General features: G+C 49.5%; 2 protein-coding genes and 1 long non-coding RNA gene across 10 annotated transcripts; 1 reads left to right on the forward strand and 2 right to left on the reverse strand.

Moving 5' to 3' along the window:
• Positions 1 to 12,113: 12,113 nt before the first annotated feature.
• Positions 12,114 to 17,171, reverse strand: LOC146891720 (uncharacterized). The gene is made up of 3 exons (XR_015734695.1): positions 16,730 to 17,171; positions 15,230 to 15,397; positions 12,114 to 13,350 (listed from the first exon to the last, which is right to left on the reverse strand). It is a non-coding gene; the product is annotated as an uncharacterized LOC146891720 (long non-coding RNA).
• Positions 17,172 to 17,285: 114 nt separating this feature from the next.
• Positions 17,286 to 48,929, forward strand: Tcof1 (treacle ribosome biogenesis factor 1). 7 transcript variants are annotated; one of them, XM_048419045.3, is made up of 25 exons: positions 17,287 to 17,472; positions 19,252 to 19,307; positions 21,420 to 21,562; positions 24,681 to 24,754; positions 25,303 to 25,477; positions 26,011 to 26,081; positions 28,476 to 28,700; positions 30,522 to 30,956; positions 31,054 to 31,251; positions 31,335 to 31,502; positions 31,677 to 31,829; positions 31,922 to 32,095; positions 34,039 to 34,170; positions 34,345 to 34,539; positions 34,636 to 34,842; positions 35,812 to 35,919; positions 40,247 to 40,433; positions 41,307 to 41,428; positions 43,497 to 43,719; positions 44,152 to 44,234; positions 44,805 to 44,985; positions 46,523 to 47,035; positions 48,001 to 48,092; positions 48,499 to 48,544; positions 48,750 to 48,929. In XM_048419045.3, the coding sequence occupies exons 1-24, from the start codon at positions 17,365 to 17,367 to the stop codon at positions 48,523 to 48,525; spliced, it is 4,050 nt and encodes a 1,349-aa protein (XP_048275002.3). In that variant the 5' UTR covers positions 17,287 to 17,364; the 3' UTR covers positions 48,526 to 48,544; positions 48,750 to 48,929. The 7 variants fall into 7 exon arrangements, with proteins under 7 accessions (XP_087752160.1, XP_048275005.3, XP_048275002.3 ...); XM_048419046.3 differs by having other exon boundaries at positions 31,677 to 31,823; XM_087896034.1 differs by lacking the exon at positions 46,523 to 47,035 and having other exon boundaries at positions 17,286 to 17,472.
• Positions 48,930 to 50,301: 1,372 nt separating this feature from the next.
• Cd74 (CD74 molecule) lies at positions 50,302 to 60,671 on the reverse strand. Of its 2 annotated transcripts, XM_087896035.1 has the most exons (9): positions 60,475 to 60,671; positions 54,840 to 55,009; positions 54,619 to 54,698; positions 53,822 to 53,884; positions 52,961 to 53,053; positions 52,606 to 52,693; positions 51,449 to 51,646; positions 51,016 to 51,078; positions 50,302 to 50,805 (listed from the first exon to the last, which is right to left on the reverse strand). In XM_087896035.1, the coding sequence occupies exons 1-9, from the start codon at positions 60,549 to 60,551 to the stop codon at positions 50,798 to 50,800; spliced, it is 840 nt and encodes a 279-aa protein (XP_087752161.1). In that variant the 5' UTR covers positions 60,552 to 60,671; the 3' UTR covers positions 50,302 to 50,797. The 2 variants fall into 2 exon arrangements, with proteins under 2 accessions (XP_087752161.1, XP_087752162.1); XM_087896036.1 differs by lacking the exon at positions 51,449 to 51,646 and having other exon boundaries at positions 60,475 to 60,659.
• Between the last annotated feature and the right edge of the window lie 7,787 nt (positions 60,672 to 68,458).

Raw genomic sequence — 68,458 nt, forward strand, 5'->3', positions numbered from 1 at the left:
CCTGTGCTAGCAAGTCTGGCTCAAGATGTTCAATCCTATTAAGATTCAGGGAGATGAAGATTAAGATAATTATGAACTATCATTTTACACCCACTAGGTTGGCAAGAAAGTGGGGAACCAGATAATACCAAGTGCTGGCAGGGTTTGTAGCTCAGCAGATGCTTATCCAGAGCTGGGAGGAGTATGGAAAGGAGCAAGCAACTTGGAAAACAATCTACTAATATCTTGTAGATTGGTGGCCCTTCCCTAACACATAGTAACTCCTTTCCCAGATAATATTCACGCATCCCATCTCATTAATGCTCATGATTTTAACAACATTAAAGTTTTCTACTTGGAAATGCTCCCACGTCACTTGTCAAAGAACTGTTACCTTCAGTCTCCTTCACTCAGCCGCTTCTCTGGGGAATCCTCCCGATTCTCCCTTGATTCTCTATAAGATTAACATGACCACAGAAAGCGTGTATGCACAGGCGTGCATGCCCGTACTCCCCCCCACACACACACATACACACACAGAGGCTATAGCTATTACCTGGTTCCCTGGATCCCTTACTTCCTGCTGTTTATTGGTATGTTCACCCTGGAGGAACCCTGACTCACATGCACAAGAGGAGTGCACAAGGTTAGTCATAGTGTTTTTCACAGGAACAACTCCAACAACCGCAATAGCTAAACCATTATAAATAACCTGGCTTCTTCCGATGGGAGACATGGGCCCCAGCTGTTTCCTGCAGCCAGCTTACACGTGCCCTTTGGGGATTCAGGGAAGATGGAAGAGTGCAGTCTGTCTTTCAGGGGGCCCAGTCCCTGGCTGAACAAAAGGTCCTAAGCACTCTCTCTGGCCTGGTGCTTTGTGCCTTAGGGTTACATCTTATTTCTCACTTGGGTTAACAGTTAACTACTTCTGGTGTTGCTTCAAAGAGAAGACAGGACACACCCAAGGTCACATGTTTGGAGCTGGCACTTGATCTGGTGACTCTAGAGCCTAAGTCTTTCACTACTGTGAGTTCTTGGGGATCAGGACTGTTTTTGCTTGGGACACCCCCCCCACCCCCAGCAAGTAGCACAGAGTCTGACCTAAGGAAGATCTAACATATCAGACCACCAGTCTTGAGGCCAACTGTGGCTTCCAGGTGGCCCCTCCCTGATCCCTGAAGTCTGGACCAGGAATCACTTTGGAGTTCCCTTGCTCCCTGACATAAACCTGGATGTGAGAAATGCACCTTCATTGAGATCCCTCTGATCTGATTGTTGTTTTGTAACAGAGTCTTGCTATTGTCCAGGACAATCTAGGATTTACTAGATAGACTTCGCTGGCCTCAAACTCTCGATCCTCCTGCCTTGATCTCTTGAATGTCTTCACTATTCCACATATTTAAATGCAAAGAATATGACTTCATTAATTTGCCCTTTCGTTCTTGGTTCAGATGTATTTGCAAAGCACAGAGATGAGCCTGTGAGAATAGCAGTGACCAGACACGACCTCTGCTTTCTGGAGCCCTCATCATACCCTAGGTGACCCCACCATGAAGCCGCATTCCAAGTGACTATACGCAGCAATAAAGTGGCACTTTCATGTAGCATAATGTAGCCCAGGTACTCAGCCCTGAAGGACTTGGGTGTCTTGACACTGTGTGCCTCTTCCTTGACCCTTCACCTGAGAACGAATTTATTTTTGCTCAAGAAGAGAGGTATGGCTGTGGGGAATGCAGGGTGCTCATTTATTTGTTTGGTTTTGCTAATTTAATCGCTTTAACAAATAAGAATGTAATATGTTTGCCCAAATGCTGACAGGCCCTTCCTGAGTTGTTATTCTTAATTTTCCAGAAATAGAATCCAGCATTACTGCTGGTGACCCACTGCCCCTGGCAGCAGAGGAGAAGAAGCCTGGGTGATGGGGGTGGAGACGTCAGTTCCCCTCCTCGAGGCTCCTTATCCACATTTGGAAAATGGAGCTGAACATGCTGACAAAAAGAACTTTCATACACACACACACACACACACACACACACACACACACTGTCCCATTTTACACTCATGGTATCCTGGACTGAAGGCAACCGGAGCCCTGGGGTTTTTTGTTTGGTTGGTTTTTGTTCTTGTTTGTTTCTTTGTTTGTTTTGTTTTGCTTTGTTTTGCTGAAACAGGGTGTTTAAGTCACTGTTCTATTGTGGTGAAGAGACGCCATGACCAAGACAACTCTTATAAAAGAAAACATTTAGCTGGGGTCTTGCTCGCGGTTTCAGAGGTTGGTCGGTTAGTGTGACGTGGAGCACAGCAGCACTCACGGTGCTGGAGAAGCAGCTGAAAGCTACATCCTGATCCACAGGCAGAGAGAAAGCCTGGGCCTGGTGTGGGTTTTTAAAACCTCAAAGCCCATCCCCAAGTGACACACTTCCTCCCACAAGCCCACATCGCCTAATCCTTCTAATCCTTTCAAACACTTCCATTCCCTGGTAACTATGCATTCAGATATATGAGCCTACAGGGGTCATTCTTATTGAAAACACCACAGGGTCTCACTATGTGGACCAGACTGTCCTAAAACTCACAGAAATCTGCCTATCTCTGCCTCTCAAGTGCTTGGGTTAAAGGTATATGCCACCCAGCAACTATAATGGAGGTCCCTGCCCTCGCATTGGGCCTCTCATCCTCTCTGGGATTTCTCAACTTGGATTATGTACAGAGCCTTAGAAAAACTCTCTTTGAAGAATTCTTTCAGAGTATGTTCAGGAATCTTAAAGATCTTAGACCCAAATATGAATACCTACTCAATGTAACATAATACCCACTAGTATGCATAACTGTACATTGTTATGTATCCATTAAAAGAAAGAAGAATGGGACTGGAGAGATGACTCAGTGGTTAAGAGCACTGGCTGCTCTTCCAGAGGACCTGGGTTCAATTCCCAGCACCCATGTGACAGCTCACAACTGTCTGTAATTCCAGTTCCAGGGGACCTGACACCCATTGCAAAACACCAATGCACATAAAATAATAAATAAATAAAATTAGAAAAAAATAAGAACGTGGCTAGAGGGGTAGCACTGTGGTGTGTTGTACAGTCATCCTGAGCTTGGCCTCCAGCACCCAGGGAACAAACCTGGCATGTTCTAGCATCACTGTAGGAGCAGAGAGAACAATCGGTGGAGCTTGCTGCCTACAAACCTATCTGGGACAAAAACAAAACAAAGAGGCAGCCCCAGGTTCAGGGACAGACACTCCCTCAGAAAAGTAAGGTAAAGAGTGATAACCTCTGACCCCTGCACACATTAGCAGAGGTACATACACATATGCACATACACTCTACACACACACATGCACACACAAACTCGCATATACTCACATATACACGTACACTCAAACACATATACTCATACATACACTCATATACACACTCACACACACTCAGTCTCACACGCACACAAACTTGTTCAATTTGATTAGCATCAAAATCTCAGTTTACTGTGGGGGGGATCTATCCATTGCAGACTCTGGTGCTAATATGATTGTATTACATGATTTCCACATCACATGACCAAGGGATGTTTTATATATAAGGTAGATTGTCAAAATGATCCAAAAATAATACCTAATTGTTTCAGATTATCACTGAAGGAAATTTAAAAATTAAAGTCTTGAAGAACTTGTGGGAAGCTCCCCCTCCCCATTCTGAGATTCTGTCTTGCAGCTTCACGTTGCCCAGAGGCCCCTCCCCAATCTAACAGTTTTCAAGTTTCCCTGGTAACCATCGCTGGTGGAAATGACAATTAAGCTGTTCGGCTGCCTGGTTCTCTCAGTTCCCCCATTATGGCTCCATGCCAGGGTCAAGAAGGCCTAGATTTATTCATCTCTGAAAGAGAAAGATACTCTGGAGGGCAGAGATGAATCTAGAAATGCAGGGTATAAGAGCTTAAACCTGGATGGACACCAGGGGTCCCATCCACCTCCCATCCCACTCGCCCGGGCTTCATTTTCTGAGGCCTATTGTATTCCAGTTACTAAATTCAGAGGAGAAAAAAACGAGGGTTAAAAATAAGCAAGGTTTACTGTGAATCTATAACACACCCCTCAGATGCTGTGTAGCACGTATATACAATCTCTGGCAGCACGGCTTCCTGCTGGGAGGCTAAGGGACAGCGTGAGAGACGGGAGGTCACTCATCTCTGCACCCGTTTGTGCATAGATTCCATTTTAAACACCTTTCCTCGCTAGCGCTAATCAAGAGCGGTGTTCTCCTCCCTTTGAATAGGCTGACCACCCAGAGGTGGTGGCAGCAGTTTAATTTGGGTTCAGGAAACCTATTGACCGTAGGTTCTGCAACATTGTCCAAGAGGCTGCCGACCCTAGAGCCTTCTGTCTACCCTATCCCCAGCTTGTTCCTGCCCCAGTACAGTGTGTGCTGTGCTCGGAATGGACTGCTTCAGAAGGGACAAGGGTGTGTGAGAGCTAGCATGGACAGGGTGGCAGTGACCAGGCGTATGTGTCCTTTTCTTTCCCCAGATATTTTCCTTGGAGCCACCTGATACTCTCTCAAGCACGCCACCACAAGTGACCAAGGAGCTTGAGCAAGTGGGTTATGTAGAGGTCTTGAGCACACCTTCCTCCTGCCTTGCTTTCCAGAGAGGTCACCAATGCCTGTCCAAATAGGTCCATGTCTCCTAAGCTGAGTTCAGAAGGGACCCTTGAACCCATCAAATTAAGATGAGGATGTTGTTATGGGTGGCTCTCAGGCAGCAACTTCTCTCAAGGCTTTGTGTGAATCCTGCTTTCTGTGGAGGTGTCCGTGCTCCCTCGACCTCCCCTTTACAGCCTCTTAGCATCCTTGGGAGCTGGGGGCTGTTCCTACCCCTGGTTCATTAGTCAGGAAGCTAAAGCCCAGAGGAAAAGCGACTCACCCAAGCTGACTTGCCTGTAACTCAGCTCCACTCCTGACTATACCACACGGTCAAATAGCCCCAGCTTTGTGAGGATCACAATGTCTCACACCACAACAGAGGACAGTCATGGGGCTGAAGAGATGGCTCAGTAGTTAAGAACACTGGACGCTCCCCCAGAGGACCTAGGTTCAATTCCCAGAAGTTACATAGCAATTAACAACAATCTATAACTCCAGTTCCAGGAGATCTGACACCCTCTTCTGGCCTATGAGGTACCAGGCACATATGTGGTGTACAGATATACATGCAGACAAAATACCCATATATATATATTGTATATATTAAAGAAGACACTAATGTTTTGTGTATGAAAACAAGCAGTAGCTGGGCAGTGGAGGCACACCCCTTTAATTCCAGCACTCAGGAGGGAGAGGCAGACAGGATCTCTGAGTTTGAGGCCAGTCTGGACTACAGAACAAGTTTTAGAACAGCCAGGGCTACACAAAGAAACTGTGTCTTGAAAAAGAAAAAGAAAAAGGGGAAAAAAGAAAGAAAGAAAAAAGGAAGGAAGGAAAAAAGAAAGAAAGAAACAAACAAACAAACAAACAAACGGGGGTGTGGATACAGTCTTATAATTAGAAGTTCAAAGCCAGACTGAGATACATAAGACTTCATTTTCCTCTCTCTCTCTCTCTCTCTCTCTCTCTCTCTCTCTCTCTCTCTCTTTCTCTCTCTCTCTCCTTACTTATTTATTGTGAGACATGGTCTCTGTACATAGTCCTGGTTATGCTGAAATGCCCAATGTAGATCAGGCTGGCCTTGAACTCACAGAGATCCACCTGTCTCTGCCTCCTGAGTACTGGGATTAAAGGCGTGCGCCACCACACCCAGCTCATAAGAGTTGTCTTTATTTTTAAAAGGAAAGGAAAAGAGAAAAGTCAAGCCACAAACTGGCAGAATACTCTGGCAACAAAACCCAAGATAAGATCTCCTAATTGTCAAAAAGACAATAAGAAAGACACAGACAGGCGTAGTGGTGCACACCTTTAATCCCGGCACTTGGAAGGCAAGAGACAGAGGGATCTCTGTGAGTTTGAGGCCAGCCTGGTCTATGGAGTGAGTTCTAGGACAGCCAGTGTTGTTACATAGAAAAAGCCTGTCTCGGGGCTGGAGAGATGGCTCAGAGGTTAAGAGCATTGCCTGCTCTTCCGAAGGTCCTGAGTTCAATTCCCAGCAACCACATGGTGGCTCACAACCATCTGTAATGGGGTCTGGTGTCCTCTTCTGGCCTGCAGGCATACACACAGACAGAATACTGTATACATAATAAATAAATAAATATTAAAAAAAAAAAGAAAAGAAAAAGCCTGTCTCAAACAACAACGAAAATTTGAATGAATGAATGAATGAATGAATGAGTGAATACGAGCCACATCTGTCATCTCAGCACTTGGGAGGTGCAAGTAGGGATTTTTCAAAGGCCAGCCTGAAACACTGCTTCAAAAAAATAAAACCCGCAAGAAGCACAATCACTTGGCTCATCAGGGTGCCAAGCAGTGTTGAAATCTGTCACATGCCAGCAGAAGCAGCTGGACCACATGGATGAAGCCTAGACATTCACGTAAGTCCTCTCCAGGCCCATGCAGGACACACGTAGGGAGTAGTCACAGTGGGGTGGTTCTTATGGTGGGGAATTTAAAACGGCTTCAATGCTCACCCACAGGAGGACGGATTAATAAACTGTGGCTCGGACACAATCAACTGGATACTGAGAATAAATTATTTGCTGGAGCTCTGTACATCATCACCGATGAATTCCAAACATAACGTGGGGTGAAAATGAGAAAGCTCATTATGCATTACGTCATGTACAAAACAGCAGAAAAGAATCTGAAAGCAATACTGTCTCTGCTTCATGAGCAGTCCACCCATAGGAATGGTTCCTTCACCCTCAGAGAAAGGAGTCCGTGAGCCTCTCTGGGCAGCAGAGAAGGGAATGAGCAAGAAGGTCCTCATTACCTTTAACTTTTTTCTTCATAATCTGGGCCATGGGGATCTGCCAGCGGCCTCCTTGTTACTATTGTTTGGTTCCAAATATGTCAAATATCTCATGATTTAATATGTAGTAGGGAGCAGGTCAGTTGTCCCGGGTTAACTGTCTTCTGGGCCGCTGATCACAGTTAGAAAGTTCCCCTAGCGCCGGCAGTGGTGGCTCACACCTTTTATCCCAGTACTCGGGAGGTAGAGGTGGGTGGATCAGGCCAGCCTGGTATACATAGTGAGTTCCAGGACTAGCAGAATTACATAGTGAGACCCTGTCTCAAACAAACAAAGCATAATAAAAACAACAAACAAACAAAAAAGAGCAAGAAAGGAAGGAATAGAGAGAGAGAGAGAGAGAGAGAGAGAGAGAGAGAGAGAGAGCTAGTTCCTCCTAGAATTTGCCACCTATTTATTAGTCTGAATTCTGCACTGTAAAAATCCCACGTGAAACCCAGTCCTGAGTGGCACACACACACTGATACACTGACTCTTGCCTTTGGTAGCCTGGCAGCCACTATGAGGACGCTATACCTCTTAGCTACCACCTCTGCTGGCACCCCCCACAATCACCTTTTCCCATCATTATTTCTCACTACCCCTCTGGCCTCTTCAGCAGGTGACTGAGAAAGTCCCTGACCAGGCCAGATGCCAGGAAAATGGAAATAAACTCCATGTGCCAGTGGAACGCCCTGTGTCTGGGTAACTGCCCCTGACTTGCTGAGTTCGCTCAGTGGCACAACCTCTCTGATCCTCTTCTCATGCACGAAGGAGATACTCTGATGAGCGTAGTGGTTCCAAACCCAGAAGCCTCCAAATTGCCTAGGGAGCTGCTAAAAATGCAGATGCAGGGGACCCGGGATCAGAACCTCCACGGTGGTACTTTGAAATTGCATTTCCACTGGGTAGCTTGGAGATTCCACCCAACAGCCAAGCTTGGGAATCATTAGACAGTCGTTCCAGGTTGAGTGTGGATGCATTCAGGAAAACACCGTCTACCTCTTCCCTCCCCTCAGCCCCAGTGCTTCTCCGCAGCTCCCGCTAATCATCGCCCTGAATAGCTTATGCCAAGCAGGGTGCTGAGTGAGAATGAGGGAGCAGATGAGCTTCCAGAATGCAGCCCCTTTGAGCCTCCCACTCCCTGGTAACCGAGAAAGGAGGCGGAGGGGAGCGAGCGTTCACCCCTCCACACACAGGTGGAGGAGGGTCTGGGGTGGGGACACAGCAGGTACAGCTGCTAAGTACCAAGGCCAGCATCCTAGCTCCTCCAGCAACTCCTTCCCCCATTCCACCCCCACCAAAGACAGACATCCCTGCAGAGGATCACAGCATCCAGAAGCTGAAGGTAGACCCATGATGATCACAGCCATTCACTGCTGGCTTTCTGTGTGCACTATTATTTAATTGGTACTTTCTTTTACATTGAATCACCGGATTTTTTTTTTTACTTGAATGTCTATTTAGCACCATCCTAAGCAATAATATCTGCAAAATAACAGGTTTGATGTGCTGGTTCTTTTTTGTCTAATACGCATTAAAATAAATACATAATGACTTCCATTTAAATATGTCCATCTATTTCTCTCCTGAAGTTACATTGTGTGTTACCAAGCTTTCAGAAACACTGAACTAGCCCAACCCAGCCACTGCACAGAGACGCAAACAAATCAAGGTCCAAGGGAGGAGACCCAGCTTACCAGAGGTCTTGGCCTTGAGGCTGAATTCCCCCCCCCCCCCCCCCCCCCCGCACGCCCACCGCCCTCCCTATTGGGCAGTTGGCTAGACAGACCCTAGTGACCTTGACCTTTCAAAGACCTTTCTTTGGCTGTGTACTGCCCCCTCCTGGCTAGTCTTTTGGTAGCACGTGTCTGGAAAGGAGTGCCCGGAGGAAAGGGCCTCCTCTCCAGACCAAGCAGAGAAGCTTGGGGCCTCAGAGAAAACACTGTGGAAGAAGTGACATTTACATTTGGCTTCAAAGCAGAAAGAAGAAACAGTGCAGCTTCAGAAAGGAAAATGGTAATTCTATCCAAAAGGGGTGAAGGGAGTGAGATGTTCTGAGAACAACACCTTCCCATGTTCTCAGGATTTGGGTTCTGGCTCAGGCGGGGAACACAGAGAATGACTGTTAAAAAGCTGGGACCCAGCTGGAAGATGACTTGGTGGTTAAGAGCATGTATTGCTCTTACAGAGGCCCTGAGTTTAGCTCCCTGCACCCACATCATCAGCTCCAACTGCCTGGAACTCCAGCTCTAGAGGATCTGACGCCCTCTTCTGGCCTTCTTGGGCACTGCACCCATGTGAACAAACAGACCACACATAATCAAAAATCAGAAGGAGAAGGAAGAGAAGTGGGAGGAGGGAAAAAGAGAAAGGGCAAGAGGTAGCAGAGGGGAGGAAGGGGGAGAGGGGAAGGGAGAGAAGCAGCAGCAACAGCAGCAGCAGCTGGGATTTGGGGCTGACAATACAGCTCAGCAGGTAAGGGCATTTACTGCCAAGCTTGAGGGCCCTGAGTTTAGTGCCAGAACCTACATGGTGGAGGGAGAGTATCAACTAGAAAGTAGTTATCCTCTAACACGCATATGAGGGTCTCTCTCTCTCTCTCTCTCTCTCTCTCTCTCTCTCTCTCTCTCTCTCTCTCACACACACACACACACACACACACACACTAAATTAGCACATGCCTCTAATCCTAGTACTTAGGAGGTAGAGGCAAGATTATCTTTGGCTATGCATCAAGTTTGAGCTACATGAGACCCTGTCTCTAAAAAGAAACAGCAGCTGGGACCTGAGCCTGTGGTCAATGGGTCCGCTGGGAAAGTCTGATAAGCAAAGATATGCGGTGAGGTCATTTATGTGAAGGAGGGAAAGGAAAAGGAGGAAAAGCACCAAGAATAAAAAAACAGAGGACAGCAGCCCAGGGGGGACAGGCCAACTGGTTTGCCTCTGCTCCTTACCTGCCAAGGACCTTGCCTGTCACTTCCTGCCCCTAGGCCTCGTTCCTTAACCATGAAAGGATGGAGATAGCTTAGGTGCTCTCCGTGGACCCTTTCTGATGATCTTCAAAAGAAAACACACACACACACACACACACCAAAAAGAAAAAAGAAAAAAAGAAAGAAATTAAGCTGAGGAGAACTTGCTTTGGGCAATTAAATTGGCTCTACCTACTAAAACAGAATGTGTATCTCCCTGTTGCCCACTGATTACATATTGTAGAATTAAAACTTCAGTCCAAGCCTGGCAGTGGTGGTACACGCTTTTAATCTCAGCATTTGGGAGGCAGAGGCAGGTGGATCGCTATAAGTTCAAGGCCAGACTAGTCTACAGAATGAGTTCCAGGACAGTCAGAGCTACACGGAGATACCCTGTCTCAGAAAAGACAAAAAAAAAAAAAAAGACAAGTCCATAAGTATGTATTTCTTTTCTTTTCTTTTCTTTCCCCCCTTTTTTTTTTCCCGAGACAGGGTTTCTCTGTAGCTTTGGAGCCTGTCCTGGAACTAGCTCTTGTAGACCAGGCTGGCCTCTAACTCACAGAGATTCGCCTACCTCTGCCTCCTGAGCGCTGGGATTAAAGGCGTGCACCCCCACCGCCCGGCTTTGCACTTGGTTTTTAGGCTAATTGTATGGCTTATGTCTTACTTTCATCACCTATGCCTATGGTCCAGCCTGGATCGGGTTAAGAGGCCATGGCAGCTGGTAGCTGCCCAAATCCTGCCATATACCACCAGCGGTGGCCCAGGCCTCCACCTCTCAAAGCCTCTCTTTCCTCATCCACTAGCAGGGCCAGTAACTAGTTCAGATGTTCTCTGCATGCTTATCAGCCTGGAGGGCTAACTCCGGCTCAGTGTATCGTCACAAAAATAAGCCCACGTGGAGTCCACTGCTGAGCCTATGCAAAGCTCAGTGTTCAGGAGAAAAGGATCTAACATGTTACTACTGTTAAGACAGGGTCACAGGGTTCTGTGTATACCGCGAACACCCTAAGGAATGAAAGGAAAGGAGGGAGGGAAGGTGAGAAAGAACAGTACTCAAAGTCGGAGGGAGGCTATTTGTGGGAACAGGGCAGAGGTGTGCTGGGCTGGTAGAGCTATAGCCGGAAGGCAGCCTCCGAGGGTGGAGGAGTTAACTGTCTAGCATCATGGAGTTGCTTAACCTGCTACTTTAGTAACAACTTAATGACCTTCAAACACTTTTGATTGAAGAGCAGCAAACAGAAATCACCCTGTGAGCAAAGGAGCTGGGAAAACTGCAGCCAAAGCGACTTGAGGCGGAGAGAAACGGGGCTATCTTTTGAGTGGGTGTAATGACAGAAGCAACCTTCCCAGAAGGGCCCCTCTCTGAGCAGGACACTGGCCTAAGGCTGTACGGCAGAACTGGCTCATAAAAGCTTTTCAGTGATCCCTGGTCCTGCTACCTACCCCCTGTGCAGCAGAACAATTCCTGCTGGGAAGGGTGTAGAGAGACCCACCTGCTGAATGAACCTTCTTAAAAAATATTGTTATGCTGAGCAGAGGGGTGCACTCCTTTAATCCCAGCACTTGGACGCAGAGTCAGGCAGATCACTGTGAGCTTGAGGTCAGCCTGGTGTACATAGTGAGTTCCAGAATAGCCAGTGCTGCACAGTGAGACCTTGTCTCAAAATAATTAATTATAAATTAAATGATTACTATTATTTTAAATGACGTATGTGTGTATGTGGGTATGTGCCCATAAGCAGAGGTGCCCAAGGAGGCCAGAAGAGGATTGTTGGATTCCCTGGAGCTGAATTTACAGGCAGTTATGAGCCACCTGATGTAGGTGCTATGACCCAAACACTGGTCCTCTGTAAGGGCAGGGAGTTCTCTTACCCACTGAGACATCCCACCAGCCCGGTTTTCCCTTCTTTTCCTGTCCTGCCTGGGAACCTGGGGTGACTAAGGCTGGCTGCTTTGCCCAAGGATACTTAAGTTGAGTGCTCTGGAAGCTTCTAGCTTCTTCCATGAACAAAGTCAACGTTTCCTAACCGGTAGAGAAACGCTCCAAGGCTAATGTTTCTAATGCGCGTCGCTGTTTGCTTCCGCCTTAACTGTTGCCATGGTATATATTATGGGTCTTAATTTTGTGCTTGGGTCCTCGGGCGATTCACTGAAGGATATGATTTAGAAAACCCAGGAAATAAAGAAATTGTCCACCAAAGAGGCATCTGACAATGAATTTTATTAGGGACAAAACAAAACAAAACAACCTGCCGCCAGACTGAGGTATTAGAGTGCTCTGGTTTAGGGTAGGTTTGGTTTCTTAATTTAATACTAGCTCTCCATTCCTTCCAGGGTCAGTTGGGGATACACGCCCGGCTCCTTCTCTGCTCACACTCCTGCTGCTGGAAGGCATCCTGACCTCTTCTCAAGGTATTTGCCACTACCGACCAGAGCTTACTGTGCTCAGCCACCCTTGTGATCAAACAACATCACAACACCCTTTCAACGGTGTTTTGTTGGAGGGAGGCCGCTTGTTGGTTCCTCGCAGCTCGGCAGCTCAGACCCAAAATAATCACACAGAAACTATATTTTTAAATCACTGCTTGGCCCATTAGTTCTAGCTTCTTATTGGCTAACTCTTATATCTTAATTTAACCCATTTCTAGAAATCTGTATATTGCCACAAGACTGTGGCTTACTGGGTAAAGTTCCTGTGTCAGTGTCCAGCAGGGCTACATGGCTTCTCCTTGACTCTGCCTTTCTTTCTCCCAGCATTCAGTTTAGTTGCCCCCCGCCTAGCTCTGTTCCCCTATAGTTCTGCTATAGACCCAAAGCAGCTCCTTTATTAACCAATGATATTCACAGCATTAAACCCCACATCACCTTCTCTTTATCATTTGGGGTGAGAATGACCTGGAGGAGGAGAAACATGGGAGGAGAGGGTAGTAAGAAATAGTGCAGGTCTTTGGATCTTGTCTGCTCATTCTTCACGCCCATCACACAGCCAGTTGTGCAAGCAAGCAGAATCCCAGACTTGTCATTCACCCACTGCCAGCTTTCTTAGATCCTGGTCTCTAGTTCCCGAAACTTAATTCTGAATCCCTTCACATCCCTCCCCTGTTGGCTTAGTTTCTAGGCTCTAGAGGTGGGGTACCATGGTCTTTTGGGAACACCTTAGACCCCCACATGTTTTTTATTTTCTGGCCATTTGACAAAACCCCGGCCCTGGATAAACCCTCTGAGTGCTTTCCTTGTCTGCATCTGGGCAGGTGAGCCCTGGCCACAGGAATCGTTCAGCAAGACAGGCTAGGACACAGCACACTGGCCACTCTCTAGCCCTATTGGGTCATCAGATCCAGCAGGCTAGCAAGGATCTTGTGGGCAAGTTGCTTGACGCTCTGAATGGTTGTTCTCCCTCCTTCCAACTCTTCACCCCCTCTTCTTCACTCTCAGCAGACCTCGCCTCCCACTTCGAAGAGAAAAATAGAAGTTCAAGATGAAATCTCCCTTAGCATCCTACTGCAAACCTACATCCACATGTGCACCTATTCTATCCAGGCTCCGGCGTTGGGGCTCTATTGACGTCCTCCCTCCCCCTCTCTCAGACCAGCCCTCCACCCACACCCCATCCCTCCCTCCCACCTGCCCTTGAACATCACTTCCCAGTTCCTTCCCCAGCTTCTCCACCTAAAACGCCTCCCGCAGCTCTCTCTCCCCTGAGTCTGCCTCAGTTTTTAAACCAACTTAGGTCTCTCCCAACTCAAAACACACCTCCTCAAGTCACACACACACACACACACACACACACACACACACACACACACACGAAGCCTCCCAACAGCCAAGCCTCTCCACCACCCTCCCTGCTCTGCGTGCAGCACTCCTGAGTCAATCTTCCATGATGGTCATCTCACCAAGCAGGATATTCAGGTCCATCTCCTCTGGCATCTCAGAGCACTCCCCACCAAACGACATTGAAACTCCTCGCTCAGCTCCCTCCCAGGAGCCCCCCTCCACTTCTTTCCTCAGCTTCAGCAGGCCTATGTTTTGAACAGCTCCAACCTGTGAACACGCCTCAAAACCACCTCTGGTACCACCTTCTTTCTTGCCTTCTTTCTCTTTAAAAAGGTTCCCTGATATGATGATATTATGGAAAGCCTTGCAGACACCATAGCTTCATTCAACCCTATGAATCATTTTAATAGAATTCTTATTGTAGCAGGTGTTGCTCTTGTTCTTGGCCTTGCCTTACTTGTTTTAAAATGTGTTTTGGCCTACTTGTGTAAGATTATAAGTCAGATAGATAGAAAAAAAGCTATATATACTGTGAGGCTGCATAACCTTCGAAAATAATTAAATTTTGTATAGAAAAAAAAAAGGGGGGGATCTGTGGCAGAATATCCCAATGGCCTGGTGCCAAAGGGATAGCAAGTAACCCTCACTAGTCATAAACCCAGCTAGGTTATACCTGGCCTGGCTCCTGAGTTTTCACACAGCCCCTAGGCCTTCTTTTGAGTTACTTTTGTTGTCCTGTGTGAATCTTGACTGAGAGTTTCCCCGTGGATACAAAGCCTATGCAAAACTTGGTTCAGGGGAAACCTGGAAAATCGTGGTACCTCATGAATCAGGTATTTGCACCTGGTATTGTATTGTCGGAAACTTCTCTCAGTTTGTTTTGAGATATGGAAATCTTCTAGCTAAAGTATAAATATAAGCACAAATAAAAAGATGCTGGGAGGTGAGGGCAAGGCGCTGCAGTTCACGGAGACTGAGCCCCCTGCAGCCGCAGAGGCTAAGGTTCATTCTCATGTGTCTCTGGGTCTTCATTTCTCGGACCTGTGTGAACCCACACACCCGCACCAAAATATTCGTGACAACCACTTTCTCTGGGAATCTTTCTACCTCCCCTTAGAAGAGAGGCACCTCTCCTTCCTGTTATTTTACAGTAATTGCTGAAGTACTCCATTCTATCATTAAGGGGCTTTCTAAACATTTCTCCTTAGAACTCTATTCCCCCTCATGAGGTGGAAAGGGTAATTGTCTCCACTTCTTAGTGGTACAGAGAAGTTATAGAACGTGCCAAGATCACTTAATAAGAAACAAAGCCAAAATTTAAACCTAGATAGGGTGACTTCAGTGTGGCTTTCAAACACTATACCATTCCCCCAAGAAAAGGCTATCCTGCCCTTCAGTGTATGCTCTGGCTATTTGTTTTAGCATGTGTCTGCCTCGTTAGCCTTGTAAGCTCTGCAGGAGTGCAGACCATTTGATCTCCAATAGCAGGTTTTCAATAAACATTTGCTCAGTGTCTGAACAGATGAGTCTGCTTCCTCAAGCACAGCACTCACCCGAGTCACCTGGTCCTCTGTGTTTCTCCCTAGAACGCGCCTTTGTTACTTTTCTTGTTCCGGTGACCAAATCTCTGGCAAGAAGCAACTTAAATTGGAAAGCTTTAGTCTGGCTCACAGTTCACAGGACTCCGCCCATCATGGCAGGAAATGGTAAGGCGGCAGGAACTTCAGCAACACGTCAGCAGGCCAAGAAGCAGAGAAAGAAAAATGCAGGCAGGCCTTTGTTAGACTTCCAGGCTGGATGTCCCACCCAGACATGCCTTACCAGACACGCCCATGGGAATATCTCTTAGGCAATTCTAAAGTCCTGTCACCACTAAAGATTAATCATCACACATGCTTACGTGGGTCCTAAATTTGGGTAGAAATGGATGTCTACACATATTACATTCCTAGAGTAAAAGTTATCAGCAGATTTCCAGCCCGTCCATAAAATTAAGAACGGCTGTCTCAACTATGCCCAAGACACTCCTTATCAATGTACCCTCATCCAACACAGTAACCCACATTGGGGCTCTTTGTTTGTTTGAGACAGGGTATCTCCATGTAACCCTGGCTGTCCTGGAACTCTCTATGTAGACCAGGCTGGCCTCAAACTCAGAGATCTGCCTCCTGAGAGCTAAGATTAAAAGCATGGTTCACCTACTAGCACCTGTTTTTCTTTTGTTTTTGCTTTTGTATTTTTTTGTTGTTGTTGTTTGGTTGGTTGGTTTGGTTTGGTTTTTGGTTTTCCAAGACAGGGTTTCTCTGTAGCTTTGGAGACTATACCGGAACTCACTTTGTAGACCAGGCTGGCCTCAAACTCACAGAGATCTACCTGTCTCTGCCTTCCAAGTGTTGGGATTAAAGGCATGGACACCACACCTGGTTTTATATTCTCCTTGGAGCATGTCAGAACTCTGCGGGGAGAATGGTACTATAAGCCTTCTTCTCCATCCTCTGGTGTTCTGGACCCTCGCAGTACAGAGCTCTGCTTGGGGTTCCCTTACCAACCCCCAAAGGTGGATTCTCACATTCTGATTCAGGCAGTAACTCCAGTTCATCCTCTCCTCCGTGTGCAAAAGTTTCTGCCATTGCTGGGTAGTGGTGGCACTCTCCATTAATCCCAGCACTAGGCAGGCAGAGGCAGGTGGATTTCTGTGAGTTCAAAGCCAGCCTGTCTATAGAGCGAGTTCCAGGACAGGCTCTAAAGCTACAGAGAAACCCTGTCTCAAAAACAAACAAACAAACAAAAAAACCCCAACAACAACAAAAGTTTCTTTGAGTCTAAACTCATACATCTCTTTGGGGTTAGGTGCCCCTCCTCCAAGCTTCCCTGGGCTCAGCCTTCTCTCCACAAGGTGCACCAGACATAGGAACTGTAATTGTCAGGTAATTCACTGTATCTTCCGACTGGGTGATTTTTGAGGTCAACTGCTTGTTTTGTTTTTCTTTACACGTCCCCAGCCTAGCTGGCTCCTAGCCTAGCATATGGAAGTCAAGTAAGGATTTACTTACTGATTCGACATACTAATGACAGCTGAGGCCGGCTTCATGAGTCCAAACACTTTGTGAAATGAATTAGTAATTGGAAGCTGGAGCCAATGATCAGTAAGTTCAAAGACGAATAAAGATGTCACAGGTATGCCAAGCGGTGGTGACGTAAGCCTTTAATCCCAGCACTCGGAAAGCAGAGGCAGGAGGATCTCTGTAAATTCGAGGCCAGCGTGGTCTACAGAAAGAGTTCCAGGACATGCTCAAAAAAGCTACAGAGAACCCCTGTCTTAAAAAATAAATAAATAAATAAAAATAAAAAGGAAAAAAGAAAAGAAAAGATGGAGGTAACATAACACCAGGACAGCAACCCCTTCAAAGAGTAGCTAGGATGACGAAGCCCTCTTTATCATGGCCGTCCCGAGGGCGGGCTCAGATCAGGCCACGCCTTCGAGCCAATGGCAGAGCTGATTAGCCTTCGTGGCTCCGCCTTCTAGAACGGGATGGCCCACTCCAGCTGTAAGACTACACTTCCCAGCGCGCCTCCCGGCTGGGTGACGCAAACCGGAAGTGAGGAACATGAGGTCCTAGGGCGCGAGGGAAGAGGCTGGTGGGGGGCGAGGGGGCGTGCACGTGAATAGGCTGGCCGGATCTCTGGCATGGCCGAGGCCAGGAAGCGGCGGGAGCTGCTTCCCCTCATCTACCATCATCTGCTGCAGGCTGGTTACGTCCGCGCGGCGCGGGAAGTGAAGGAGCAGAGCGGCCAGGTAAGCGTCGGAGGGCCGAGTGCAAGACCTAGAGAAGAGTAGCCCGCGCCCCTCCCTGGAGGCTCGGCCAGCGCGGGTCTGAAATGCGGGCCAGGGGTACAGGAGAAGCTTCAAGCTCTGCCTTACCCCCTGCGATTTCCAGCCTCCTCCGGGGCTCAGTTTTCTCATCGGTGCAGTGGGCGGGCCGGAACCTCTGATCCGAGTCTTGCAGCTTTGTAATTCCCGCCCTGGTTCCCGGTAGCCGCAAGTTTGTTTCCCTCGTCTCAGGCCACGTGGCTCTATGCAGTTCTCCTTGGGCACTCAACTAGCAGCTGGTCTCGGGGTGAATTGTCACCACTCTTGTTGGCAACACCGAGAGGAAGGTCCTCTTAGTTGACGATCTGGATTCTGCAAGTCGTGCAGGCCCTTGACTGTTGTCGATTATGACAAGACTCGAACTCGTGGTGCAGTGATTTCAAAGTTCTTTCACTTGGCAACTTTTCATTTGACTCTGAGGTGCAGATAATAATGAAATGGGTAACGCCAGTCTCAGGCCCCTCTGCCCATTTCACAGCCCAGTAGTGGAGACAAAAGAATAGAGTTAACATTGTATTAAGCTGTAGAATGGGAGATTTGAGATGCTAAAACATCTGGCATCTCAAATCTCCGGAATCTGGGTGGGGACTATCCAGGACTGCTTCTCTGAGGATGCAGTAGTTGATTTGAGAGCTCCAGGGAGTTGGATAGAGGTGCTGATGTCTGGAGGTTCTGAGTGTGATGGCCTCCAGCGAGTTTGCAGTGTCTGAAGTTTGAAATACACGACTGTGGAGTCTCCCAGAAAGATACGGTGGAATGATCCATGGCTAATCTTCCAGAAGAACAAGGGTGATCAGTGGTGAGATGTATGTTGACCACTTTGGCTACAGTGAAAACCTAAGGGCCGCTGGTTGTGGTGGTGCATGCCTTTAATCTCATAACTCTAGAGGCTGAGCAAGTGGATCTGTTGTGAATTCAAGGCTAGCCTGGTCTGCATAGTGAGTTCAAGGCCAGCCAAGGGCTACTTTGTTTTTCCCCCCTGCATGTGGCTCCTTAGACTCCCATTGGAGCACTTTGGCTGTCCTATTTTGATGTTCACACGGTGTGTTTTCTGCCTGGGCCCTGGTAATTGTTTTCCTCTGTTTTAACTAAGGCCTTTGCACCCACCAGATGGTGCATGCCTTTAATCCCAGCACCCAGGAGGCAGAGGCAGGCAGATCTCTGTAAATTCAAGACCAGCGTAGTCTATAGAGCGAGTTCCAGGACAGCTAGGGCAGTTACACAGAGAAACCCTGTCTTAAAAAAAGAAAAAGAAAAATGCCCCTTGAACTCTTTGGGCTCAGTGTCTTTCCAGACTTCTTGTAGGCTCCAATATGTCACCTGGACGCCTTAAGGATTTGGACTATCTTGTGTTTGGGGGAGACTGACTAGCCAGGCCTTTGAAAACCATCTAAGAGGTTAGGTAAGGAAAGCTCTGCCGTACGGTTTCCATCTCTGGCTGTGCTGGGGATGTTGGGTCTTGCTGGTTTGGACTGTTCACGTGCCTACCTCTCAAAGGTACCTCTTACCATTGTATTATATTGAAAGGTTTGTAACTGGAACTGATTGTCCTCCTTGACTTTGCAAGGTTTTGAATGGTGCTGGTAATGCCAAGTGGACACCCAAGAGCAAACAGAGCATTTTCTGAAGCATCTGTTGCAGGTCCAGGGACCTATTCCTATTGGGCTGGGTACTGACTGAAACTCTCTTATTATTTCTCTACAGAAGAGTTTCCTGACTCAGCCCATCACCCTTCTGGACATCTATACACACTGGCAACAGTAAGTCTGGTGGAATGGAAGGAAGGGATGGAACAGGGTTACCCGAACCAATCATCTTTGCAACCAGCAAGTATACTAATGTGGCCTAAGATATGGCCTGATAGCCCACTGTGGACATACTTGTCACTTTCAGAAGTCAGGTTACATGTATGGGTGTTTCTCTGTGTGTAGCTTATCACAGGGGGAAACAATCAGAGCTTAGCTTACCTTTCTTCCTTTTTCTTTTTCTTTATTGTTTTGTTTTGTTTTGTTTTGTTTTTGAGACAGTAGCTCACTCTGTAGACCAGTTCTGGGACTAAAGGAATGCCTGATCACACTCAGTAAAAGCTGAATCTCTTAAAAATAAAAGTTCATGGTGGTCCACACCTTTAATCTCAGCATGCTTGGGAGGCAGAGGCAAGAGGATCTCTGGGTTCAAAGCCAGCCTGGTCTACAGAGTGAGATCCTGTCACAAAAAAGAATTGATACAGCAGGTTTCTTCTTTCTTTGTTTTGCTTTATTTTTGTTTGTTTGTTGTTTTGGCTTTTGGGGTTTTGTTTGTTTGTTTGTTTGTTTGTTTGTTTGTTGAGGCAAGGCTTCTCTGTAACCCTGACTGTCCTGGAATTCTAGACCAGGCTGGCCTCAAGCTCAGAGATCCACCTGCTTCCGCCTCCTGAGGGCTGGGATTAAAGGCCTGGGCCACCGCCCCCTGGCTGGTTTCTTTCTTGTCACTCATACTGTGATCAAGGAGGCAGGCGGGCACAAGTCAAAGGCGGCACTGTGTTAATAAGGGCGGGTGAAGGCAGGATCCTGGCACTGGACATGAGCCCTTTTCCAAGCTACTGAAAGGTGAGGTTGGTAGTGACTGTTCCATTATGAAACTCAGAAGGTAGGGGATGCCAGGCCCTGGGGGAGAGCTAAGGTCACCCTCCCCTCCTTGCTTAATAGTCCTCTGCCGCTTGGTGAACGCAGGGCATGCGCCCTTGCCCTCTCCATCTTGCCCAGGTGTGTGGGTGTTGCCTACTTTACTTCCTTCCCCAGCAAACTGTGTCTGAGCTGTGCCACGCTCTTATTTCCTGCCTCTGGCTCCCTTTGTGGGCGAGGGGTACAGAGTAGACGAGAAATCTCACCCACCAAGCCAGCCTTGACCAGTGGTTAAGCTATAAAATCAAACCTAGAAATTAGCCAATTGAATGGCCTTGAGCAACTTTGGGACCTCCTAGAATATCTTCATCTGTGAAGTGAACATTATTATCTCATCGCATTGTGAAGCTCCAGCGTAGTGGTCTGTTAATAAAATCCCGAAACTGGCCTGCCCTGGTACTCTCCTCAGATACTATTCTTGATACAGCAGAAAATAACCAAGAAGAAGGAAAAGGCTCTATCCTTGTGAAACTCACATTCTGTTGGAAGGAGAAGAGTAAAACAAACTGATACATGTAATAAAAGCAGCTTCCTGACGAGTGTCCTTCCTAGGAAGAAGGGATCTTGCAGCATATCCCAAACTGACAGAGCAGCGCCAAACCCCGCTGGGGAAAAAAAGGGGGGGGCTTAGACAGTAGCTTCCTGCAGGTGGGAGAGTGAGATCAAAGTTTGGGGGGGGGGTTAAACTGCCTGAGTAAAGATTTACACCTTACACACACACACTCCCCACCTCACCCCACTTCCTCTTTGCCCCAGGCCAGTTCCATCATGAATCCTTTCTCCGGGTATATATGTCAGGCACTGGGGGACTATAGTGAGTTGCTTTCCTCTCTGGGACCTGTTTGTGCAGTGTAGGGGACTCACCCAGAACGCAGTTGGCAAAGACCGAGAAGGAAATGAAACTGAATGGCAAGGCAAAGTACTGCCGGGGAGGGGTGTCAGCAAAGCTACTTTGCACCAAACTCAAGTTCAGGAAGGGGAGAACAAGGACCCCAGCACAAGAGGAGGTCACGGTTCTGTCCAGTGCCCCACGGCCACGTTGGCTGCTGGTGACACTGAGAATGGATGCGGATGCGGAGCACAGATAAGTCCACACTGTGGGGTCACTATTTAAACTCTGCTGTGTGCACGTGTCCTGTGAAGGCTGAGGAGATGAGCAGTCTGACCTCCCAGATCTCATGGATGTGTCCTGTGTCCCCTGTCCTGCAGGACCTCAGAGCTTGGCCAGAAGCAGAAGGCAAAGGATGATGCTGCACTGCAAGCCAAGAAGTCCCGGGTGTCAGACCCCATTAGCAGCTCAGAGAGCTCGGAGGAGGAAGGAGAGGAGGCAGAAACCGAAACTGCCAACGCCAGTAAGAGCTCCCCTTGCTGGGCGGTGTGTGGAGTTGGGGCCTGCGCCAGGGACAGCTGTGGGATGTCAGTCTGCTCCACAGCAGTGTCCCCCTCTGAATCATCCTTTAGTGTAAGCCAGAAGAGATGGGGCTTTTCAGAGGGAGGTTAGGAAGTACCAGAGCCCTTCCTGTGTAGCAGACGTTGTGACCCCAAACAATGAGGGTCTAAGGAGAATCGTAAGATCCCAGGAGGCTGGGTGTGGTGGTACACACATTTATCTCCAGCACAGAGATAAATGAATCTCTGTGAGTTTGAGATCAGCCTGGCCCACACAGCTGTTCAGGTCACTCCCCAAGGGCTGTTTTTGATGCTACTGCCAAAGACAGGAAAGAGACCACATTTGTACAAGTGTTGGGACCACTTGTGAGTAGCCTTGGGGCTGCTTCAAGAGTTGTTGGTTGTTTAGTTGCTGTGAAGAGACACCATGAGCAAGGCAGTTTATATAAAAGGAAGCATTTCATTAGGGGGCTTTTGCTTACAATTTCAAAGGGTTAGTCCATGATCATCATAGTGGCAGGCAGGCGTGGCACCAGGGCTTTACCTGAGAGCTTTCCATCCTGCTCTGCAGGCAGTCGGCAGAGAGCCAGGGAGCCAGGGACCGGGGTTGGTGTGGGCTCACCCACATGGCACACCTCCTTATCTTTTCCAAACAATCCACCCACCAGTCCTTCAGTTATACTTCCCTTCAGACCTCACTGACTTCCCCCTTTGGCAGGGTGTGATAGGTCCTAGCAGAGTGGCCTAGTGCAGACTCTTTGGCCTCTTCTCTCCTGACAGCAGCTATTGCTGTCTCGAAGGCATCCTATTGCTTACGTAGAAGACCGTTTCTTGATTTTTTTAAGTAGGTTTTCTGATTATAAAAGAAATACAGGATTCATTATAAACTGTTCATTACAGAACATTTGAAAATTTGCTTCAAGAGAAGGCAGGGGAGAAATCGCCCACATTCCTGCCACCTACAAGATTCTGCAATCTTGTCTTTGTTTATTTTCCTGTGTATACTGTGCCAGATGTTTGAGAGGATGTTGAATATATATTTTATATCTTAATCTTAAATTATAAATTATAAATACAAAGCAGGTCCAATTTATATATAAAAAGCATACACAAGAAAAACACAGGAATTCCTGTTCTCATCCGCATCAAGTCCTACCCATGTCTCTTGATGGGCAGGCAGACAGACATGTGTTCACCTATGTGCTTGTGGACAGACCTACATACTGCTTCAGATATTTGTACTCAAGGTATTTGATAGTCAGTCTTTTAAAATATCCTTTATTTATTCTTTGACAATTTCATAAATGTGTTGGGGGAGGCCGCTTGTTGGTTCCCTGCTGTTCAGCCCCAAAATAATCCCACAAATACTATATTATTTAAATCACTGCTTGGCCCATTAGCTTTAGCTTCTTATTGGCTGACTCTTACATCTTAATTTAACCCATTTCTATTAATCTGTGTATCGCCACATGGCTGTGGCTTACCAGCTAAAGTTCCAGTGTCTGTCTCTGGCGGAGCTTCATGGCTTCTCTCTGACTCTGCCTTCTTCCTCCCAGCATTCAGTTTAGTTTTCCCTGCCTACCTCTATTCCCTGGGCAGGCCCAAAACAGTTTCTTTATTAACCAATGGTATTCACAGCATACAGGGGGAATCCCACATCAAATGTGTACAGTGTAACTCCCCCCAGGACAGCCCTGGTGTGTTCTCCCACCTTAATATCCTCTTTTTCGCATTTGTTTTTTGTTGTAATCAATCCGCTGAGTCCAGTTAGTGCTGCCTGCTAGAATGTTAACCAGTTTTGTGTAGTTAGCTATGGCTACGGTGAGTTCATGAGAATGACCTTGTCATGTTCTTAAGACAGCATTTCACCAGTGCTTGCATTCTTTCTACCTGCTCTTCTGTAATGTTCCCTGAGCCTCATAGGCTTGATTTGTGTCCCATTTAGGATGGAGGGCTCAGTGGGTACTTACTCTCGACCTTGACAAGGTATGGGTCTCTGCATTGCTACCCACTGCAGAAAGGTGAATACGTACACACACAGGAGCAATTTGACATCAAAACAACAGTAGTAGGTCCTGTCCCATGTGTGCCACCCCCACCCCCATGCTACAGTCTCTTGAGCCAGTAATCAATTTTTAGAACTGAATTTAAGCCAGATGTGGTGGCACATGGCTATAATGCTAGTACTCAGAAAGTTGAGGCAGGATGTTCCTCAGTTTGAGGTCGGTCTGGGCCACATAGCAAGACCTTGTCTCAAGAACTAAGGAAAAATGACAGCAAAAGCTCAAAATGTAAAAAGTCAGTTACAAGTCAATCACCAGAGTCCTCTTTGAAGTATTTGTGGGTAACATGGCAGAATGCCAAGCATTTTCTTCAAAATAATGTGTGATGTGAAGGGGAAAACGAGGCGGTATGATTGGCCATGAGTTGATGTGAAGTTACAGTTAAGGCGGGAGCTAGGTGTTTCTAGTGTACTTCTTCTGTGCTGCTGGGTATGTTGAGAACTTGGCACAAGTGCAGAAAGGGAGCAAAATTGAAGTGCCAGAAAAGAATTCGGTCCTGCTGTTTGTTTCAACAATTGTCCATTTAATGATAACTTCCCCAGAATACCAAGATCTACAGTGATCATTCCCTAAAACAATCCATAATAGTCTGAATTCAGCCTCGCCAACTAGGCCCAGCACCATTTCCACCAAGGAACCACTTGACTTTCACATAGCTTTCTCTGTCGCCTGAGGCTGGCCTCCTGATCACCGTCCTGCCTGCTGGTGACTGTCAGGACTGAGGGTTCACACCCTATGCAAAGAGCACTGGCCAGAGTCGGACATGTTTTGTGGTAATAGGTGATAGGAATGTAAGCCTGTCCTTTCACTCTGGGGGCCTCCGAGTCCCTCAGGGATGCAGACACGGCCAGCAAACTGATGCGACACAAAGCTCTTCTCTGCGGCCCTGGGCTAGGCCTCAGGACCTCACACTAGCGCCAAGCGGCCAGTACCAGTAGGACCGTGAGCCAGGGTGAACCCTGCCTGCCATTCTCAGATGAGAGGAGCCCGCCTTCCGCACGGTGTTTGTGTCTTCCAGCCCCAAGACCGACATCTGTTAATTCCTCAGCCACGGCTGCAGAGTTACCATCAAGCATGAAGGAAAAGACCCAGGTGAGTATTTCCGAGTAAATTATTACCGTGGGAGTTCTATCTGGTTGAGCGTAGTCTCCTGTGTTGGAATAGGGTTGTAAGACTCTGTCTGTGTCTTCATCTACCTGGGCCTCAGGTGCTTTTTCTGTGAAATAGAAGTGACACTCATTACCTCAAGCTCCACAGCACATGGGTAATACTTAGAAAATGTCATTTGTCGGTAATCTGTAAACCCCATTGCAGATTTATAAATGGCTGTGTCACCCAAACCGGAACATAGCAGTAATATCTAAAGGTAACGATGAAATAATGATACCACAATGAACTATTGCTTAATGCAGAGCAGAAACCACTGTGACCCAGGAACAGTAATGCACTCAGTGCCTGAGAAAGGTGTCTTTGTCCTCTGTAAAGATGGGGTGGCATACCAGTTAGCTGTTACAGGCCAGAGGTGACTGCCCTGAGGCTAGGGAGGGAGGGAGGAAGTGGCCATGTTGTGCCCACAGTTGGGGGGGCTCTTGTTTCTCTCTCGTGTCCTCTGATAAGAGTTTATCTCTTGTACTCTATAGGCAAAGACCAAGATGGCGAACTCTGTGCTGCACCCTGCATCAGGAAAGACGGTGGTCCACCTGCTCTCTGGGAAGTTACCCAAGAAGTCAGCAGAGCCCTCGGTAAACACTGTCTTGGTCTCGGAAACTGAAGAGGAGAGTGGTGTCGAAGCCCACGGAGCCACTACCAAGCCTGGTGAGAGGCCCCAGAGCCAGAGACAGGGAGGCACGCCTAAGCACTGCTGTGCTATTTGAGACATGCTGAACACGGGTTTGTCTCTGGCAGTCAGGGTCCTGTACAAACAGCCATTTCCCCTTCCGTGACCTCCTGGGTCAGCTGTCCAGACAAGACTTGGGCTTTTCAGAGGGCAGCATTTACTGGCTTCTCTCTTGGGTGGGTTATGGGACCACTCTGGCCACTTGGACACTAAATGGAAAGGCATAGGTCTGTCTTAATTTCTCAGGCAGAATAGATATCCAGCCTGTCCCCATGCCCCAGCGTGATGGCATCTTCAGATGGTGCTAGCCTTACCAAGGCCTCAGAGATACACAGAAATGGGTAGTGAGGGTCCCCACCCCAGCTGAGGGGCTTTGGGTCAGCGCAGACACTTAATCCTGTACAGGTTTGAGAAGGCGTTCTCAGCACCTTGCTTTCACTAGTAACTAGCATGGGGCTCTGGGAAGGGAGGTGATGTGGAAGGGTACTCAGTCCCTTGTGTCCACCCTCAGGAATGTTGTCAGCCGGCCAAGTCAGCACCAGTGAAGACACCTCGAGCTCCAGCGATGAGACGGATGTAGAGGTAACTGCCCCCCGTCCCCAGGCGTGCCTGTCTTCTGGCCTCTGGCCCTCCCAGAAGCCTTGCTAGTGTTTGGATCCCAGTGGCCAGTTGTCACCTCAGCAGCTGGAAAGGTGATGGCCAAGGCTTGGTAGTTGTGGAATGAAGAGCACAGAGCTGCTCAGGACGTGCAGAGCGTTGGGGTCCAGTGTTAGGAGGGGGAGACACCCGCCTGGCTGGGAGAGGAAGACACAGGAGCAGACCCTGAGTCGGAGTGTAACTGATGTGGTCAGTGGTAAGGCTGCCTAGAGGACTCTGAGCCTAATGACAAATGTAGGTGCTGGGCTAGGATTGGGCAGGACCCGTGGTCTGCAGCCTTGTCTCTGAATTTTGAGCACTTAACACCAGACCTTGAGAATACAAAGTGAGCCAGGTAGGCAGAGCTCCTGCCTTCGTGGGAACCGTTGAATATTTAACTGCAGCGGGGAAGGAAAAGAGAAAAGCCTGCTGAGCAGAGCCCACTAGAGGACTGCGATAAGAGTAACACGGTGCCGATGGCAGGAACCAAGTGTCCCATTTAGAGATACGGTTAGCAGGTATAGCCAAGCCACGGCCCAACAAAGCCATGCGGATGTTTTATTTATTTCAGTTGTTGGATCCTGGGCATGAACTTTGTAAACTACAATGTTGTTGTCACCTAATGTCAAAAGGTTAGACAGTTGAGAGGGAGTGCCAGCAGGAGCCAGGGATAGGCTAATACAGTGCCTAGGGTGCTGCCCCACCAACTCTGTGAAGCCTGAGCCATCCCTGTCTAGCCAGGACGTGACCACAGGCTGCTCCTTTCCTTCTCCGTCGCTGTTGGACCCCGAGTATAATAGTATATAAGGACACCTGGATCCGTTCACTCCAGGCCTTGCTCCTGGACATCTGCATTGGTGGACCAGAGGCCAGTGTGGAGCTCTGGCGGCAGTGAGGGGTTTGGGAAGAACCTGGTACTGAAGGGTCGCGTTGGGCATGAGATGCAGAAGCAGAGCAGAGGCTGACTGACCTGTCAGCTATTTTAGTAGTGTCGGGATTTGGGAACCCTAAAGAATTTTCAGGAAGAAGCTCATGCCAGTGCAGATACCAGGCACCTCTCCCTGGATAGCTACCACAGGCAAATGCTTTTTAGTTTTTAGTTCAGGGTGGGCCTTATTGTTTGTCAGCGGATAGATGGGCATAGTGGCCGAGTTCTGCCCCAAAGGTAGCTAAGGGCCCTATAAGCCTTTGTGCTGCCCTGAACGATCTGTGCCTTTTGGGGAAAAGGGTGTAAGATTCTGCCTGCCTTTGGGTGAGCATTTGTGTTCAGCAAGAGGCTTGCATTGATTACTTTTCTTTTGCTGAAAATGGTCCCATGGGCTTATACATTTGAATGCTTGGTCACCAGGGAGTGGAACTGTCTGAAAGGATTATGAGGATTAGAAGGTGTGCCCTTGTTGGAGGAATTGTGTCACCACTGAGGGTGGGCTTTGAGATTTCAGGAATTTCAGAAATCCCTGCCAGACCCCGTTTCTCTGCCTGTGGATGAGGATGTAGCTCTCAACTACTCCGGTACCATGCTTGCCTGCATGCCTCCATGCTCCCTGCCTCGGTGATAATGGACTAAACCTCTTTGTCTTAGGGTTTCTATTGCTGTGAAGGGACACCATGACCACAGCAACTCTGAAAAGGAAACCATTTAACTGGGGTGACTGACAGTTTCAGAGGGTTCGTTTGTGATCGTCATGGTGCGACATGGTGGCGTGAGGCAGCTGTGGTGCTGGAGAAGTAGTTGAGTGTCTACATCTTGACTTGCAGGTCTGAGACACTGGGTGTGGCTTGAGCATATATGGGACCTCAAAGCCTGCCACCAGGGTGACCCACCCCACTTCTTCCAACAAGGCCACACCCTCTCCAACAAAGCCACACCTCCTAATAGTGCCACTCCCTATGAACTTATGGGGACCAATTACACCCAAACTACCACACTCTGAAACTGTAAGTAAGCCCCTATTAAATGCTTTCTCTTACAAGTGTTACCTTGGTCGTGCTGTCTGCACAGCAATAGAACACTGACTGAGACACCAAGGCAAGTTTTAAGGGTCTAATTGAACTTAGGGTTTCATAAGACTAGAGTCCATGCTGGTGGAGCAAAGCATGGCAGCAGGAACAGCTGGGGCCTCACAAGCAGGAGGGAGAGGGAACACTGGGAACAGCATGAGTCTTTAGAAACCTGCGCCTACCTCGGCCTTCTCAAACAGTTCTACCACTTGGGAACCAAGTGTTCAAACATGAGCCCAAGGGTGCCGTTTTCGTTCATATTGCTTGATGAGCTTGATACACCTTTGGCAGCAAAGGGGAAATGGTTCTTCATTTGCTGTTTCTGTTTCCTGCTTCTAGGTGAAGCCTTCAGTAAAGCCAGCCCAGACCAAAGCTTCCTCAGCCCCTGCCAAGGAGTCTCCAGCAAAAACGGCCCCAGGCCCTACCAAGTTAGGGAGTGTGACGCCCCAGTTCCAGGAAAGCACACCAGCTGCACCATCAAGGAGAGCAGGCGCAGAGACATCCGAGAGCAGTGAGGAGGACTCTGAGAGTGAGGACGAGCCCCCTGCTGGGATGCCCAGCCAGGTTAGCCCACTGACTAGGGCTCCGGATACTGTGTAAGAGATCATGGTGAGGGAGAAGAAGGGACAAGGTGAAAAACAAAGACGTCTGACCAGGGGGCTTTGGACCCGCACTGCAGCAGAATGGCAGATTTCTGGGGGTCGGGTCCTACACCTGCTCTGGTGATTGCATTTTTGCCTTGGTTTCCATCGTGGTGAGTATACTACTGTCCTCAACATAAGTGGCCATGCTAGGATGAGATCCGTGGTTTCTTCATCGTGAGTCTCTCCTTGTAGTCCAGCCCAGCCTCTAACTCATGTTAGCCTCCCAAATTCTGGGGTTACAGGCATGTACTATCACTGTCTTCAGTTACTTTACCATTGCTGAGAAGAGACACCATCACCAAGGCAACTTATAAAAGAAAATTTAATTGGGTGCTTACAGTTCCACCGTGGCAGAGAGCAGGGTGGCAGGCAGGCATGGGGCTGGAGTAGCGACTGAGAACTTTTATATGATCCACAATCAGAGAGAAAGCTAACCGGGAATGGCATGGCTTTTGAAACCTCAAAGCTGGTGACACACCTTCTCAGACAAGGCCTTCTAATCCTTCCAAACAGTTCCATCAGTGGGGGGTCCAGGTATTCAAACATATGAGTCTGGGGGCCATTCTCATTGCAACCACCGCACGGGCCCTGGTGAGTCTTAAGTTCTTGTTCTCGCCTTAGCTTTTCCTAGCCGTACTTAGATAGACCCTGAGCAGTCACACGCTAGAGAGAACATTCTGTTCCTGTTTGGGGCCTTTCCCTTGGAGTGTAGTTCAGCTAGCAATCTCCTAGCCCTGAACACAGTCTGGGACACGCAAAAGGGGCCAGAGAGCCCTAGGAGTTAGAGCGAGGAGGAACAGTCCATATCCAGGGCTCGGGGTGGGGTAAAGTGTGCGTGGCCATTATTAAGATGTTAAAGAAGAGGTGGTTAACAACCTGAAGTGGCCCAGGGAAGGACCCCAAAGGAGATACAACCAAAGACCTGAAGTTGAAGGGGGCAGGGAGCAGAGTTGGGTGTTGAGGCTCTGAGGTAAATTACAGTGTACAGACCCTGCCTACTCAGGGCTGTGTCGTCAGCGTTGGTTCAGATCTGTAGAGATGTGCTGCGTGCAGCTCATGGGCCGTCACCGCCCCTCACAGGAGGTCTTGGAAGGCCCAGAGCCACTTATTTTCCAGGGAATTTAGGGCCGGGCAAACAAGACCGTCATGAGAAGACAAGGCCTATGGCCACCCTGCCAAACCCGAGAGGCAACAGTGAGCCTTTGAGAACATTAGGGAGAATGGACAAAGAGGAAGCCAGTGTGGGAACTGGATCTAGGAGATGGAGGAGAGGCTCCCTAGGGTCCTGTTACTGTCTACACTAGGAAGCCTAGGGAAGCGTTATTTCTTTCCTGTGTTCAGGCTGCGCCTTACCAATTACTTTTGCATATCCCTTCACTGCCCTGAGCCCTGCCATCTGTTAAATGAACTGGCCAGACAGAGGCCGGTGCCTGTACCCATAGAGCGGACTTTTCCAGCTAAGGATTTAACCTCTTACACACTGAGACTGTCCATGACCAGAATGAAAGCCACCATGCTGGTATCACTGGGGGCAGAGGGTGTGTGATGAGGTGAAATGGGTAAGGTCTCTGTGCTAAGAGGATATGGCGCTGGTCATTGCCAAGGAACCAGAGGGCTGGAGCAGCTAGGACTCCAGTGAAGGGGAGAAGGGAGGCTGGTTTCTCAGGAGCCTCTGGGCTTTCTCCTGGTGTCATCACCAGAGGAACTTAGAAGAATGGTTTTTTTCTTTCTCTTTCACCAGGTAAAGACCTCTGGAAAAGTTCTTCATGCCGGAGCTGCCTCAGTTGCTGCCAAGGGGCTCTCTGGGAAAGGGCCCGTCTCAGCAGAGAAAGAGAAGCCTGCACCCATAGCCGCCCAAGCCAAGGCAGGAAGACCAGAGGACATAGAGAGCAGCAGCGAGGACGATTCTGACAGTGAGGATGAGGAGCCAGTTGCTGTGACCACTCCTCAGCAGGCGAGGCCTTCCGGGAAGAACCCTCAGGTCAGGGGTACCTCAGCTCCTGCCAAGGGGTCCTCCCAGAAAGGGACTCCTCCAGTCACCCCTGGGAAGGCAGGGCCTGCGGCAGCCCAGGCCCATGCAGCAAAGCCGGAGGACTCAGACAGCAGCAGTGAGGAGTCAGAGAGCGACAGTGTAAAGACACCAGTGGCTGTGACCCAGAGCACAAATCCTGCCCAGGTGAGGCCAGGAGCCTTGTGCTCTGCCTAGACAGGGCTATGATCCTCTCTTCAAAACCGGTGTGTCTTCCCCTGATCTCGCCCTTTGTCGCTCACAGATGAAACCTTTGGGGAAAAGCTCCCAGGTCAGAGCTGCTTCCGCTGTCAGCCTGGGGGCATCAGGAAAAGGCGCCCATCCACCCTGCCCTGGGAAGGCAGGCTCGGCAGCAGTCAGGGTCCAAATGGGAGAGGTAGAAGAGGACTCAGACAGCAGCAGTGAGGAGTCTGACGACGACGGGAGTGTGGCCGCAGCCAAGGTAAGCCCTTGTCTACACGGCCCTGCCAGCCCCAGCCCCTTCACTCCAGGTTCTCCTGTCTGATCTCACATGTCTCGTTCCAGGCAAAGGCTTTGGGGACAAGGGCCACCCCTGCACTCCCTCAAAAGGTGGGGTCTGTGACCACCCAGGTCAAGACTGAAAGGCGCACAGAAGACTCGGAGAGCAGCGAGGAGTCGAGTGACAGTGAGGAGGAAACGGCACTGGCAGCTCCAACCCCAACCCCGGCTCAGGTGGGGACCAGAGAGGGGAAGGAGCCTCGCTGCCGCTCCCGCCCTCATCGACACCCTCTCTCAGAATTATACGGGTTCTGTTGGTAGGGAGGCCAGGAGGAGCTGCATCTCAGAACACATGTGGCCTGTGAATCAAGGGGTCTCCTCCAGCCTCCGTCTGCACTTTCTCCACAGGCCAAACCAGCTCTGGAAAAACAGACAAAGGCTTCCCTTAGGAAGGGCACCCCCACCACCCTTGCATCTGCCGTGGTCGCCCCTGTGCAAGTGATCACCTCATCCTCTAGTGAGGAAGAGTCAGAAGCTGCTCCTGGTACCATGAAGGTACAGGTGAGGCCTGCATTTGCCCAGGTGGCTCCCTGCTGTCCCCCATGGGATAGTTCAGGCCCCTGTGAAACCCTTTTATCCCCTTGTCGTTCTAGGGGAAGTCTGTGGCAAAGGGCCTCCAGGGGAAAGCTACCTTGGGACAAGGGGTGGCCCCAGTGCACCCTGGGAGGACAGGGTCTGCAGTTGCCCAGGTGAGGGCTACAAGTCAGGAAGACTCAGAGGACAGCGAGGAAGAATCCAGCAGTGAAGAAGATGAGACCCCAGCACAGGTGAGGTAGTGAGGAGCCAGGCTAGACTAAGACTGAGGATAGCTTAGCTGAGCCTGTTCTGGGCCCTGGGAGCACAGAATCCTGAGGCTCAGACTCTACTGGGCCTCAAGTTCCCCTGCCCTCTGTTTCCTGAGCCCCCCGTCTCTAGGTTCTCACAGACATGGAGGTGTCCCATGCACTCTGCCCACTGCTGTTCTGGGCAGGAGTTTTGTAGCTTTGGCCTTCAGGGAGGTCCCACCTGGACAGGTGTGGTAGTGTACACACTATCTCAGTAGGATAATGTGGGGCTGTTCTGGGGTGGTTAGCAGTAAGGCTAGCCAAGCATGGCGCCTCAGATATTTTAAGAGGAATGCTGAATCGATCAGTGAGGAACTGAAAGTCACCTGGTGAGGCAGAAGGTAGGCTTCAGGCAGAGAGGCAGCTGCACAAAAGCAAAGCAAGCTGGCTTTTGTAGCACCACAAGTGGGGTAAGTAGCAGTGGCCAGGGGCAGGTCCATCCTCATGAATGGTGCTATTCCTGGGGCCTTGGCTACCCTCCTGTCAGAAATCCACCCTTCTTGTGGGTGTGGGTAGGACCTCACCTGCCCACCTGCTGACCAGGAACCTGCCTTACTGGCAGTGGGCTGGACTGCTGGTGGCAGAATTGAGAGCCATACCACTTGGCCCAGGAAAACAGGAAATGAAGATATCCTTGTCACAGTCTGCACTGTGGGGACCTTCCTTAAGTTCTGATTGTTATACTCATGAGGGGCATTGAGGGTTGGAGCTACTTTGACCCTGACCAGATGACCTCTGGAAAAGTCAGGGCCTGAAGTGCTGCTGGATGCCTTACTGTTGCATAGTGAAGGGGTTGTTCTGAAAGTCTTCGTCAGATGCCTCACGCTGGCTGAGGCCATCCATAGCTAAGTGGTAGAGTGCTTAGCTGCCGTCCACAGAGCCCTGGGTTCCGTCCCCAGCACAACACTTGCCCTAGAACGATTTCTCCTTGTTGCTCTGGCCCCTGTGGATTTGTACAAGCTGGACACCCTAACAAACATTTTAGGATGTCTCTAGATAGTAGTTAGGTGAGGTTAATTAGCATCTGAAGAGATGTTGCTTTTGCAGAAAATCTGGGTTTGGTTCCCACGTGGTGGTTATAAGAGTCCGAAACTCCGCTTCCAGGGAATCTGACTCCTGACCTCCACAGGCACCAGGCATGAGGTGGCACATAGATACAAGCATACCAAACTTTCATCCACATTTAAAATAAAAATCTTTAAAAGGAAAAAGGGTAAAGTTAAACAGAAAACAAAACTAAAACCCAAAATGATGTTTCTATCTTGTTCTGTTGCCTCCTACTCAGTTCCTGCTTCACGGACTGAGGTGGCTGCTTGAGCTCCAGCTCCCTCGGCGTTCCGGGGAGAAGAGTTTATTTGGTGCTCAGCTTCCATTCTGATAGGTAGAGTTTAATGACATGACACATTAGCTGAAAGGGAGCCTAAAAACAGTTTTGTCTGGGTAGGATGATACCTGCTGGTTTTACAGTATGGAATTTGAGTGTTTGTTAGTGACAGGCACTGTGTTAAACATTCAATCTCCTATTTAATTTTTGCAAAAATTTCATAGATGCATTTTATTATACTCCTTTTATACAGGGGAAGTGAGACCTGGTAAACTTAAGTGACTTCTGTGGTTTGGTTTGGTTTGGTTTTGTTTTGCAGACTGGTCTCACTATGTAGCCCTGGCTGTCCCGCTCTGTAGACCAGGCTGGCCTTAGACTCACAGAGATCTGCTGCCTCCGCCTCCTGAGTGTGTGCCACCACCGCCTGGCTCAAGTGACTTATTAAGTTCACATTGCAGTTTGTTGGGAAGAGTATCAGTGCAGTGTCTGCAGTACCAGAGTTTGTTGGTTATTGCTGTTTCAGGTCGCCTTCCTTCTTACTAACTCCTCTACTTCCTTCCAGGCCAAGCCCTTGGGGAAACCTCCTCAGGCCAAAGCCAACCCACCTAAGACATCTCCAGCCAAAGGACCAGCGTCTGCCTCTGGGAAAGTGACCACTGTAGGCGCTGCAGCAAAGCAGGAAATCCCACCCAAGGCAAGTGCGACCAGGAACCCCAAAACAAGTTGGGATAAGTCTAAGGGGTCCAGCAGTGATCCAACATTGATGACACTCTGCATAAGCAGGGTACCCCTATTATAGCCACACACTAGTAGAACCACTTTTCCTGTCCCCTTCCTCTTCTAAAGCCATTGCCACTTCTCAATCCAGGGGAAACCACCTGCTAGTACTGTTCAGAATAGTGCTGTCTCTGCAAAGGGCCAGCGATCAGCTCCAGCTGCAGGAAAAGCAGGGGCCCGAGCAACCCAAGCACAGAAAGGGCCAGTGGCTGGAGCGGGAGCGGGGAAGAACTCAGAGAGCAGCAGTGAAGAGGAGTCAGACAGTGAGGAAGAGGCGCCGACCCAGGTAAGGCAGAGCTGGAGTTATGGCCTCTCAGCACAGCTAGGTGTGCCTCGGGATCTACCTGGGTCCTCGAGCTCTCTCCCCTGGCTGTTACTCCAGATAAAACCTGTGGGGAAGACCTCTCAGGTCACAGCTGCCTCGGCCCCTGCCAAGGAGTCGCCTAGAAAAGGAGTCCATCCAGGAACTGCCAAGAAGACAGGACCTACAGCTACCCAGGCCCAGACAGGGAAGATGGAGGACTCAGAGAGCAGCAGTGAGGAATCGGACAGTGACAAGGAGATGCCGTCAGCCATCACCCCAGCCAAGGTGAGCGGCTGAGAGCCACTGTCACCAACTCCTTAGTCATAAATTGATCTTGGTCTGGTGAAAAGGAAGAGCAGATAGAAGTTCTAACTCCAGGATCCCTTTCCCCCGGGACCCCCATGTCCCCCAGATGGAGTGTGCCGTAAGTCTCAAACCAAGGCCATCCTAGGTTCTCCTGTAGCTCACAGGGCCTCCACAGCACTGGGCACAGCACTCCTGTGCAAACCGAGGCAGGTTCCGCCAAGGTGTGTGAATCCAGCCTACAAAGATACTATCAGAGAGCCACAGGGAGCTTGGGCTATGTTGCCAGTCTTGTCTAAGGAGGGCCTGTCTGGTTCAGTGAAGCCTGGGCCCAGGGAATGGGAAAGAGAGGCCAGCTCTGTTTTGGTGACAGGTCTGGTTTGAGCTGAGACATTGTTGATGCAGCCTGGTAGAATTGATAGGTAATGGCACCTTAGGAAGGTGGCAGCTGAGATCATCAGAAAAAATGGTCCCTGTCAGTTTTGACCAGTCATGACTTTATAAAAAGTAGGAAGTATCACATAGAAGTTGAGATACTCTTGAGAAACTGGCAACCTAAAACCTACTTGCTGAGTGAGGAACAGTCCCATCCATGCTGAGAGGCATAGAGCTGGGCCCCTCTGAGTTGGCGTCACCACCAGCTCTTCCTCAGTGATTGACAAGTTCTATGGTTTTAGACCACATGGTCCATGAAGCCTACTCCTAAAAGGCTCATGCAGAAATGTCACACTGTCTGCCACCCAGAGGCCAACAGATCTCTGTGAGTTCGAGGCCAGTCTGGTCTACAGAGCTAGTTCTTGGACAGCCAGGGCTACACAGAGAAACCTATCTCAAAAAAAAAAAAAAAAAAAAAAGATAGGCCACACTGTCCTCAGCACAAGAGGTGCCTTGTGCTCCACTGGGCTCCCCTCCCTATCACATGCTTATTCAAGTCCTGTCTCCCCTCCTAAGGATGGTACCTCCCAACCTGCCCGGAGCAGAGCCCCAGCACCAGCACCTCCAGAGAAGAACATGGAAGAGTCCTCAGAGAGTAGTGATGAGGAGCTGCCGTCCTCCCAGGTAAGTCGTGTCTTTTCTAAAAAGTGGAGCCAGTCTCCACTGGCTGAGCCAGGGTGTCACTCTTTGGAAAGAGAGTACATCTTCCCTGTAGGGAATGTCTCACCGCATAGAGACAGCATTTCACAGCCTCTCAGCTCTTGTCTGTCTTCTGGTACACTCCTCTGATGTGGGCAGTTCACAGAACATGGTAGGGTCCTCTTATGATTCAGGTATTTTGTGTCAAATGGAGTTGGTAATGGTGACTATGTACCGATACAGGTGGCCCAGGTCCTTGGCTGAGTCCCCTTCCTAAGTAGGAATGCCTGATCACTGTTGGGAGGGTAGGTTGTCCCAGCTCCCTGTTTGGCAGGCCAGGAATTAAGATCCTTTTCTTACCTTCTCATAAAGGGGCTTGAATGTAGCACTGCTCCTTAGCCCCTGGAGTAGGAGTGTCTTCTGTCTGTTACTTTCATTGGCTAAGTAAAGAGACTGCCTTGGCATTTTGATAGGATTAGATAGGCGGAGTAGACCGAACAGAATGCTGGGAGAAAGAAGCATAGTCAGGCAGACACCAGGAAGCTCCTGCCCAAGATGGACGTAGGTTAGAATCTTCCTGGTAAGCCACAACCCCGTGGTGATTCACAGATTACTAGATATGGGTTAATTAAGATGTGAGAGTTAGCCAAGAAGAGGCTAGAGATAGTGGGCCAGGCAGTGTTTAAATGAATACAGTTTTCGTGTGATTATTTTGGGCGTTAAAACTAGCCGGGCAGCAGGACAGGGGCCGCCACACCCTATTACAACAAGCCCCTTTGGTCGGTGTACTGTTGGAAATCTAGAGCCTCCCCTGCAAGCCTAGTTGGAATCTATGGACCTCACCCCAGATCAAGCCTGGGCAACGTATTGTACCTCATTTTCTGCTGTTCCCTACTTCTACCTGGCCTTTTCCCCAAGCATGAGGCCCAGGACACCTCTGGCTTCAGAGGCCCACTCTATCCAGCAAGATGGTACATGTTCCATGTGAACCCAGGCCTTCTAGAGACAGCTCTGCCTTCTTTATGAAGGAGAGGGGACTGTGGCTCAGAAAGAGCTCTGGGAATGGTGGTCTGCACATTCTCCTGCCCAGCTGCTCTACACTCCACTTTCACACTCTCCCAACCTCAGCAGTCCCAGTTCTGAGCAGGTTGGCTCAGGCCCATCATCATCTCATCCATCAGGATGTCAGTGTGCTGCTGTGCAGCCTTTCTGAGTCAGCTCCCTCCTAGCAGGCACACTGCTCGGAGGGAAGGCTGCCTTGATTGTCTGTGTGAGTGGACTCGCACAATTAAAGCAAGCACTGTGCTGAAACTGAACTGTTAAATTGGTACATTACTCTTAAAGATCTGGAGTCTGTTTGGAAAAAGCTGAGCCTGTAGTTCCTGGATTCTCAGAAGGATTCAGGGGAGTGGACACAGCAGTTACGATAGTTGTGAACTGCTGTTTGAAGATGAGGAATCAAACCCAAGTCCTCTAACCTGAGTCATCTCTCCAGCCCCCTTAACTATTTTAAAGGCTACTTTTATCTGTCTTCTTGCCAAAACAAAGACATGGGCCCTGCCCTGAGTCAGAGAACAGGAAACTTGTAAAAATCTGAATTGTGATATTAGGGCTTGCATGATTATGTCTAGAGGGGGCTCCTGCCTGGTCCTTGGGAGCTGTCTTCCAACCCTAGATCTGAAAACAGTTTGCTGGTCTTCCTGGGTGAGGTGCTTGCTTTTTCTGAGCATCATCCTCAGCTCTTGGGGTGGTGGTGGGGGTAATAAACCTCAAATCTCCTAGCTATACCCCCAAAAGTATTATTTCGAAGTCCTTGGGTAGGATTGGCCCCAAGGGTCTGTTAACTGTCCCCCAGGTAATGATAGTAATCCTCTTTTTTTCCCCTTTTTTTGGTGGTTCTGGGGTGGAACCCAGGACCTCACGAACGCGGAGGACACGCCCTGCTGCTGAACTATTCCTCTAGCCCCACAAAGCAGCTTTGAGAAAAGCTCCTAGTGACTGTCCCTTCAGCAGCCCTGCCTCCCCACTTTGCCCCAGATTTACTGGAATAAGGGCACAGTAGGTGTGAGCCCAGCTGAGACAGCAGGCCTTAGGCATTGCCCAAAGCACCCCAAGTTTGCTTCTGTAAGCATCGTTCTTGCAAATGGGAAGGGTATCCCCATAGCCTACTCTGTGTTCTCAGCACCCACAGGGAACGGTGAGGTGCTTTGATTAAGGTGTTGTCCTCTTCCGCTGTTTTGCCTCTGTTGACTTCTTTGATCAGAGTGTGTTCCACATGTGCTGGGCTTTGTGAATTCCTCAGGGTGGGCACACCTTTCAGCAGCTGGGCAGCTGGGCTTGACCACACAGGGCATTGATAACAGAGTGGGGAGCAAATGCTTCAGACCCAAGCACTGCTCCCTGTACTTAGCCTGCCCTCAGCAACCAGGCCACTACCACCTCCCTCCCCTACCCTCCCTGCACTGGGTTGGGGTGGTGTGGGCAGGTGGAACTGGAGGAGGCTGTGCTGCGGAGCTGCTTTTAACATCCCAAGACGCTATTGTTTGCCTCAGTGGGTTTGCTGCCTCTCTTGGTCCCCAACAATCTGTTCTTCTGTCTTCTCACATATATATAGATCCCCCTCCCTCCACCACAAGCCTTCTCCCACTTCCCATCCCTCTCCTTTTCATCACGTGGGAAGGAAGGCTCTGGAAGTGGCAGATCAGAGCGGCCGCGGGGGAGGCTGTTTGGCAGGGTAGGAAGGGCCTGAGTGCGGCAGTGCTGCCACACTCGTGGGCACCATAGTGCTGAGCTTGTTGCTCTCCTTCTGTCTCACAGCCCCTGGGGTGGTGGGAGCCTGATGAAGCGCAGCAGGTGGGCAGGGTGTTGCAGTGGACCTGACTGTCTGTCCCTCGGTGGACCTCAGGCAGCCCTCCGCTGGCCAGAGCATGCAAGCAGCTTTGAACCGGCCCAGATATGTGAAGAGTAGAAAGTAAATTCCAATCCCCTGGCTCCTGATTCTGTGCCTTTGTCAGCTGGGGCTTTGGAAGGAAATAGACCTAGAGTCCCTTGGTGCACATTTGGGAACCTGTGGTTCACTGCTCAGCTAGCCTTCCCTGTCTAGAGTCTGCCGCTGCTTTACCATCTCAGTGACCTGCAAAACAGACCCAAAGGTAAAATGATGAGTCAGGACATGCAAGAACATGTCTGTAATTTCAGCATTTAGGAGACAAAGCTGGAGGGTCAAGAGTCGGAGGCCAGCCTGATAGGCTACCCAGTGGGACCTGTCTTAGGATTTTAAAATATGTGAAGTAAAATGATGCACCTACACACGGACCCAACCCTCAGCAGTCTCAGTCCTGAGAAGATTGGCTTTGTGCACACTCTGCTTGCTTTCCAACACCTGCTGGCCTCAAGCATGTCATCGCATCTACCAGGATTTCAGTATGCATCTCAAAATGATAGGGGTTTTCCTTTTCCTCTTAAGCATATCCACAAGACAGTATGACAGCTGGAAAGCTGACCAGCAGGCGGTGTGCTTGTTTTCCGAAGTATCCGATGAGTAGCATTTTTTATGCTTGTCCTCCTATTTAGAGTCCAAATAAGGTTAGTGTGTGGTGCAGAGGCAGGTAGATCTCTTCATTCAAGGCCAGACTGGTCTACACAGCAAAACCTGTCTCAAAACAAGTAAGGGTGTCTCTCTCTCTCTCTCTCTCTCACACACACACACACACACATTAAATTCTTGAACCCTTTCTTAATCTGCTGGTTTTTCTTCTGCCCACTCACCCTGTTGTTACCCCTGGGCAGTTTAGGTAACTAAACTAAGGAAACTGGATCAGTATCACTGGGAGCTGCATGGTGGGCCACACCTCAGGGAGACTGTATCAGGGTCTCTGGGGGAGGGGACAATGAGACTTCAGGAAAATCATATCTTATAGCCAGACTGCTTTAGGAAGTGCTTTTTAGAACTCCCCACTTAGCAGGTGGCCATCTGATGTCATCAGAAGAAAGAGGCTAAATTAGACATTCCAACTCTTCCCTTGCTTCCTATCTGACTGTGTGTCTTTTCCTCTGTGGACTTAAGACTTTCTCATTTGTCCAGTGGCGTGGATACTGCTTACATTTTGAGGGTCACTGTGAAGGTCAGCTGGGCTCCTATGAATTGCTATGCTGGGTGTTAGCTGGTATAGGTGGGAGTAGGCTACAAGTGCCCAAGCGCCTTGAACTTCTTGCCTTATTATAAAACCCTCCCTCACCTATTTCCCCTTCCCTCCCCCTGGCCAAGCCTTTAATCACTGAGTATATGTGTGTTTTGTTTTTGTTTTTCAAGGCAATTAAATCCCCTCTGATTTCTGTCAACCCTAATCGTAGTCCAGCTGGTTCAGCTGCTACCCCCACACAAATCCAGGCTGTGAACACCTCAAGGAAAGCCCAGGCCTCGGGCACCACAGACCAGAGCTCCTCCTCTGAAAGTGAGGATGAGGACGTGATTCCTGCCACACAGCCCTCCGTTCCTGGTGAGTTCTGCTGCTTGAGCCGCTCAAGCTGCTAGGAGGGGCTGCTGCCATGCATGCCCTTCCCCCTTGAGACCAGACACTAGCCAAGTGGCCTAGCAGAGTCATTGGCCAGGAAGACTGGGAGCTCAGCCTTAGACCCTGCATTACTACCTTGTTTTGAAGGAATTACATTCAAGGCTTTTGTGTGTTGTCTCCAAGCCTGAAAGCTTTCAGGGACCAGGCTAGTCTTAAGACAGCCCTGCTCTAACCAGCTCGCTTGCAGTAGCCTATCAGGCCAGCAGTGAGCTTCTATCCCTTGCAGCATGGAAAAAGAAGGCAGGTAACATTTTATACTTGGTCTCATCCCCAAACCTAAGGTAGATTAGTGTATTTGTATGTGGCTTGCCCTCTGGAAGCTCAGACATCTTCAGTTGTGTATCAGGACACGGTGACATTTCTCTCATTAAGTAGAGACAGCAAGATTCCTACTGGCAGCAGAATAGTACTGTGTATTCGACTGCACATAGTGGGAACATGCGACCCTGCTGGGCTATGGTAAGCACATCTTCCTCAGCATCCGGTGGCTGTCCCACTAATTCCCGACTGTGAGGAGTCTCTGGCACCATGGTCTAGCTTGTTGCTTAGGAGTAGCAGCCTGCTCAAGAGGAAAAGGCTTGGAGTCACTGCCACAGTAGCCATTTGAAGGCCCTGAGCCTTGTCAAGTGACAGGAAAGCTGCCTGGCAGGCTTGGGAGGAAAGCAAACCAGCATCTGCCTTATGCTCTCTAAGCCAAGCACCAGGTCCATGGGAAGAACTGGTAACTGGGTAATACCTGGCTGGGGAGTTATGGGGCTTCTGTACCCTGATATGCCTGCCCTCTCTTCTCCATTTCAGCCATTAGAGCCAATGTGGTGACTGTGCCCACATCCCTCCCACGGACAGCCTCCCTGCCCAGCAAGAGTGAGCAGTCTAGTCGGACGCCAAAAGGCAAGAAGCCAAAGGCAGCGTCCACTCAGGTACTGTCGGGTAAGAGAGACCTGTGGTAGGGTCACTCTGCTACCTTGGTGTGTACCATTAGGTTGCTTGGCAGTCAGTGGCTTGCTCCCAGCACCCTAGTATTGTCATTTAGTCCTGGAGCCAAGCTCCCAAATCCCCACGGCATTGTCAGGAAGAGCAGGTTGGGAGTCCAAAGGCAAGTGGAATCCCTTCGCTTCCCAGCCTGATGGATTCTGAATTTGTTTTCTAGCTCCTGGTTTTAAATGCTGTGAATATGGGTTGCTTGCCTTCCTTAGCATTTTCTCCTAGCCATCGCCCATTTCAGTGCTTTGCTAATTATTAGGGCAAGGTTAGTGGAGACTGTTTAAATAAAACTGAGGGTGCATCCCACCAGGGTCAGTCCAGGCCAGAACCTGGGTGTTCCAACTCCAAGTTCATTGCTCTGTGGACCTAATGGGGTTTGTTAACTACAATTATGTGGAGAGGAGTCTGTTGCACACCCACCTCCCGAGGGCAGGAGAGAACCGTGCTAAGGCATTGGGTGTCCCCAGCTCTGAGGGGCTGCTGTGCACCCTGTATAGGTGCATTACAAGCTGTAGTGCAGAAAGAGCTCCTGAAGGTGTGGCTGTGTGGACCGATAGGCAGTGGTCATCTCAGCAGATGGTACTGAACATCAGTCCTCCTGGGCATGGAGGCTACAGCAGGTACAAGGCCCTCATAGGGCTCCTAAGCCAGCAGAGAGACAGCCATTAAACAGGGAAAGCAAGATAAATTAGTTGTCAGCTAGACAGTGGTGCACACCCTTAATCCCCCAGCACTCGAAAAGCAGAGACAGGTGGAACTCTGAGTTTGAAGCCATCCTGGTCTCCAGAGGGGGTTCCAGACAGCCAGAGTGGTCACACAGAGAGACCCTGTTTCTCTCTCTCTCTCTCTCTCTCTCTCTCTCTCTCTCTGTTTTTCAAGACAGGGTTCTTCTCTGTGTAGCTTTGGAAACTGTCCTAGAATTACCTCTGCAGACCACACTGGCCTCAAACTCACATGGATCCGCCTGCCTTTACCTCCCAAATGCTAGGATTAAAGGTGTGTACCACCACCGCCCAGCAAAAAGCCAGTAAGCAGACTGGGGAGATTGCTCAATGGGCAAAGCACTTGTGTGAGCATGGGGACCTCAGTTTATTCTCCAGTACCAGAAAGAGCCAGACATGGTGGCAGGGGTTTGTAATCCCAATACTGGGGTAACTGAAATGTGTCGATCCCTGGGGGCACACTCGCCAGCCAGCCTAGTGTTAATTGGTGAGCCCTGTGTCACATGGAGAAGGTGGGTAGCTTCCTGAGAACAGCTCCTGAATTTTACTTACAGCTTCAACATGAGCGTGTGTGTGCGTGTGTGTGTGTGTGTACACGCTCTATGCACACACAGCCAGTGAGACCCAGCCAGGACCTAGCCTTCAAGTGCTTTGTGTTTGGGGAGCTGTGTGTGTAGTACGAAAGGGCCTGCTTTTGGTCCCGTCCGCCTGGCTAGGTTGTACCCGAAATAATCACACAAAAACTGTATTCATTTGAACACTTCCTGGCCCATTATCTCTAGCCTCTTATTGGCTAACTCTCACATCTTGATTTAACCCATTTCCATTAATGTGTATCGCCACTTGACTGTGGCTTACCAGCATGAGTCTAACCAGCGTCCATCTCAGGCAGGAGAATCATGGCGTCTACCTGTCTCTGCTTTCTTCCTCCCAGAATTCTGTTCTGTCTTCCCTGCCTACCCAAGTTCCGCCCTATCAACTAGGCCAAGGCAGTTTCTTTAATAACCAATGAAAGCAACACAAATACAGGACCTCCTACACCATGTGTGGACCATATTGACCCCTCTCCTCCCACACTGTGACTGGGTTCTCTCTGCTGTATCAGTGAGAGCCCAGCATGATTGTGTGTCCTACCACCAGCCCTTACTCTATGTCCCCAGGCCTTAATGTCCTGGCACATGATAAGAAACTGCAGTGCCCACCAGAGAGCTTCCCACATAGGGCCTGGCCGTGTTATGTCCCTCTCACTGTGACTTCCATTGTATTCTCTGTACCAAACTAGATCAGCAGTGCCTTGGAAACACTCCCCGTGACACCTCCCCAGAGCTTGCCTGTCCAGTCCAAAGCAACCAACAAGCTCAGAAAACCCAAACTTCTTGAGAAGCAGCAGCCTCCCTCAGGCCATCCCAGACCCTCCAGAAGTTCAAGTGACAGTAGTGACATCTCTTCAGGGAGCGAGGAGGATGCCAAGAGACCCCAGATGGCCAAGTCAGCCCCCAAACTGGGTGAGGATTCTAGGAAAGAGGGCAGGGGATGAGACATAGCCTGGTAGAGCTGTAGGCTCTGGCCTTCTCATCCCAGCCTGGGCCTGTTTATCCGCTGGTATAACTCCACAACTGAAGACCTGACTGCTGTTTGACCTTCGGCAACTATTTAGTATCAGGCTCCTTTATTGAAAGCCTCAGGACTCTGCTTTCCCTAACAGTGGAAAGCAGAAAAATGGGAGCCTCGGGAACCAGAAAGGAAGACTGTGGCGTTCAGATGTGTCAGGCAGAGCGCTTTGGATAGCATCAATGGGTGGAAAATGGGAGGCTTGTGCGGGAGGAAGAACAACATAGGAAGACCCAGGCTTTGCAGCCTTCCTAAGGAGCTCTGCCTAGCCTGATTTACAGGGCCACTAGGGACCCACACCCAACAGACCTTTGCTTCTGCACTAGACCTGGGCCTTTCCCAGAAGGAGACTGTGGTGGAGGAGACCCCAGCGGAATCCAGTGAAGATGAGTTGGTGGCCCCCTCACAGGTAACTGCCAGGGTTGGGCTAGAACTCGTAGCTGCAGCTTTAGATTTCAGCTACTCCTTGGGTCGGGGGTCTCAGGAAGGGATGCAGATGGAGTCTAAGACACGCTCAGATAAAACTACCACTTAGATCTGTCTTAAGGCTCGTCTCTGTAAGGACAGTGATGATTTTCTCCTTTGTGGCGGTCAGAACAACTTTGTGGAGTCCATTGTTGTCTTCCACCTTTATGTGGGCTACTGGGTGGAACCCAGGCTGTTGGGCTCATATGGCAAGTGCCTTTACCCTCGGAGCCATCTTCCCAGTCCAAAACGCTAATGCTTTTCCATTATGGTAATGGTCCATTGGCAATAAGAAATTCACCCTTTTAATATGCTTTAAATATACTTTAATTCTAACTACATGAATTTAAAAGGTATGCACCAAGGGTCTTTGAGCTCCGTGGGCTCAGTGCCACTTTTCTGTTTGACTGGCTTGGCCTGATCTTGGATCACTGAACTGATTTCCTCACAGCAGGCCTTGCCTCTGGGGATGAGGGTAGGGGCTCACTGCGTCTTTCACACTGGGCTTCTTCAGTCTCTCCTCTCAGGTTATGTGACTCATGGGGTGACTGTGGCCAATTCCCAGACTTCAAAAGCCACTCCTAGGTCAGACTCCAACCCCTTGGTTTCCTCTCTTCCGGCCACCAAAGATAACCCAGATGGCAAGCAGAAAGCAAAATCCCAGAATTCGGCAGACTCCACGGTCCCCAAAGCCGGTGAGTCGGGGGACAGTAGGACATGGAGGGGCAAGGCTGCTGGTTCCTGCCTGCCATCAGCAGCAACAGTTTCACCAGTGTTTGCCTTTATCCCTCAAATGCAAGCCTACCTCTGTGGGGACTGGAGGTACCCTCAAACACAGTTGGAGGCCAGCCCAGGTTTCCAGCTCTGGTCACCTTGGGAGAGAGTATATCCACCCCTTTGGAGCTAGTGAAGCTGTAGCAACTTCTTTGGCTTGTGGAGGAGGCCTTGCCCCCCCCCCCCCAGCTGTTCCTACTGACTTTTCTTAGTTAGTGGGCCAGAGTATTGGGTATAGGGACTCAGAATAACTCGGGCTTGGCCAGCAGTCCTGTTTGGAGGATTCAGGATATAGAGGAGACCCTAGGTGATGCATTGGTCTCTTGGGCTGCTCTGACTTACTCTGTAGCAAAAGCTCCTGGGACCTTATGTCTTAACCATGTGCAAGGCAAGAGTAATGCCACCGTGTACTGTCAAAAGTATATCATGTAGAAAATTGTCACCAGGTGGTGGTGGCACATGGATTAAAGAATCCCAGCTCTCAGGAGGCAGAGGCAGGCAGATCTCTGTGAGTTTGAGGCCAGCCTGGTCTACAGAGCTAGTTCCTGGGCAGCTTTTCGTTGAGACAAACACTGCTAGGGTCCAGCCCCTGAGCCCACAGTGTCAGAATTCTGAGTAGCACAGAATGATGGAGACCTGCCCAAGTGACCCGGGAGGCTAGAAGTGGTGATGGGACCGAGAACTCTGGGCTGCAACTTGAGCTTTCCTGCGCTGGGTCAGAGGCGGAGTTGTTGCTCACTTTCTTCCCCAGTGTTCTTGTCTATGTGAGAGGCGGGTGCGACAGGGAGACATTTTCGAGGGGGCTGTGGAAGGTTTTTTTTACACATGTAGTCAGCACACAATTATCAAAGGCAAGCAGAGGCGTGGAAAATTCTAAACAAAGGCTGCACCAGAAGTCACTCTGGCAGGCAGTAAACCTGCTTAGTCAGCCGCCACATGCATACACAGCATACCCAGAGTTCCCCCCATCTGCCTCTTGCCCCAGCAAGGACCCACTGTATGTCCACAGACAGGAGCTGAACAGCAGCCCGTAGGACCTTCTCTCATGTTATAAATCCACAGGTCGTGGCAAAGGACACCATTGCTTTTCTAGCTTGTTCTACAGTGGGAAATGGACCTTACGGGACTGTGACCTGGCCGAAACCTTACATTAAACTGAGTGACTCACGTCCTACCTGTTGTCCCCTCCATCTCATTAACATTCTGGGGACACTGCCCATTCCCCAACTATGACTGAGTGGAGCTTTTGGTGTGAGGACATAGAGCAGGGCTGGGAGTTAGAGGTGAGATCCCTGTTTAAGGCATAAGCATTGGAGGTGGATGGGCAGAGTGACCCCTGGGCCTCAGCTCCCCATCTGTGTAGTTGTAAGGAGGTGCACCCCCTCAGTTCTCATATATTGTATAAGATCTGTCCCTCAGCTTTCCAGACCTGTGACCTCCGAGACCTGTGATCCACAGGTAGGAAAGAGGCCTCCTCAGGCTCCACACCTCAGAAGCCCAAAAAGGCCAAGAAAAGCTCCTGGACCCCAGCAACACCCACACAGGCTCTACAGGACAGCATCACCCAGCGCCTCCGGGAGCAGCCCTGGCCCCTGAGTGAGGCGCAGGTGCAGGCCTCTGTGGTGAAGGTCCTGACAGAACTGCTGGAGCAGGAAAGGCAGAAGACCACAGAGATCGTCAAGGAGAGTAAGAAGAAGGGCCGGAAGCGGAAGCTTTCGGAGAACCAGTTAGCAGCTGGAGCCCCAAAGAGCAAGAAGAAGCATCTGGTGGATGGAGCAGGTGCCATCACCCCAGAAAAGACTTCCAAAGCAAAATCCAAGCTAGACAAAGCAAATGCTGATGGCAAGGGGAAGGGGTCACCTGGCTCCCGAGGGGCCAAGGAGAAGTCCAAAAGTGAGCTGGGGTTAAAGGTTGAGAGCCGAGAGCAGAGTGACTCAAAGAGCAAGAAGGACAAGAAGAAATCCAGTAAGAGTAAGTGACTGCCTTCCTGGATATACACTGCGGGCGCAGAGCGGGGGTGGCAGGCCTCTTTATCTCACTCTCCACAAGGAATAAGAACCTGGGAAGTGGTTTTCCAGAGCGACAGGCATCTGGTGGCAGAGCCAAAAGTAGTTTGCAGAGCGCTTGGGCCAGTGCTGCAGCCCTCCCCACAGCTCGGGAGGCCCCTTACAGGGCCCGGCATTTACACCCACGTTAGCCTCGGGCTTTTAGAAAGCATAAGCTCAACTCCACTTCACGAGGATGGAGAACAGGGAGCACTCCTCTCCAACCTAAGTTACACAAGAGGTACGGAACGTGCCTCTGTCCTCATCCGGAGCCGTCTTTCCCCTAGAATGCAGTTCCTCAGGGAAAGCAGCCATCTGTTGCCCTCCATGCTGGAGCCTGCACCCGGTGGGCCTTTCGAGTCATCTTGCCAACCCTGGGCAGTGGGAGTATTTTGTTTTCATTTTCTTTAAGTGGAAAACAGACCCTGAGAAAGAAAGGCCAGTTTTGCAGGCTGACCTCGAACTCACAGAAATCCACCTGCCTCTGCCTTCTGGGCACCACCACACCCAGCATGGAAATCCACCTGAGCACTGCCTGCCCATCGTGACAGGAGTGGGGGAGAAGAGATAGCCAGCCCTGTGTGAGGGTCTGCTGCCCCTTGATGTCCAGAACCTATGGGGCTCTGGTCTTTTTATTTTAAAATGAATGTGGGGGAAGAGGTTCTTAAAGTGAATTAATTCAAGAGTGGATCTATAACTCAGTGATAAAGAACTTGCATAACTAGTATTTTGAGGCCCTAGATTGTGTGGTCCACAGGCACCTGAAGGGTATCCTGGCCCCACCAGGGCCTGTTACCCCGTGGTGTAAGAGCGGGGAGTTGTCTGGCCTCCTGACATCGACCCATTTGGTGTCAGTATCTATTGCTCAGGAAGCTGGCTTTCTTCCCTCAGAAAAAAAAGACAAGGAAAAAAAAGAAAAGAAGAAAGGCAAAAAGACCTCAGCCAAAGACCCTGAGTCAACACAGAAGAAAAAGAAAAAGAAGGTAAGATTGAGTTCCTGGGTGCTCCTGAGCCAGAAATTCAAACACTTCCCATTCCAACGCCCAGACCTGGCCATGCCACCTTCCAGTCTCAAGTTTTAATGGACCTTGTGAGAAAGAGCAGGGGAGGGTGACAGGAGAGACCGACATGGGCAGGAAACTCGGTAGGCTCTGTCCAGCTTCCAGGGGCGAAGAAAGGTATGAGCAAGTGCCTGACCTGCCTGGCCTGGCCAGGAAGGGGTGCTCACTGAAGAAACAGCCGTCCGCTTCATGAGACAAAGGCTGTTTGGCCTGGGGCTGGTAGCACAGGAAAGCCTAGCAGTGGGAGCTACAGGAGTGTGGCTCCTGAGACAGCCCATGAGTTGAGGACCCACAGCACTGAGACCTTGTTGTCCTTCTCTCCTCACAGAAGAAGACAGCCGAGCCTGCCGTGTGAGGGCCAGCACAGAGAACAGGTACCTGACTTTGTTCTCGCCTTTCTGGATAGCTCGGCAGACCCAAGGAGGGAGCTAGAGAGACAGCAACTCCCTTCCCCGGGGTCAGTGGGACTGAGGGGCACTGGTAGCAGGTACAGCAGCAGCATGCAAAGGATGCCCTGAGCAAATCTGCTGCTTCTCCCTTGACTTCTTCCTCCTGACCTGGTTTGTTTTCTTCTCCCAGAGTCTTGTCAGAGTGTGACTGTTCCCAGACCTCTGACCTCTGGCCAATGTAATCTGGGACTGGACTTGTTAACTTGCCCTCCCTCAACAGAAGATGATGGCCAGCTCCAGCATGTACTGCCAGCCAAGCCGGTGAACCTACAAGGGGGCAGCAGTCCCGGGAGGAAGTGGGATGAAACACGCCCACCTCCTCCGAGTGCTGCATAAGATGTGTACAGTATATATATTTTTTTAAGTGACTACCTCCCTCCTTTCAAATCCAACATACCCAAAGGCCTCAGACCTCCATCTCTCTGCTGCAGACCCTCAAGGTCCTGCATGCAGTCCATCCCGTTCCCTGGATCCCAGGCTTATCCCGAAGCCTTGTCCTATCAGTTTTCCAGCTGTTTGGGTTTTTTTTTTTTTTTTAAGAACTCAAAATAAAAGACTTTAAATGTAAAGATTTGCATTCCCCCATGCGTCTGTCCCCGAAACTGTTACTGACTAGGAAAGACTGGTGACCTGGAGGAGCACAGGTCAGCACTCCGGGCTCCTTACAGCCTGTGTGCCAAGGCCTATGGTACTGTGAGTCGGACAGTTTGCTAAAGAGAAAGCCTGGGCGCTGATGGAGGGAGGGCTCCCTGGAGGAGATGGCCTCTGAGCCTGAGGAGAGCTGCAGGTGGGTCAGGTGCCGGAGTTGATGGCTCAGGGGCCTTTGGAAGTTTGGGGGTTAGGATGGTGTGGAAGGAAGGAAGACATTGGTGGCTGGCATGGGAAGGGTAGAAGAGCCAGGAAGCTAGGCCGCGAGTCATCCTCTATCCAGGGAACAGTTCTGTGTTGGTGAAGGCAAAAAGTGAGCAAAGCTGACGGCGGCATGTATTGGGACAGTAACTGGGGTAGACGGAGAGAGGAGAGTGGCAGTCAGTCTGACTTTCAAACGCTACCTCAGCCTAGAGTTTGGGAGCGCCAGAAGTCGAAGCATTCACCTCAAAGGCCAGAGGCCCTGGGGACCCTGTGTGCAGAGCCTTGTGACACACCACCCGACATGGACAGCCATTCCCTGCTTTCCAACTGTTGGTCTAGATCAGACTACAGAGAAGGCTCTCAACGGCCATGCTGAGCACTCACAGAAGTATTTAAACTTAAAAAGGAACACTGTCACTCCTGTTCTTTCTGGACTCCTGGGTGGTAACGGGTCTGCTCCCTTTTCCGGTGCCAGTGGACTGGAGCTGAATAGCCAAGGGTCCTGCACAGACATGCAGCTGGTGGCAGCCCCGTCTGCATCCATTCCTGACACCCAGGCCCGTGTCCGTTGCCATCTGTCATCACACTTACGCTGTTCTTAGTACAGAAATGGAATTGGGGACCTGAGGAATGGAAGCTGGGACAGGATGAGCTGTGCTTTTCAAACTGGGCAAGAATCTGTTCTGAATGTTAACCGGGTAACTGGGTGTCTGGTCCATCACCCTGGACTCCTCGGGTCCTGGGTACCCAGGTGATTAGGGTTAAGGTTGTCGTTGACTTTCTTAGAGTAAACTGATTGGATCCCAACAGAAGAGCCAGGAGCAAGAATGTTCTACTTACTACCTTTTATTGTCACATGAGCCATGATCCTACAGGCTGCTGATAAGCTTGGCTGAGCAAGGGACCTGGGGGTTTGGCAGGAAGTGAGGAAGGGTTGCTGGGAGGAGGGCCTGGGTTCTTCCTTGAGAAGACAGCAGAGGTGTTCAGTGTGGGTTAAGGGTTGAGTACCCCTTATCCCTGTCTGTGGGCCTACATCTCAAAGCCCCACATTGGAGACTGCTACTGGGTCAGAAATGGGGGTCCACCTAGCATTGCCCACTTTGAGCTTTTGTGTTCCTTTAGATAGGGCTGGGCAGCAGGGCCCTCCAGCATCCTCATTCTGTTCTGATTTTATTTGCCGTGTCCAGGGATGGTGACGCAGAACCAGCCTCAAGCCCCAAGGTGCAGGGAAACAGGAAGTGGGATGTGACCGGCAGGAAAGGCAGGAAGGCTGGGGCACCACAGGAGAGCAGGAAAGCTGCCGCTGTGCAGAGCCAGCCTCTGTCTTCACATGGCTGGGAAGGGAAGCAGACATTAATATGGTTGGCTCTCCTGTTGGATCTGCCTCTTCCCAGCATCTTGGAACTGCAGAGCAGTCAAGAGACCCCATTTCCCCCTGCTGGTCTGATACTCTGTTTCCAACCACCAGCCCATTCTGTAAAAGCCAGCCCAGTATTATGGTGCACCACTAAAGTGTGGGTGACCCTCTCCACGGGTCCCCTTACCTAGGCCCAGATCCTGCTTGCTCACACCTAGGCCAGAAGATGGGTCTTCCAGGTCCAGTGGCTCTGCAAAAGAATCATCATGCTAGCCTTACCCCAGCACACACTTGGTTGCCATTGTGCCCAAAGGCATATTCCCCAATGAATATGGGGAATATGGTATGGCCCTGAGCCTGGGAAAGGAGGCACCACAGTATACAGTGTGGTTAGGGGGTACGGTGAGATGGGGGGTGGGGTGTAGGAGAGCGTGTGTGTAGGAGAATGTGAGAGGAGAGCAAGGGACACACAGGAGGGCCAGATGTATGACTACCAGTGGCTGTCCTCAGGGCACAGCCAACCCATGTCCTGACCCCGTGTTTACTAGGGACCTCGGGACCCTCAGCCTTCCTAATGCTTCCTGGTGCTTTAGATTACTGACATAGCGGCCCCTGCTTACCACTGCAGTTATGGCGCCCGCGGCTCTTGGTGTGAGGGACCTCAGTGCCGTTGGGGAACACACACCAGCAGTAGCCAGTGCTCCCGTAGCACTGGAGCGGCATATAGTTACCGTTCTCATCGCACTTGGGACGGAACGCACCCGGATGGACAGCAGGGATGTGGCTGACCTCTTCCTGGCACTTGGTCAGCACTGAAGCTACAGGCATGATGAAGACAGTGAGTGAGTGGGCTCCGGGCCAGGATCTCAGCAGAGCAGAGGCCCACACACCACTGCCATGGGCCTAGTGCCTGTCCTAATTGCTTGCTTTATTTTCTCCCATGGCACAGATGGGGAAACTGAGGCTGGAGGCTGAAACCAGGAAGGTTTCCAAAAAGGAAAAGCATGGCTGGAGTCATTTGCCTCAAAATATTACTTCCAGCACTCAGACTTTATTACAGTTGGTGACTACTCCTGTGATTCTGGTTCCTGGAGGACAGTAACAGGGACACCTTTGGGAACCTGACCTTCCTGTTACCTGGATGACCCAAGTAGAAATGGAGGTTGTCATTTGTTGGGGATGCTAGAGAGGGGGATCAAAAATTAGCTAGAAGTTGGTTGAGATCACAGGCGAGCTCTCTTCTGTATCAGAGAAACAGGTCTAGAGAAGGATGGGCCATTGGCCTTCCATTGGTGGGACAGAGAAGCCCAATGGGACAGGCTTGTCCGGCTGTCCGGCTCTGCACAGCAAGTTAGAGACAGCGCCAAGGTAAAAACAAATCATCCCCCATGCTTTAGGTCTCCAGCCTCATGTGCTGGCATGGCTGGTGAGGTGAGATGTGCCTAGGGTCCTGGGCATTCACTGACTCTATGACCTTCTGCTCCTCAAGTACTGAGGTGTGGTGCTGGGGAGGTGTCCTTCCGAGGACCCACGCCTGGTATGTTTCGAGTTGGTTTTGCTCCAAGACAGAGAGACAAGAGACCTCTATACTCGGTATGTGTGTGAAAGAACAGACCAACGGACAACATGTCAGGGTTTCCAAACCCTGAAGGCACAGACAAGAAGACACAGTGAGCTGAGAGGATGGGGTTCTGCAGCAAGTTCCTTTAAGAGTGCTGGGGGCCTTAACTTCAGCAGCTCCAGGGGGCCCTAGCACCCTGAGACTCCCATCTGGTACCTTTAGGTGGAGCGTCAGTGGGCTTCTCCTCCAGGGAGTTCTTGCTCATCTCAAACAAGAGCCATTGTTTCATCCAGCTCTCAAAGACCTATGGGAACAGAGGCAGGTCATCAAGGTCAGGGGTCAACACCGCACCCTACTGGACTTTACCCTGATGACAAACTTGGAGGATCAGACAGGCCCAACATCTGGAGTCCAGCTGCAGCCTGGGTGCCTCTTGAAGACCCACGGGGTTTTTGTGGATTTCAAAGGCCCCCTGTAGCCCAGAGAACAGCTCCCCTAGCCCGCCCACCCCTTGCCACTCTCTAGTCCTGAGGCTGCGGTGGAAAGAGGTGAGTCAACGGAAGCTGCTCACCTTCCAGTCCAGACCATCCATGGACTTCTTAAGATGCTTCAGGTTCTCCGGGAAGGTCCCCTTCAGCTCTGGGTACACCAGGGGTCCAGATCTCTGCAGATTGGCAGGGCAAGAGGAAAGTTACAAAGAACTCCATGATAGGCAAGGGGAAATGTGCACACCATGTGCTAAGGAATGGACGTTTGCCGCAGCAAGCCTGGATCTTGGCTTTGGTGACAGAGAGCAGGGGTACGGGCCACCCAGCGGTGTAGCTCCTGCCAGGGTCCAGACCAACTTTACCAGCACCACTGATTTTCTCCCTACAGATGCCTGCCTGTTTTGAAGGTCTCATCTCCGAAGACCTCCTGACCACCCTAGCTAGACTGGGTCCTCTGCCTGTCCTCACAGCCAGCTGCATCTCCCTCACCACCTGGTCACTGGTGTGTTAAAGTTGCTCCCCTGCTGTAGACTGAGAACTGTGTAGTACCCAGTACAGAGCAGGTGTGTGGTATATTGATTTTGGAAGGAGAACGTGATATTATGACAAGTCACATGCAAGACTTGGGCCTTAATTTTTCCACCTCAAAAGTGAGGAGGTTAGACCCTGGTGTAGCTACACACACCTTTAAACCCAAAACTCAGTGGGCGGAAGCAGGCAAATCTCTTTGAGTGCAAGGCCAACCTGGTCTCCATAGCACAGCCAGTTCCAGGGCTACACAGACACTAATCTGAAGACAGGAAGTGGGTTGGACTGGGTGGAGTATTTAATGACCACCTTCTATCCCTTGGGGTGAGCGGTGCTGAATTTATAGTGAGCCTAGCATGTGAGCGAGGGTCAGGGTCCCACGTAGAACGGGACTGTCCACCAGCTCTGACACTCACCAGGAGCAGGTGCATCACGTGGTCCTGGGTCATGTTGCCATACTTAGTAACATTCTGCACAGGCTGTGGGAAGAGGAACAGGGTTAGCAGCACTGGCTGAGAGGTGGGAAGGGCAGGGAGGGGCAAATGACAGCAGCTGGAGTCTAGAAAGCGTCAAGTCTATGTGCTCACCAGCTCAGCTCTGTCACCTAACATGGGAGCTCCAGCTATTCACTCCCTTTCTGCCTCCATGTCCCCACTGGTCTGGCTGGCATAAGCTTTAAGATTATAATTTAATTACCACATTTCTCCCTTTTCTTTTCTCCCTCCAGTCTCTCCATATGCCCCTCCCTGCTCTCCTCCAAATTCATGGCCTCTTTTTTATTCACTGTTATTGCTTGCATATATGTTTATTTATGTATATACTATATATTCCTAATTAAAGCCTGTCCAGTCCATATAATGCTACCTGTATGTATATTTTCAGGGTTGACCATTTGGCACTGGACAACCAATTGGCATGCTCTTCCCTGGGGAAGGTACCAATAGTTTTATGAGTAACATTGCTGTCAGAGGCTTGGAGGAGGCAAGAGACCCTACGATGCTGTGGAGGGTAAGAGGCGCTTTGTAAGCTGTGGGACTTGTCCTCTCCCATCTGGGTAACTTCCGTCACCCTGGCAAGCCTCTCTGAGGTGGCCCAGCTCCTCCCCAGCAGTTAAGACCTTGCTTCCTTGCCAGCCGTTACACTTTGCCCCTCAGCTTTGGCACCTGCTCTCTGCCTAGACCAGCTACCATTTCCTTCCTGCCACCTTCCTTACCCCGTGGAGCATGTTTTCCATGGGCAGTGGCCGCATCAGCAAGGGGGTAGCCATCCGCATCTGGCTGACAGGTTTAGCAGCTGTGAGGCAGGGAGGACACAGACAGCATGAGTCCAGGTCCAAGGGAGTAGGGGGCCCGGGGTTGAGATCTGGATCCCGGGAATGGGGGCGGGGAGGCTAGATGGAGAAATGGTGGGGCTCGTGAGGCGAGGGACACGCACATTTAGGAAGCTTCATGCGAAGGCTCTCCAGTTGCAGGTTCTGGGAGGTGACGGTCAGCTTGTCTAGACGGCCCTGCTGCTGGTACAGGAAGTAAGCCGTGGTGGCCTGCCCAGCCAAGAGCAGAGCCACCAGGACAGAAAAGCCGGTGTACAGGGCCCCGCGGCTGCACCTGTCGTGGAGAGGGAGTGAAGGTAGGATCCAGAGTTGGAGGCTGGCTAGGAGTGGGGACATATTGCCCCACCCATGCCCTTTCGGACTTCTGTCAAGCCTTCGCCGCTACCCTGGCCACAGAGGTGTGTGTGAGGACATCCCTCTGCCCCTGGCCCCAGCTGACCACCAATGTCCTTCCCGGGAAGAAATCAGATCTACCTGGGGCCCAACTTCTATGGGGGAAAAAAATGAGCCAAGTTCCTACTCTGGGTTTTGGTGTCCCATTTGTATAGTGACAGGTAAAATGGCCTGTCCTCCCTCTTTGCTCAGGATCCCTCTGCCCTGGAGATCTGAGGAGGAGAGCTACCCTCAGGAGAAAAGGATTTGGTTTTGTTTGTGTATTTATTTATTTATTTTTTATTTTAGTTGGCAGAAAAAGATAGGTGCTTTTCCTGTGTAAGAGGAAGAAGGGTTTCCATCCCAGGTGTTATCCCCAGGCCCTGCAGTGACGTCAGGCTTAAAGAGAAAGGGGAAGGCAATGTGGCGCAAAGAGTGTGCATCCCTGAAAAGGAGAAGAGGAACCTAGACATCCTACGGGAGCTGGGGGGAGGAGCATCAGGTGCCACCCGCTTCAGGGACACAGCCTCTGTGCCAGTCTCTGGGAATCTCTGGACAAATCTCCACCAGTCTCCTAGCTTCTGTCATGCGTCACACGAGTCGTTTTCACCGCAGCAATTCTAAAACGTGGTTCTTCCCCAACCCGTGGGTGTGGGTGTGGTATGTGTAGTATGTGTGTGTGATGTTTGTGGTGGGGGGTATGTGTGTGTGGTGGGTGTATGTGGTGTGTATGTATAGTATGTGGAATGTGTGTGTGTATGTGTGTGTGTGTATGTGTGTAGTATATATGGTGGGGGATATGTGTGTGTGTGGTGTGTGTGATGTGTGTTTGTGGTGTACGTGTATAGTGTATGGGGGGGTGTATGTTATACGTGGTGGGGAGGTATGTGTGTGTATGTGTGTGTGTGTGTGTGTGTAGTGTGGGGGGGATGTGTGAGATGTGTGTATTGGTGTGGTGGGTAGTATGTGGGAGGGGGAGAGTTGTGGTATGTACTGCATGTCCGTGTTCATATGTACATATGTGTAGAGACCAGAGGTTCACTTCGGATGTTTTCCTCAATTGCTCTTCACCTTGTGTTTTGAGGCAGGGTCTCTCACTGAACCTGGAATGCAAAGATTCCACGAGACTTCCTCGTCAACAAACCCAGGGACCCTCTTGTCTCTGCCTCCCCAGCACTAGGATCAGCACATGTTCTTCAAACAGGTGCTCGAGATTCAAACTCAGGTCCTTGTACCTGTGTTGCACGAACTTTCTCAGCTGAGCTGTCTCCCCAGCACAGTTCTCTTTGAGACAGATCTTCCTATGGCCATAGAAGCACCTTGTAGTGATACCCAATCGGGGGGAATTCAGCAGCAACATAGATGGCTAGGCCCGGATGAATGTGTCATGCTTTTGGGTGGCCAGACCCTCAGACCTCAGTGATTGCTTACAGTTTGACGTTTTGACTACTGTCTGGGGCAGGGGATGGGGGGTAGAGAGGAGGTGGGGTGTGGTGAGGGTGCATGCTCGTGTTACAGTATGGAACATAAGGATCATAACTCCAGACCTGGAAAGTTCCCATCTGTTCTTCCCCCACTTAGCCCTTAGATGGAAAGAATTATCAGTACTCTGCTGTTGTTTGAACTTGTCTCTTAAAATTCCAGTGTTTTGCCAGGCAGTAGTGGCACATGCCTTTAATCGCAGTACTTGGGAGGCAGAGGCAGGTGGATGTCTCTGAGTTTGAGGCCAACCTGGTCTACAGAGTGAGTTCCAGATCAGGCTCCAAAACTACAGAAAAACCCTGCCTCAAAAAAAAGAAAAAAGAAAGAAAGAAAGGAAGGAAGAAAGAAAGAAAGAAAGAAAGAAAGAAAGAAAGAAAGAAAGAAAGAAAGAAAGAAAGAAAAAAACTTCCTGCCTTTCCAACATTTACAACCTGGCAAGAAAGTCAACATCAGGTGTCAGCACCTTGATCTTGGACTTCCCAGCCTCCTAACCTGTGGGAAATAAATCTCTGGACACATATCTCCCAGTCTGTATATAGTACACAGTATTTATAGTAATATATATACATATACAGTATATATATTTTATATATATATAAACATATTATATATCTATATATATAACAGTATATTATAGTAGTTCAGACTAAGACAGACTCCATTTGAAATTTTCATAATCAGTCTTAGTCTTGCCTATTCCAGCAACCAGGAAGGGAGATTTAGGAAACGCCAGAAGACCTGTCTGCCTAGTAACTTATGACGTCACAGACACAGCTAATTCTCATTAGCTCTCTGCTTGCTGACTCTGTGTTTTCTAAGCTGACAGCTGAGCCAAGGAAGAGTTGTTTTGGAAGGAGAAGGCAAAAACTCTTTGTTGGGGAAGGGAGGTCAGACTAGGATGGGGGTACGTTCAGCTTCTTGGCCTTCTGAAGGAGAATGGGGGTACGCTCAGCTTCTTGACCTTCTGAAGGAGGACGTAGCCTGGGCTCAGGGTCCTCTGCTGCATTACCTGCTTGGGTGACTCGCGGAACCCTGTGCTCAGATCTGGTAGATGGGAGCAGGTAGCGGTAATTGGCTTCCCAGCTCTTCCACTGGCCTAACTCTGGGGAGTGTGAGGGAGCAAGCCGACCTTTCTGCATGTGAAATATGTAAAAGCTTGGGATGAGAGGTTATTAAATAACACAGAGATGGAGGGGACAGCAGTGGTCCCAGCACTTGGGAGGCAGAGGAAATAGGATCCCAGAGTTCGAGGCCAACTTGGTCTACAGACTGAGTTCCAGGACAGTCAGGGCTACAAAGAGAAACCCTGTCTCAAAAAACAAAACAAAACAAAAACCTAAATAAATAAAAATAATGTAGAGATGAAACACTTGGCTCCAACACCTAGCACATTTACTCTATCAATAATACTTCAAATCTAGCATCTGCCCTCCTTCCTCTTTTATTGAATTTACTGTTATTTTGTTTTTATGAAATGGTCTCATGTAGATGTGGCTGGCCTTATATTCCTGATCCTCCTGCCTCCACTTCTCAAATGCTGAGATTATAGGCTTGCACAATCACACCCAGCCTCTATGTCTCTAGATCCTCTGTCTGGCCCTTGGTTTTGAGTGAGTGCCAACTCTGTCACCTCCTGGTTTTACTTCCTCCTTTGTACTTCCGTCTTATGTAATTAAGGAAAAAAAAAAGGTAACTGACTAAAGTCAGAAGCCAATCAGAATTATCAGGAATCATGACACAGATGTTGCCAGGCAGAAGTGTTCACGGAAAATGCCCCATGTCAAACCCTGCCTGGAATGGCCTGAGAGCTTAAGGCACCGTCTCTGAACACAGCCCTCCCTGAGTGGCCTGAGGTCAGGGGGCTCCCAACTCCCCTCTCCACAAATGAGGCCTCTAAAGAACCCACATAGGAGAACAAACTCAGACGAGTCATGGTTCAAATGCTCTATCCAACACTCACTAGTTGAGACAACCTGTTACTTACCAAGATGGATTCAGATTCCTTTTGTGTAAAAATGGGGGAAATTCTGGCCATGATGGCACACAACTTTAATCCCAACACTTGGGAGGTAAGCAAATATCTATTAGTTTAAGGCCAACCTGGGCTACACTGTAAGTTCCAGTCAAAGTTACATAGTAAGACCAGTCAGAAAGAAAGAAAGGGGGGGCTGGAGACATGGCTCAGTGGTTAAGAGCATTGCCTGCTCTTCCAAAGGTCCTGAGTTCAATTCCCAGCAACCATATGGTGGCTCACAACCATCTGTAATGAGGTCTGATGCCCTCTTCTGGCCTGCAGGCATACACACAGACAGAATATTGTATACATAATAAATAAATAAATATTTAAAAAAAAAAGAAAGAAAGAAAGAAAGGAAGAAAGAAAGAAGGAAGGAAGGAAGGAAGGAAGAAAAGAAAAGAGCAGGACACCTTTAATCCCAGCACTCAGGAGACAGAGGCAGGTGGATCTCTGTGAGTTCGAGGCCAGCCTGATCTACAGAGTGAGTTTCAGGTCAGGCTCCAAAGCTACAGAGAAACCCTGTCTCGAAGAAAAAAGAAAAAGACAAGAGCAGGGGGAAATAATAGAAAAGGCCAACTCCTAGCTACAGCATCTGTAAGAATGAAGGTCATGTCTGTAGCTTGATTATGATTCCAATGGCGGTCAACGCCATCCGAGACTGCTGAAGAGCGTACAGAAGGTGGACTGTACCTGTTGCCATTAAGCTGTGACCCAGAAAGAGGCTGTGACCTTTCTGTAGTCACCTACGACAGCAGTGAAAGTTGCCTTGGAAGTCCCCACTGCTCTCCTGATCTATATCTGGTTACCTTCTTTCCAGAACACAGTTCCCCTACAGTCTCTCAGAGGCTCTCTCAAATCCCCTTCTGCCTGGAAACAGCTGACGTCACTTCTGCTTTTGGTCCCCATAGACAGCAAACAAATGAGGTTTGAGAGCTTGGGGTAGGGGAAGGAGCACAAGAGGGCAGGTGAATTCTAGTCCTGTTTGGGTTTTTGGAGGGTGGAGGGTACAAGAATGGGGTCATCTGGGGTCTGGGAGAGGAACTGGGGATGGGGATGGCTGGGGCAGCCTCTTGCTACAGAGCGAAGGAGAGATTCGCAGATGGGTCTGACCCCACTACAGCGCTAAGCCCCTGCCACTCATGTAACAGGTTTGGCAGCCACTGGGATGGCAGCCAGCATCCACACACAAAGAAAGGCTAATCCTGTTTCAGGTATGGACGCGGATATGGCCAGACTGTGATTATCTAGGCTCCTACAAGCCCTCTGGCCCTTAAGGAAAGACTGAATTGCTTCTATTATCCTCAGAAATGGTTTCGTCACTGGCATCGGAACCTTTCCAAAATCCGAGGCTACGAAAGCAGACAGATCTATTGAGGAAAAGTGAGAACTCATCCGAGGGAGGAACACTATGGTCTTAAGTCTCGGCCTAGAGTCATGGCCCAGCTGCATAGGGTCTGTGAAACTCTTGAGGAGTGAACCCAGGGCTCTCTTCACACTTACACACCCTCAAGGAGCCCCTCGGTTTACAGATGGGGAAGTCAATACTCTTAGCAGGTGGGGGCTGGGGGGAGGGGTTCAAGATTACTCAGAGCCAGGTGTGATGGTGCACTCCTTTAATCTCAGAACTTTGGAGGCAGAGGCAAATGGATCTCTGTGAATTCGAGGCCAGCCTGGTCTACAGAGTGAGTTTCATTATGAAGAAAGCCAGGGCTATATAGAGAGAGGCCCTGCCTTACATATATATTTATATTTCAAAACGTCAGTGTTTAAGGCAGCCTTCCCGCACGCAACTCAGTGCCATGTCCCTTCCCAGGCCCGTACTCTGTGCCCACCAGAATTGAGGGCTCCCTGCTGGTACTCACACATACCTTTCTGGGGCTCTAGGGCGCTGGCCCAGCATGGGCAGCTGCTCATGGTTAGAGATGAGGTCGCGCTGGTCATCCATGTCTCTGGCCTCTAGTCTTCCCCACAGGTGCTGCTGCTGCTGCTGCTGCTGCTGCCTCCGCTACGGGTCCTTCTCTTCGTCTGGGACCCTTGAGCCCCGGGATCACCTCTTGAAGCTGGTGTTCGGAGGAATCTGATTCGTCCACAGCAGGTCACTCCGCCCACGTGGTAGATGTGGAAGTGAAAGCCACAAATCTGGAAATACCCCACTCACTCAAAGCTGCCCTCCCTGGGCAGGATGAGGGGGAGTTCCCTAACCAGGTAGAAGTCCAGAGTAATCTTATTGGCTGGCCAGGGCTCTGGTCACTTGTTTCTAGGCAGACCTCTGGATTCATTCGGCTCCTTGGATGCTTCTAGAAACAGGCAGTCTCCCTAGACAAGAAATCGTTTTGAAGCAGAAAGTGCCTTTGTTTACCCACCCTATCCATGATACGTGAGGGAAGAAAGGGGCTCAGGCAAGTCCCCTTCTCTCTGACCTGCATGTCATCTCCAAAGTGGAGATGAAGGTTGGACTGGTGTCCCCTCAGCTCCAGTCTTCCCAGTGCCATGGTGTGAAGGCTCTCAGCTGACACGTGCCAACACAGCCATCTTTGTGAGGTACTGTGATCGAATCATAGCTGGCCATAGGATCTTCGCAGTGCCTTAGAGGAGTGTTCTGTCCCCCGTGTTTCGGGTGGAGACCACAGTACAGGAAGGCTATGTGTGCCTAGCCTCATACATGCAGGCAGGGGTGGATGGAGCCCAGATTCTGTCCCACTCTCTTCTGCCTTCCAGGGCTCAGATTATGTGTGTCAGTGTGACAAGGAGCAGGGAGAGGGAGGCTCAAAAGGGGTGCCACGGAGGCTTAACTGTACAGGCAAGTGTTTAGCAACCACATCTGTGCCCCTATACTGTAAGTACACAGGAAGCAAGATCTTTAGCCCTGTTCTTGGTCTCTGTCAAATGAACCACTAATGCCTTGGGGTCTAGAGTGCTAAGGACTTTTTGTTGTTTTAGAGAGGGTCTCATGTAGCCCAGGCTGGCATCAAACTCACTATGTAGCTAACGATGATGTTGAACTTGGGATCCTCCTACCTCCACCTCCCGAGGGCTGGGGTTACACACGTGCACCGTCACACCGCATTTGCGCGGTGCTGAGGACTGTGGAGCCGAGTGGGGTAGAAAAGGCCAGTTATTATTATCAGATGCGAGTTTATTGGTTTAGTTAGTGATTTAGGTAAAGCACTGCTTGCTCTGCCTATTTGCCAAAAGTGACTTCCCTTGCTACCAGAAACAGAAAGACTTAGAGAAATAACTGGAACAATGGGTCTTTGCCCCTAACAACCTGCTGACTGTCACATACGATTCTTATTTGCTTGCTTGCCCAACCCGCCTTGTGGTTCTAGAGCATAAGATGAGAATACAAACTGGGCCCGGTATCAAAGGCTTTCAGGAGCTGTCTCTGCTGGCTTTGGTCTCCTGTGTCATCCCCTCTCGTCTTCTCTCGCTCGTGTTTCAGTGCTTATGCCGGAAAGATTCCCACAACAATTAAATCCAGGGCATCTTGCATGATAGATAAACGCTCTGACCCTAATCCCCAGCCCAGTTTTGTTGTTTCAAGACAGAGTGTATTTTATATGTTAATTAGGATGAAGGCGGCTGCCAGAGGAACCAAACATTTGATGAGAGGACGAGAGCTTGAAATCTGATCAGAGGGCAGAAGGATAAAAGTTGAGCATATTCGCATTGACAGATAACTCAATCGTATCTTCAGACGCAGAACTTCCATAAAAATATAATGGACAGGGTTTGAATAGCTTCAGTACTTCAAGAGAGTGGCACATCCAACACTACAACAGACAACCCTGTGCCAGGAATGCACCTCACATACCTCACATCATGTATCTCTCTCTCTCTCTCTCTTTGGTTTTTCAAGACAGTGTTTCTCTGTAACTTTGGAGCCTGTCCTGAAAGGAGCCAGCCTCTTATAGACCAGGCTGGTCTCGAACTCACAGAGATTCACCTGCCTCTGCCTCCCAAATGCTGAGATTAAAGGTGTAAGCCACCACCGCCTGACTCTGTGTATCTTTTACCTCCTCATCTGGCTCTCCTAGAATAAACTGGAAAATAGAGTGTTTCCCTGGTTGCTCCCCCCCCCTTTTTTTGGCCTGTGATGCCTTGAATGAGTGATGGGAGAGAAAGGTCCCCATGGGCTTAGATTTGAATGCTTCATCACCGGAGAGTGGAACTATTTGAGAAGGATTAGGAGGTGTGGCCTTGTTGGAGTAGGTGTTCACTGAGGGTGAGCTTTGAGGTCTCAAAAGTCCACAGCAGGGAGGAGGAGAGGGAGTGGGGGGAGTGGGAGGGTGTTGGGAGGAGGGGCGGAAATGGAAACTTTTATAATTTAATAAAATTACTTTCTCAAAAAAAAAAAAGTCCACAGCAGGTCCAGTCTCTCTCTGTCTGCTGCCTTCAGATTAGGATACAAAGCACTCAGCTACTGCTCCAGCGCCGTGTCTGTCTGCTTTCGGCCATGATGATCACAGACTAACCTCTGAATGCTTTCTTTTTTAAGAGTTGCGTTTTTCACAGCAATAAAACAGTAATTAAGACACAGTTTGAATCTAAATTGTTCCCCATAGGCTCTTGCTTGAGTGCTTGGTTCCCAGCTTGTGACACTATTCTGAAGGCTGTGGAACTTCTAGAAATTGGGACCTAGCTGTTAGAAATAGAACACTACAGGGTGGCTTTTGAAGGTTCTGCATGCTCCTAATTGGGCCTGCTCTCTCCACTTCCTAATCTAATGTGAATAGCCACTGTCCCCCACCCCGACTGTCTTGCCTGAGCCACTGGGTTCCACATTCCCTGTTATGATGAACTACAACTTTTTGACCATCGACCAAAATGAGTCTTTCCTTCCACGGATAGTTTCTGTTGGGTATTTGGTCACAGTGACCCAAAAGGGACTAATTCATTCCTCCCATAAAGCAGACTGAAAGTCTCATCCCCTGACACAGCAAGGTACATGAACACCCTGATGCCAAGCATCTGTCTTCTCCTGTGGCGAGAATGCCGGGATTTAGGCTTTCTTCCTCCAGGTCATAGACTGAAGGAAGCTTCTTTGAGGGTCACAACCATCACAGGGAAGAACATTTGAAGAATCTGGACTGGTCCCCAATAGGGCAGCCCAGTCAGGTAACTCTAAGCAGGCCATTCCCTGAATAAGCCAAGCCCCACTCATGGGCCACAGCCTCCACTTCAGAAAACCGAGGGTCCTGCGACATCGAAAGAAATGCATCAGCATAGAAGAAGCAAGCATAACAGTAACAGGTGGGGAAAACACAAGGAAGAAAGAAACTCGTCAGCCTTCCAATGTGGCAAAGGATGGAGCTGCATCTAGAATCAAAAAGAGACTACTAGGGCTGGAGAGATGGTTCAGCCATTAAAGACTGGGCTCACAAGCAAAAAGGAGACTACTAACAAGTGTGAATGCTCCTGAGGAATTAAAAAGAACCCTAAAAAATTAAAAATAGAAGCTGGGGGGGCTGGAGAGATGGCTCAGAGGTTAAGAGCATTGCCTGCTCTTCCAAAGGTCCTGAGTTCAATTCCCAGCAACCACATGGTGGCTCACAACCATCTGTAATGGGGTCTGGTGCCCTCTTCTGGCATGCAGGCATACACACAGACAGAATATTGTATATATAATAAATAAATATTTTTAAAAAAATAAAAATAAATAAAAATAGAAGCTGGGCAGTGGTGGCACACACTTTAATCCCAGCACTTGGGAGGCAGAGGCAGATGGATCTCTGTGAATTTGAGACCAGCCTGCTCTACAAAGTGAGTTCCACAACAGCCAGGGACAGGGACACACAGAGAAACCCTGCCTTGAAAAACAAAACAACAAAATGAATGACTAATCTAGGAAGGCCAATAGCCAAATGCCAGAGTTCTAGAAACAGAGAACAGAAAAACAATAGAGGGGGAATAAATTACCAGCGAAGTAATTTACTACAATTCCCAAAAGTCAAGGACGTGAATTTCCAAACAGAAAGGACCCAGTGAGTACCAAGGACAAGATAAAAAGTAATTTCGTGATGGGCAGTGGTGATGCATGCCTTTAATCCCAGCACTCTAAAAGGAACTCTAGAAAATTAAAACTAGAAGCTTGGCAGTGGTGGCACACACTTTAATTCCAGCACTTGGGAGGCAGAGGCAGGCAGATCTCTGTGAGTTCAAGACCAGTCTGGTCTTCAAGAGCGAGTTCCAGGACAGGTTCCAAAGCTACAGAGAAACCCTGTCTCGAAAAACAAAACAACAAACAAAAACGTAATTTCACATCAAGGTATATCACCATGAAGCTTCAGAAAAGTAAACACTAATTTTCAAACACAAATTTTCAGAAAGAGAAGATAAGACATATTCAAAGATTCTGATATCAAAATGCCCCCCCTTTTTTTCTGAGACAGGTTTCTCTGTAATAACTCTGACTGTCCTGGAACTAGCTCTGTAGACCTTATTGACCTCGAACTCAGAGATCCTCCTGCTTGTGCCTCCCAAGAGCTGGGATTAAAGGTGTGAGCCACAACTGCTTGGCCTCAAAACACTTTTATGCTTCTTAATTATGCCTCTGGAAACCACAGATGATGGAGTAATGCCTTCAAAATCCTATAGGAAAAAAAATAGCTCATTTCCATCCTAAAGTCTTCACTGAGGCAAATCATCACAGAGATGATATTAGTTTCTCATTATATTGATGAAAATACCTGATAAAGGTACCTGAAGAAAATGTTAATAGTGCTGGGGAGAGGGCTAGAGGTTAAGAGCACTGGCAGGCGGATCTCTGTGAGGTGGATGCCAGCCTGATCTACAGATTGAGTTCTAGGACAGCCAGGATTACACAGAGAAACCCTGTCTCTAAAAACCAAACAAACAAACAAAAGGCTATCCAGAAAGTGCCTAAAGTGAAAAATTCAGGGCGAAACAGTACCCGAAAGTTTTCAGAGCCACAGGCGTAAATAACCAAAGGGAGGTGCTGAGTGCGTGAAGGCTGTGTGGAAAGGCCAGCGAGGGCCTGCTGTTTTCACAGGAAACTTTAGGTTCATGGGAATACTTGTTCCTTTGCTTTGTTTTTGTTCTTGTTTGTTTGTTTGTTTGTCTTTTGAGACAGGGTTTCTCAAGGCAACCCTGACTGTCTTGGAACTCACTCGGTAGACCAGGCTGGCCTCGAACCCACAGAGATTCACCTGCCTCTGCCTCCTGAGTGCTGGGATTAAAGGCATGAGCCACCCTCCCTGCTGAAATGTTTGATTCTTTAAACTAGCTGAATTGGTAACTTTGATACGAAGTAAAACTAAATTTTGTTTTTTAAAAAATATTTATTTATTTGTTATGTATACAGTGCAGACCAGAAGAGGGTACCAAGTCTCATTACAGATGGCTGTGAGCCACCATATGGTTGCTGGGAATTGAATTCAGGACCTTTGGAAGAGCAGGCAAAGCTCTTAACCACTGAGCCATCTCTCCGGCCCCCAAATTTTAAAATAAAGAAAAAATATTTCAAAGTCCATAGATTCTGAGCTGATTGTGATAAATGAAACCCAAACTCTTCTCCCCAAAGTCATACTTTCCTTGATTCCAGTCAGGAAGATGGGTCCCAGCACCCAGGGTGGCCTGGACAACAGTCCCCTGTAAGACACCTAGAAGAACCAGAAGTCACAGCCCCACCAGGTGTGGTGCAGACCCATTGCCCAGTGAGGGTCCCCTGCTTCAAGGGCTCCTGCCTGCCTGGAAGGGAAGCAGTTCCCAGAAGTAGGAAGACTTGGATGTCGCACCCTCATGGGGAGGTGGGGAGGGTAGAATCCAGTTCTCCAGTGTTGTAGGAAAGAGTCTGACTCAAAAAGGGAAGGGGAACTGAGTCCTTCCACACAGCAAGACCCATAGAGCAAGCAGGAACTGGTCTCCACAGTGTGTTGGGTGGAAAGAACACAGGGGTTCCGGCAGATTGCCTGAGTCAGTGAGAACTGGCTGGAAAAGAGAAAATGTGGGTGACCCCACAGCACCTATTTTTCTCACAGATCCCCAAATACTCAAGCTCCTGGGACTTATCAAAAGGACCCAGGACCAGCCTGAGGGGACATCTGCCAGTCATGTTCAGAACAAAGACATACCGCAACAGAATAATTTACCTGCCTCCGTAGACAGGTATGACTCCATTTCAGTTGTCCAGGGAAAGCTCTTTCTGAAGACAAGGAAGCAGAGGGAAAGGTAGAATGTGAGGGTCTGGGAATGGAGCTCAGCTAGCAAAGTCCTTGCCTAGCATACATGAAGCTCTGAAATATCTGACCCCAGCACGCCATAAAACCAGCATGCTGGCACATGCCTGGAATCCCAGTATTCAGCGGGGAGAGCCAGGAGGATCAGAAGTTCAAAACCATCCTCAGCTAAATAGCAATTTGATTTGATTTGATTTGATTTGATTTGATTTGATTAGCAAGGTCTTCCTACATAGCCCTGGCTGGCCAGGAGCTCTATGTTGACCAGACTGACCTTAGACTCATGGAAATCTGCCGGCCTCTCTCCCCTCAGTGTTGAAATTTAAAGTGTGTTACCACGCCCACATCCCTGTTATATTGATATGTGAGATGGGGACTCTTCCGCAGCATGACACGCGTGTTTTAATCCCTCGAGAAATTCTCAGTGACTGTCAGGTTTTCTTTTGGCGTAACAGCCTCAGTCCCACCACTTATAGATGTGGGATTTGGAATAGGTGAGTCAACCCTTCCATGCCTTGGTTTCCCCACCTATAAGATAGGCATGGTAAGACCTGTCTCACTGAGGTGCTGCACAGGTTAAATACACACGTGCCCTAAGTCTTAGTCTGCTCAGTGATACAGTTTCTTTTTTCAGCAAATGTGTTCATTATGATTGTGGGACCTGCCATAATATTTGACACTGTTCAACAGAGAAAGAGAGGAACTCCCTCTTCTTCTCTGGACCTTCCTGGAGTCTGTCTGGTCCTGTGCTGTCTGTCACCCGTGAGATAGTTCGAATGACTTACTGAGATGCCTGCCTTTCCCTCGTCTGGGCACTTAGACTCCCCGAAGTGTGACTTCCTTCCAGTTTACCTTGACTAGTTTAAGCAGGTGGAGAGTCCCAGGACCCCGCCTCCTTGCCCTCAGTCTCTGATGATCCACCCCATCCCCCATCCCCAGATCTTATGCACCACCTCCCAACCTGGTGACTGTGCATAGACCCCCAGCACAGCCCCGTACATGTCTAGCCCTGATAAGGGATCGGAAAGGTGAAATTTAAGAGAAAAAGATCTGCTTTTATTTTTGTTTGTGTGTACCACATGTCTGTTGGCCAAGGAGGCCAGAAGAGAGTGTCAATCCCCCCGAAGCTGGAGTTACAGGTGCTTGTGAGCCCTTCATGTTTGCTGACAGCAAACCCAGACCCTCTGGGGGCAGCAAGCTCTCTTAGTGAAGCAGCCTCTCCAGCCCCAGAAAGGTGTTTTTTTCTTTTTTTCTTTTTTCTTTTTTGGTTTCTCGAGACAGGGTTTCTCTGGGTAAGAGCCCTAACTGTCTGGAACTAGCTCTGTAGACCAGGCTGGCCTCAAACTCACAGAGATCTGCCTGCCTCCCAAGTGCTAGGATTAAAGGCTTGTGCCACCACTGCCCAGCTGGGAAGGTGGTCTTTTGAGGGAGGGACAGGCCTGGGCTCTGGCCCTGTATCTGATATGTCTGCCCTGGGCAATGGGAACGCCTCTTCCTTTGCTCACCTACCAAAGTGTCTGCTTTGGGCCTGGCACTGATCCAGGTGCTTGGGATGCATAGGGACATGATGTCCCCATCCATACAGAAGTATATCTTAGAGGCAGAAAAAGAAGCAAATTATATTATGTGCTACAGAGAGGTACACGTTACAGCA

The sequence above is a fragment of the Myodes glareolus genome, chromosome 13 (genome assembly GCF_982192425.1).
Source record: "Myodes glareolus chromosome 13, mMyoGla1.1, whole genome shotgun sequence".
Taxonomy (NCBI): Eukaryota; Metazoa; Chordata; class Mammalia; order Rodentia; family Cricetidae; genus Myodes; species Myodes glareolus.

Bases quoted from the DNA above. Each gene is read 5' to 3' on its own strand.
- Cd74 (XM_087896035.1), bottom strand. From the start codon at position 60,551: ATGGATGACCAGCGCGACCTCATCTCTAACCATGAGCAGCTGCCCATG. The intron at 54,699-54,839 runs GTGCGTGTCCCT...CCTGCCTCACAG, and splicing joins TCGCATGAAGCTTCCTAAAT to CTGCTAAACCTGTCAGCCAG. The intron at 53,885-54,618 runs GTAAGGAAGGTG...CTCTTCCCACAG, and splicing joins TGGAAAACATGCTCCACGGG to CCTGTGCAGAATGTTACTAA.
- Tcof1 (XM_048419045.3), top strand. From the start codon at position 17,365: ATGGCCGAGGCCAGGAAGCGGCGGGAGCTGCTTCCCCTCATCTACCAT. The intron at 34,540-34,635 runs GTAAGGCAGAGC...CTGTTACTCCAG, and splicing joins AGGAAGAGGCGCCGACCCAG to ATAAAACCTGTGGGGAAGAC. The intron at 44,986-46,522 runs GTGAGTCGGGGG...TGTGATCCACAG, and splicing joins CTCCACGGTCCCCAAAGCCG to GTAGGAAAGAGGCCTCCTCA.